Raw genomic sequence first — 72089 nt, 5'->3', positions numbered from 1 at the left:
GTGTGTGCGTGTGTGAGTGCGTGTGTGTGTGTGTTTCTCTGCAGATGGAAGACTAAGACTCTACAGGCTGGCTGCTGTGTGTTTTGGAGTGCTGTGTCTTCTACAAGTCACCCTCAACATCTCCCTGAGGCTGGCTTTCTGTGAGTGAGGTTGTGTCCCAAATGACACCCTAGTAGCTCTGTTCTTTTGATAGTGCACTATGTAGGGAATAGAGTGCCATTTGTGACCTTTTTCCATTTGGGTCTCTTTTCCATTTTATAACGGACTACATTTGAACAGGGTCGATGGGGCAGATACGTATTTTATCATCACACTAGTTCTGTACTTAAAATCAACGATCACAATTCCTGTAGTTTGTCAATGTTTTTGACGCACAAAAATAAACACACCTGTTGTAATGATGCAGTACAACGAAATGTGTGCTCTATTTACAGTAGTCTGTTCCTAGACTCCGCATGGGTTTCAAGTTTGAGAAAGTTTATAATTTATCCTTCCATTTCTACCGATCCGCGTGTCAGTTATGATTTTCATAAACACGTTTTAGTGGAACATTTTCATTTAGTATAATTTTTGTTTTTCAAAATAATTGTGACATGGTTAATATTACAAACCGGAATTACATCATTTAGGAGACTTTCTTATCCAGAGCGATTTACAGGAGTAATTAGGAGTAAGTCCCTTAGTCAAGGGCACATTGACAGATTGTTCACCTAGTATACCGCCCCAACGCTCTAAACCGCTATGCAACCTGCCGCTTCAAACCAGAATTAAAATAATAAACATTTAAAAAATAGAAATTCCATTAATGGGAGAGCACCAGCCTCTGCCATATGGACACATTTATAGACTGTGATTCATTTGCGTCTAAAGAAATGAGTGCACGAAGAGATATCCTCAGGCAATGTAGCAGTAGGCCAAGAACTTCCATTGTCAACTAGAATAAATAAAATCAGAAAACATCCTGATGAAAATATAGATTCTTTCAATCGCATTCATCTCTCTACTTCTCATGTCTGCCTCTCTTTCTACCTTGATCTATCATTAGTGATGTGCAACATTGTATTAAATCAATCAATTGTATCCAGCCCAGTCACTGTATATAGGAAGGTCCGTCCCAGAGCTAATGCTAGCGAACTTGCAACATTTTATCAACTAGCCTATTCCGGTCCTCAGAGTGTTTTGCTCCAGTGAGCTCAGGACAGACACAGCTGTTTTTGCTGGAAGGGAGATGTGCTCAGGTATTTTGCAAAATTTCCACTGGATATATGGGATCCTCAGAGCATGACATTTTGCTTTTTCACAGGAGGACTGGTGATTATCGAGGGGGAGAGTTTTGTAAAGATTTTTAAAATACTGTGAGGAACTAACATTCACAATGGGTGTAAAGGTGAAGAAAAATGACTTAGAAGCTCAGCTAATGTTGAAAATTGATTCTTTGGCCTCAATGCCAAGCGTCACGTCTGGAGGAATCCTGGCACCATCCCTACGCTGATGAATGATGGTGGCAGCATCATGCGGCAGGGACTGGACTAGTCAGGATCGAGGGATAGATGAATGGAGCAAAGTACAGAGAGATCCTTGATGAAATCCTGCTACAGAGGGCTCAGGACCTCAGACTGGGGCAGAGGTTCACCTTCTAGCAGGACAATGACCTTAGCACAAATCCAAAACAAAAAGGGAGAGGCTTTGGGACAAGTTTCTGAATGTCCTTGAGTGGCCAAGCCAGAGCCCGGACTTGAACCCTATTGAACACCTCTGGAGAGACCTGAAAATAGCTGTGCAGCGATGCTCCACATCCAACCTGACAGAGCTTGAGAGGATCTGCAGTGAAGAATGGGAGAAACTCCCCAAATACAGGTGTGCCAAGAATGTAGCGTCATACCCAAGAAATCTCAAGGCTGTAATTACTGCCAAAGCTGCTTCAACAAAGTACTGAGTAAAGTGTCTGAATACTTATGTAAGTTTTTTATTATTTATGAAGTTCCAAACATTTCTAAACACCTGTTTTTGCCTTGTCATTGTGGGTTATTGTGTGTAGATAGTGTGTAGTGTGTAGATTGATTAGGGGAGTAAATAATTCAATACATTTTAGAATAAGGCTGTAACATAACAAAATGTGAAAAAAGTCAAGGGGTATGAATACTTTTCCGATTGCACTGTATAAGCCTGGGATATCAACCACTCAAAGTTAGTGGGAGTGACCATAGAATTCTACGGGAGTGACCTTCTTAAGTAAAATATTTGCCATCAGGCTATGTCCTTTAGAAAAAACATTCCCCCTGGTCGTCGATAGTAAATACAACCACAAAGACTGTACTTCCGGCGCCGACGGAGATGGCCACCTCGCTTAGCATTCATAGGAAACTATGCAGTATTTAGTTTTTTTTTAATGTATTATTTCTTACATTGTTTCCACAGGAAATCTTAAGTTTTGTTACATACAGCCAGGAGGAACTGTTGGATATAAGAGCAACGTCAACGCCAACATTACAACCAGGAATACTACTTTCCCGAAGCGGATCCTCTGTTTGGTCCAACACCCAGGACAATGGATTGGATCCCAGCCGACGACCCAAAACAACGGTGCCGCAGAAGGGGCATATGGAGCGGTCTTCTGGTCAGGCTCCGTAAACAGGCACATCGCGCACCGCTCCCGAGTATACTTCTCGCCAATGTCCAGTCTCTTGACAATAAGGTAGACGGAATCCGAGCAAGAGTTGCCTTCCAGAGAGACATCAGAGATTGTAACGTTCTTTGTTTCACAGAAACATAGCTCACTCGGGATAAATGATCAGAGCCAGCTGATTTCTTATTGCATCAAGCCGACAGAAACAAACATCTCTCTGGTAAGAAGAAGGGCGGGGGTGTATGTCTTATGATTAACGAGACGTGGTGTGATCCTAACAACATACAGGAACTCAAGTCCATTTGTTCACCTGACCTAGAATTCCTTACAATCAAATGCCGACCGCATTATCTACCAAGAGAATTCTCTTCGATGATAATCACAGTTGTGTACATCCTCCCCAAGAAGACACATCGACAGCCCTGAAAGAACTTCATTGGACTCTATGTAAACTGGAAACCACAATTCCTAAGGCTGCATTTATTGTAGCTGTGGATTTAAACAAGGCTAATATGAAAACAAGGCTCCCTAAATTTTATCAGCATTTCGAATGTGTGACCTGGGCTGGCAAAACCGTGGATCTTTGTTACTGTAATAAGCCCTCCCCCGCCCTCCTTTCGGAAAATCTGACCACGACTCCATTTCCTTACTCCCAGCCTACAGCTTGAAACCAAAACAGGAAACGCCCATGCTCAGGTCTGTTCAACGCTGGTCCGACCAATCGGATTCCACGCTTCAAGATTGCTTCGACCACGTGGACTTGGATATGTTCCGCATTGCGTCGGACAATAACATTGATGAATACGCTGATTCAGTGAGTGAATTTATTAGCAAGTGCATCAGGGATGTTGTACACACAGCAACTGTTAAAACATTCCCCAACCAGAAACTGTGGGTTGATGGCAGCATTTGCGCAAAACTGAAAGTGCAAACCACTGCTTTTAATCAGGGCAAGGTGACCGGTAACATGACCGAATACAAACAGTATAGTCATTCCCTCCGCAAGGCAGTCAAACAAGCTAATTGTGAGTATAGAGACAAAGTAGTCACAATTCAACGGCTCAGACATGAGAGGTATGTGGCAGGGTCGACAGTCAATCACGGACTACAAAAAGAAAACCAACCCCGTCGCGGACCACAATGTCGTGCTCCCAGACAAACTAAACAACTTCTTTGCTCGCTTTGAGGACAATACAGTGCCACCGACACGGCCCGCTACCAAAACCTACAGGCTTTCCTTCACTGCAGCCAACATGAGTAAAACATTTAAAAGTGTTAACCCTCGCAAGGCCCAGATAGCATCCTTAGCCGCATGCACAGACCAGCTGGAAGGTGTGTTTACGGACATATTCAATTAATCCTTATCCCAGTCTGCTGTTCCCACATGCTTCAAGTGGGCCACCATTGTTCCTGTTCCCAAGAAAGCTAAGGTAACCGAGCTAAATGACTATCGCCACGTAGCACTAACTTTCGTCATCATGAAGTGCTTTGAGAGACTAGTTAAGGATCATATCACCTCCACTGTACCTGACACCCTAGACCCACTCCAATTTGCTTACCGCCCCAATAGGTTCGCAAACGACGCAATCGCAATCACACTGCACACTGCCCTAACCCATCTGGACAAGAGGAATACCTATGTAAGAATGCTGTTCATCGATTACAGCTCATCATTTAACACCATAGTACCCTCCAAACTCGTCATTAAGCTCGAGACCCTGGGTCTCGACCCCGCTCTGTGCAACTGGGTCCTGGACTTCCTGACGGGCCACCCCCAGGTGGTGAGGATAGGAAACATCTCCACACCGCTGATCCTCAACACTGGGGCCCCACAAGGGTGCATTCTCAGCCCTCTCCTGTACTCCCTGTTCACCCATGACTGCGTGGCCATGCACGCCTCCAACTCTATCATCAAGTTTGCAGATGACACTACAGTGGTAGGCTTGATTACCAACAACGACGAGACAGCCTACGGGGAGGAGGTGAGGGCTCTCGGAGTGTGGTGTCAGGAAAATAACCTCACACTCAATGTCAACAAAACAAAGGAGATGGTTGTGGACTTCAGGAAACAGCAGATTGGGTAGCAGCCCCTATCCACATCAACAGGACAGTAGTGGAGAAGGTGTAAAGTTTTAAGTTCCACGGCGTACACATCACGGACAAACTGAAATGGTCCACCCACACAGACAGCATGGTGAAGAAGGCACAGCAGCGCCTGAAGAAATCCGTCTTGTCACCAAAAACACTCACAAACATTTACAGATGCACAATCGAGAGCATCCTGTCGGGCTGTATCACCGCCTGGTACGGCAACTGCTCCGCCCACAACCGTAAGGCTCTCCAGAGGGTAGTGAGGTCTGCACAACACATCAGCGGAGGCAAACTACCTGCCCTCCAGGTCACCTACACCACCCGATGTCACAGGAAGCCCAAAAAGATCATCAAGGACAACAACCACCCGAGCCACTGCCTGTACACCTTGCTATCATCCAGAAAGTGAGGTCAGTACAGGTGCATCAAAGCTGGGACAGAGAGACTGAAAAAATGCTTCTATATCAAGGCTATCAGACTGTTTAAGAGCCATCACTAATCTTGAGTGGCTGCTCCCAACATACTCAAATCTCTAGCCTCTTTAATAATAAAAAATTGGATGTAATAAATGTATCACTAGCTAAATAATGCCAATTTATATAATGTTTACATACCCTACATTACTTATCTCATATGTATATACTCTACTCTATACCATCTACTGCATCTTTCCTATGCTGTTCATCCATTGCTCATCAATATATTTTTATGTACTTATTCTTATTCATTCCTTTACACTTGTGTGTATAAGGTAGTTGTGACAAGTAGATTACTTGTTAGATATTACTGCATGGTCAGAACTAGAAGCACAAGAATTTAGCAAAACTCGCATTAACATATGCTAACCACGTGTATATGACAAATAAAATTTGATTTGATTATGGCTAAGCACATTTCCACAATTTACATTCTTAAAATGTGCTTTTAGATCTAAACCCTAAATCTAAGTTTGATGCGTTGGTCCACCAGACCTTCCGAGCATTTGGCCGGAAGTGTCTGGGAACAAGATTAGGTGTAATGTCACTAAAATGACTTAACTTTAGAGCCTGTTTCTTCCTTCAGCACAACATGTCACCCTTTATACATTTATATTATATTCAACATTGTGGGTTATGTCACATTTGACATGGGATATTATGTTTTTAGTTATTTTTATTTCACCTTTATTTAACCAGGTAAGCTAGTTGAGAACAAGTTCTCATTTGCAACTGCGACCTGGCCAAGATAAAGCAAAGCAGTGCGACAGAAACAACAACACAGAGTTACATGGAATAAACAAGCGTACAGTCAATAACACAATAGAAAAAAAAGAAAGTCTATATACAGTGTGTGCAAATGGCATCAGGATACCGCCAGAGGTCCGGACAACAGGCCCTCCGATTTTACACACTGAACTCTATCTGCGAAGTAGTATGCGAACAGGGCGATGCAGTCATTTGAGAAACCAAGGCTATTGAGTCTGCCAATAAGAATACGGTGATTGACAGAGTCGAAAGCCTTGGCCAGGACGATGAAGACGGCTGCACAGTACTGTCTTTTATCGATGGCGGTTATGATATCGTTTAGTACCTGAGGTGTGGCTGAGGTGCACCCGTGACCAACTAGGAAACTGGATAGCACAGAGGAGAAGGTACGGTGAGATTCGAAATGGTCAGTGATCTGTTTATTATCTTGGCTTTCAACGACTTTAGAAAGGCAGGGCAGGATGGATATAGGTCTGTAACAGGTTGGGTCTAGAGTGTCACCCCCTTTGAAGAGGGGGATGACCGCGGCAGCTTTCCAATCTTTAGGGATCTCACGAAATGAAAGAGAGATTGAACAGACTGGTAATAGGGGTTGTAACAATGGCGGTGGATAATTTTAGAAAAAGACGGTCCAGATTGTTTAGCCCAGCTGATTTGTACGGGTCCAGGTTTTGCAGCTCTTTCAGAACATCTGCGATCTGGATTTGGGTGAAGGAGAAGCTGGGGAGGATTGGGCGAGTAGCTGCGAGGGGTGCGGAGCTGTTGGCCGGGGTTGGGGTAGCCAGGAGGAAAGCATGGCCAGCCGTAGAGAAATGCTAATTGAAATGTTCGATTATGAAGGATTTATCGTTGGTGACCGTGTCGCCTAGCCTCAGTGCAGTGGGCAGCTGGGAGGAGGTGCTCTTGTTCTCCATGGACTTCACAGTTATGACACGTTCATGAACCCTTTATAAAGCATGACGTACACTTATAGATGCTTAATAACACATTCATGTAGCACTTATGAATGCATTATGAAGGCTTTATGAACCCTTTGATAAGACCATTGACGGTGAAATCACAATCAGTGAAAACATTATTGATCTAGCTAACTAGCAGATTTAGATCAATCATCAACATGAATGATCAGCTGATAGTCTGTCCTCTTTCCCCGATGTCAGTCATGTATTTTTATAGGCACTGCAACCAGTGGTGTAGTGATATTTGTCATCATTTCTCAATCAATGTTTGTACTGACAGATGACACCTTTTGAATCTCTTTATAGAATATACATGACACGCATCCTCAGATTACAGCGTCTGACTTTATCCACATCGTCTCGGAGAAAATGTTCTATGTCCTTCACCAAGTCAGGAACAGCTCATTTCAAAATAGACTAAACATCCATGTCAATCTTGAATGATAATTCATCACGTTTTACTGGTGAAATGTCCACACCGCATGCCAATCATCTCAGTCATTATCATGAGAAAATGCATTTAGATGTTATTGAATTACTGTTACGTGAGTGAATTAACCAGGAGCTATATGTATCAATCCTTTCCAGATAACAGAGGCAATGTGACTGTGGAGAGAGACCAGCTACAGACCAGTTACAACACACTGACTGCAGAGAGAGACCAGCTTCAGAAGGAAAGAGATGATCTCATGAGAAAGTTCTCTAATCTGAGTGAGTTAACCTGATAAATGATCATAACATCACATATCTAATATGCAGTTTCAATAATAGGTGCAGAATAACAAGATGGAAATGAATGTTTTGTCATGTAGAACAAACCTGTCCTGATGGCTGGCAGAAGTTCAACTCCAGTTGGTACTTCCTGTCTACTGAGACTAAAACCTGGAATGAGAGCAGAGAGGACTGTCTGGAGAGAGGAGCAGAGCTGGTGATCGTAAACAGTGATATGGAACAGGTGTGTGTCTGTGTGTGAGAATGGGAGAGAGAGAGAATCAAGCATCTCTTTGTCAGTAATGTGTCTTCCAGTATTTAACACATGTAGTCTATAGTAGTTGACAATATCAGTATCTTTCTCACCAACAGCAGTTTCTCTTAGGCCTCAATAAGGGAGCCTGGATTGGTCTGACTGACTCTGTTACTGAGGGGACCTGGAGATGGGTGGACGACACCCCACTGACCATAAGGTGTGAGAGAGACTTTTTAACAAATGACATATTGCTTCAAATCATTATCATGAAAAGTTTGTTTTCACTCATAGATGTCATTCCACAAACACTAATATATATATCTAAGAAACTAAGTACTATTAAATATGAAAAAGTAATACAACTAAAGTTATCTTTGTTGATCTAAGCTAGATGAGGGTGTGATCATATTAAAGCTGAAAAAACATGTCTATAATTTATGATGATGTTTTCTACCAGCGTCTGATTATTAACTTTGCCCCCTTTTTAATTAGTATGTTTTATGATATTTGCACTGGTTCTATGGACACTCCCTAGACTCTACCCACACACTCCCTAGACTCTATCCACACACACTCCCTAGACTCTACCCACACACACTCCCTAGACTCTACCCACACACACTCCCTAGACTCTACCCACACACACTCCCTAGACTCTACCCACACACACTCCCTAGACTCTACCCACACACACTCCCTAGACTCTACCCACACACACACCCTAGACTCTACCCACACACACTCCCTAGACTCTACCCACACACACTCCCTAGACTCTACCCACACACACTCCCTAGACTCTACCCACACACACTCCCTAGACTCTACCCACACACACTCACTATACTATACCCACACACACTCACTAGACTCTACCCACACACTCACTACACTCTACCCACACACTCACTAGACTCTATCCACACACTCACTAGACTCTATCCACACACTCACTAGACTCTACCACACACTCACTAGACTCTATCCACACACTCACTAGACTCTATCCACACACTCACTAGACTCTACTACACACTCACTAGACTCTATCCACACACTCACTAGACTCTATCCACACACTCACTAGACTCTACCACACACTCACTAGACTCTACCCACACACTCACTAGACTCTACCCACACACTCACTAGACTCTACCCACACACACTCACTAGACTCTATCCACACACTCACACATATTACACTGATACTCCAACACACACACACACACAAAACACACACACACATTTTGTCGCCAACACAACACAACAATACAAGTGTGTGTGGTCTTGTACAGCTAACCCTGTGGGGACACACAATTCAGTCCCATTGAAAATCCTATTTTCCCTAACCCCTACTCTTACCCTAAACCAAACCCTAACCCCAGCTCCTAACCCTTACTTTAATTCTAACCCCAACACTAATGGTATCCTTAACCCTAGACCCCTTAGAAATACACACACACACACACACACACACACACAACACACACACTCTTTACATGCACTGCTGCTCTTCTGTTAATTATCTATCCTGATTGCCTACTCACTTTTATCCCTACCTTCATCAGTAAGTATTCACACCCCTGGACTTTTTCCACATGTTGTTGTGTTACAGCCTGAATTTAAAATGTTTTAAATACCGACATTGAATATCCTGTTGAGCTTTGAGGTGAAGTTAATATTTACACTTTGAATGGTGTACCAATACACCCAGTCACTACAATGATACAAGCATCTTTCCTAACTAAGTTACTGGAGAGGAAGGAAACCGCTCAGGGATTATAACACGAGGCCAATGGTGACTTTAAAACAGTTACAGAGTTGAATGGCTGTGACAGGAGAAAACTGAGGAATTCTGTTTGCAACAAGGCACTAGAGCAAAGAAATGCTCAAACGGTTTGGACGCAACAGACAGAAGTTGGGAGATCAGGTTTAACGACTTCAGATGAGTCCCATGACAGTTGTGAAGGTCGTAGAGTGAAATAGAGAAAACCACCGTGTTTGTGAGAGTCTCGCCTTTCCAGAGATTGGTTTGTACAGATGTTTTTTATTGAGACAGCTGCATTTCAGGATTTCTCATGGTCTGGCAAACACCACTGTAGCTCGGCCACCTTCCCATGCAAAAACAACCCGGATATCTCTAGCTTAAATTGACTGATTGTTTTGGAGATGTTTTTATTACATTACTTAGATTGACGCACAGGTGTGTCAATGGACTCTTACTGATTTAAGGATGGAATGGAGCTAAGCACAGGCAAAATCCTAGAAGAAAACCTGTTCCAATCACCTTTCAGCAAGACAATAACCTAAAACACAAGGCCAAAACCGACACTAGAGTTCCTAACCAAGTGTAACGGTTCTCCTCTTCATCTGAGGAAGAGTAGTCAAGATCGGACCAATGCGCAGCGTGGTATGTGTCCATGTTAATATTTAATAAATCAACTGAACACTGAATAACAAAACAACAAAGCGAGTGAACGAAACAGTCCTGTAAGGTGCAACAACAGAAAACAGAAAACAACTACCCACAACTCAAACGGGAAAAACAGGCTGCCTAAGTATGGTTCTCAATCTGAGTCAACGATTAACAGCTGCCTCTGATTGAGAACCATACCAGGCCAAACACATAGAAAAACAAAACTAGAACAACACATAGAATGCCCACCCCAACTCACGCCCTGACCAACCTAAACAAGAAACATAACAAAGGAACTAAGGTAAGGACGTGACACCAAGAAGGCAGTGAATGTTTCGAGTTTTGAAAGTTTTGATTTAAATCTGCTTGAAAATGTATGGCAAGACCTAAAAATGGTTGTCTAGCAAAGATCAGTAATGACATTTGACAGAGCTTGAATCATTTTTTCTAAGAATAATGGACACATGTTGCACAATCCGGTGTGGTAAGCTCTTTAAAAAAAATACCCAAAAAGACAAAGGGTGATTCTAACATTTACTGGTTGAATACTTACGCAAATGTTCGAAGAAATGTTAGTATTTTTTGTCAATTATTGCCAAAAAATACTATTTAAGACAATATTGATCCCACTTTGTAACATAACTCTATTTGAAAAAGTCAATTTGTGTGAATATTTTCCGTATTAACTCAATTACCTCAACTACATACCTCGTACCCCTGCACATTGACTCGGCATTGGTACTCGTATATAGACTCGTTACTTTTTATTTGTTGTGTTACAATTTTTTTTTCAATTGTTTGCACATTTTTTATTAATTTCTTAATTACTTAATTACTTTAACTCTGCATTGTTGGAAAAGGACCCGTAACTAAGCATGTGTTATTATTATTTTCTCTGTCTTGTTTACCCTGTAGTTACTGGCACTCACAGCAACCTGATAATGGTGGTGACAACCCAGCAAATGGGGAGGAGGACTGTGTTGAACTGAACACAGAAACCTGGCGTCCTGCAAAGGCATGGAATGACCAGTCATGTTTAGACAATCGTCACTGGATTTGTGAGAAAGTGGTTTAACATCACCATGACAACAGAGGAGGCTGGTGGGAGGACGCGCGGTGGGAGGACATACAGCACCTTACAGTGCTCACAACTTCATTCTCTCTCTCTCTCTCTAAGACACACACACGCACACACACCAACACACTGCTGGTACTGTACTTAGTGGCAAACAACCTGATAATGGTTGTGAACCAGGATATACTGTAACAAGGACTGTGCTGATGTTAATATTGGGTATTCTGAGCCTGTATATCAACATTCTGACATATCATTTACCTCTCCTCATAACTGGATTTGTGAAGAGTTATACAGTAGCTCATTATATAGTAGTGCTACAGTGCTAATGCATCTCTCTCTAGTTAAACAGTGTAGACATATTGTCATCTGAAAAAATGCTTGTATTCATTGTTTTAAATAGAAACATGTTAAATAGAAACATGTTATGTGATTTGCCATAGGCTTGTGCTTTTTTCATAATCAATTATTAGTACAAATCTCTTTAGTAAAAGATGAGGCTCAGAAAAGAAAGGCTCAGTAAGAAAGGAACCTAGCAATTTACCAGCTTCCTGATTGAATGTGATTGGATTGTTAAAACAATGTGACTTGCAGTTGGACACAGACGGTCGGCAGAAAAGTACTGAGAGGATACATGCTGCACGCAGGCAGACACACACAGACACACAGACACACAGACAGACACACACAGACACAAACACACAGACACACACACACAAACACACAGACACACACACACAGTTAGAAAGGTAATCACATAGTTAGTTCAGATGTATGACTACTTTAACAAACAGGTTATTGAAGAACATGAGAAAAGAGCAACAAGGAGAGTAAATACTGAGACCCGTCGCTCAGGTAAGAACTAAGAAAACTATCTATCACACACATACACGCACATGTGCACACCTTGAATTTCGTGATTTTAGGCGCAAGGCTATTTGTCCTTCAAGAGGTTCCCAATCTGCCAGGGCACCAAGGCCATCTGCTAGGGCACCCTGTCCATGATCCACAATAACCAGTTAAATTGATTTGAAAAACACTAGCCATTCTGTTAAGAAAAACATTAGTCTACGTAAAGGTCATACATAATTAGCATATTGGAACAATAGCGCTTTTAGCTTACTGCTGTGTGCATTGCTGTTGTTATAATGTGAAGAAATAGCCTAATAGTTCATTAACATTTTAAGCTAAATGTTCTGATCTATTGCATCAGCCTCTTTGCTTTTAAACATTTTTTTGATGTACAGTGGTTGTATGAACTTGGGATCTATCGTCCCACAACTGTCCCAGAATCTAGAAATATTTATTTCTCTCACCGAACGATAAGTGTACATCCACTTTTGTACTATACTAGATTGAAATAGGCAGGTGATTTTGCTATTCGTTACTCATCTTGGTGCCAGGTTTCCTACAGACATGATGCTTGGCTGTCACGCCCTGGTCGTAGTATTATGTGTTTTCTTTATTATTTTGGTCAGGCCAGGGTGTGACATGGGTTTATTTATGTGGTGTGTTTTGTCTTGGGGTTTTAGTAGGTATTGGGATTGTGGCTTAGTGGGGTTTTCTAGGTAAGTCTATGGCTGTCTGAATTGGTTCTCAATTAGAGGCAGGTGATTATCGTTGTCTCTGATTGGGAGCCATATTTAGGCAGCCATATTCTTTGAGTGTTTCGTGGGTGATTGATCCTGTCGCTGTGTTTGTTGTCACAAGATAGGCTGTATAGGTTTTCACGGTATGTTTATTGTTTTTGTATTGTTCGTGTTTCGTCTTTATTAAAGATGTATCGAATCAACCACGCTGCATTTTGGTCTGACTCTCTTTCAACCGAAGAAAACCGTAACATTGGCATTCAGGCCAAAAAGTTAAATAGTGGTTTTATCAGACCAGATTATCTTGTTTCTCATGGTCTGAGTCCTTCAGTCGCCTTTTGGTAAGCTGTCAAGTGCCTTTTACTGAGGAGTGGCTTCTGTCTGGCCGCTCTACCACAAAGGACTTATTGGTGGAGTGCTGCAGAGATGATTGTCCTTCTGGAAGCTTCTCTCCGATCTCCACAGAGGAACTATGTTCCAGAGTCACCATTGCGTCCTTGGTCACCTCTGTGAGCAAGGCCCTTCTCCCCCGATTGCTCAGTTTGGCCAGGCGGCCAGCTCTAAGAAGAGTCTTGGTGGTTCAAACTTATTCCATTTAAGAGTGATGGAGGCCACTGTGTTCTTGGGGATCTTCAATGCTGCAGCACTGTTTTGGTAACCTGTACCTCGACACAATGCTGTCTCAGAGCTCTAATTATTCCTTCCACCTCATGGCTTCGTTTTTGCTCTGACATGCACTGTCAACTGTTGAACCTTATGTAGCCAGGTGTGTGCCTTCCCAAATCATGTCCAATCAATTGCATTCCCAAAAGACTCCAATGAAGTTGTAGAAACATCTCAGCAATGAACAATGGAAACAGGATGCACCAGAGCTCAATTTTGAGTCCCATAGCAAAGGGTCTGAATACTTTTGTAAATAAGGTGTCTGTGTTCTAATTTTTAATACATTTACAAACATTTCTAAAAACTTGTTTTTGCTTTGTCATTATGGGGGTATTGTGTGTAGATTGATGAGGTAAACATTAATGTAATCAATTATAGAATAAGGCTGTAACGTTACAAAATGTGGAAAAGGGGTCTGAATACTTTCCGAATGCACTGTACTGCATTACATTTGACCAGAGCCCATAGGACAGATATGCATTTCATGATCACACAATCGTTCTGTACTCACAAAGCAAGGATGACAATTCAGACTTACAGACGTTATATGGCTTGTGGGACCAGTAGTTTGTCAAGAAAGAATGTCGACATCCTCCACAGAGAATTGAGATACAACTGTAACTGGTGCACTTGGTCTTGTTTAAGTCACTGAACATGGCGACAATGTACACACCACAACCAGGACTGTGTCCCAAATAGCACCTTATCCTCTTTAAAGGGCACTGCTTTTGACCAGGGTACGTAGGGCATTGGTCCATTGTACTGCACTATAGAAGGAATAGGGTGTCATTTGGGATGCTTCCCATGCAGGAACATCTTTGTTTTTAAGTACCGCTCTAACGAAGAGAGAAACCAGTTCGAGACCTGTTACAACACCACTGAACTGGAGCAAGACAGAGACCAGCCAGATACCAGTAGTGGTATCATTGAACTGTGTACTGTTGCGTCCCTCGTTAAAGGAAGTGGGTTCTTTCTAGATATTGCAAAGAGAATCTCGACAGTATAAAGCATTTACATCATGAAGACTGTTCATTTCAAACATGACAGCAGATACAAAAATCGGACACAATGGGTAGATTAACAAGATGTTTATCATTCATTTGCTGTTTTGGACTTGTTAATGTGTGAAAGATAAATACACCTGAAAAATATTTTAGAATTTCCAGCGCTGCCTTTTCAGCAGAATGTTGGGGGGGGGGGGTTCTGTTAGCGGAACCTGTGTCCTAGACAGGTTATTAAGGGTGTGTACTGGAGGCGAAGTCAGGTGTATGAGAGTAGATGTAGTGAGCAGGCGCACTTTTTATTCCGACCCACAAAAGTACATAAATGTGCCCAAACACAGAACATAGACAATAAGTATGACGCGTAACAATACCCACATAATATAAATACAATTTCACACAAAGACATGGAGGGGAACAGAGGACTAAATACATGCAGTGTGATTAGGGAATGGAAACCAGGTGTGTATTGAACAAGACGAAACAAATGGAAATATGAAAAATGGAGCGCCGATGGCTAGAAAGCCGGTGACGTCGATCGCCAAATGCCGCCCGAACAAGGAGAGGAGCCGACTTCGGCGGAAGTCGTGACACAGATCACTTGGAGCATTGGCTACACGGCTGGAAATGGTTCAACTCAAAGTAATTAGTATCGAAGATTTGCTCTAATACTGTTGGAATCGTCTGTCTTTCTGCTGGAAAGTTCATCTGATCGTCTCTTTGCTTCCATGAAGTCTCTTGTGGTTAGAATGGATACGTCAGAGTACAATTCAGAAATGTTGTTATAGAATAGGTGTTTCGGCGGTTGTCGGTCCTCGCATCTCAGGTCGACAATTTCTAGTTGCAGACTAGTAATTAGTATCAAAGATTTGCTCTTATACTGTTGGTATCGATAGTATCGGAGTTTAAGACCCATTACAACCTTAGCTTATACTGAGGTTTTTGTGGTCTCTACTCAAACCTTTGTCCTCTCGGTGACCGAGATACGCGTGGTCTGAAGTGGGTTTCTTCAGGTGGAGGATTTATTCGTAACAGCAGAAAAGGGCTGTCCCATGAGACAAATCATGTCTGGCTCATGGGACTTAGTTAAACTTTGAAGGGAATACAATTCTCTCGCATTAACAGTTCAATATCACCTTACATAATTTCACAATTAATTTAATCTTCATCATTCATTTTATAAAGAAATTAGACGGAAACGTCATAACGGAGGCTCCTGTATAAACAAAGTTATGGTAATGTGGCTGCATTGTCTTTAATAAGGTCACAACATGAAACAAAACGGACCGGGTCGTAGCGGGCTACTCCACCGACCGTTTACACATTCTCCAAAGTATGGATATTGTTCAGTTCTCAAGTTCTGTGATGTAGAAGTTCCTTTATTCTATGCATGGCCATAAGGAGAGAGTCTCCTCTAGGAATTTACGACCTGAGTTAAAACCTGTTTGGGCTAGGGGGCAGCATTTTCACTTTTGGAGAGTAAACTGCCTGCTACTCAGTCCAACATGCTAATATATACATGTTATTAGTAGTATTGGATAGAAAACACTCTGAAGTTTCTAAAACTGTATGAATGATATCTGTGAGTATAACAGAACTCACATGGCAGGCGAAAACCTGAGAAAAATCCAACCAGGAAGTGGGAAATCTGAGGTTTGTAGTTTTTCTACTCTTTTCCTATCGAATACAGTGTCTATGGGGTCATCTTGCACTGCCTAAGGCTTCCACTAGATGTCAACAGTCTTTAGAACTTTGTTTGAGGCTTCTACTATGAAGGGGGGCTGAATGAGAGGGGATTGAGCCAGGTTTCTGGCAGAGTGCCTTGAGCTCGTGACGCGCGCTCATGTGAAAGATAGCGCACGTACCATTGCTTTTCTACAGACAAAGGAATTCTCCAGTTGGAACATCATTCAAGATTTATGATAAAAACATCCTAAAGATTGATTCTATACTTCGTTTGACATGTTTCTACGACCTGTCATTTTTTATTTTACCTTTAAATATAACTTTAATATAACCTTTTGGACTTTTCGTCCAACGTTCGGCTGGACCTGCACGAGCGTTTGGAGATGTTTACCAAACGCTCTAACAAAAGGAGGTATTTGGACATAAATGATGAACTTAATCGAACAACTCAAACATTTATCATGGAACTGGGATTCCTGGGAGTGCATTCATATGAAGATCATCAAAGGTGTGTGAATATTTATAATGCTATTTCTGACTTCTGTTGACCATACAAAATGGCGGATATTTGTTTGGCTGTTTTGGTCCCCTGAGCGCTGTACTCAGATTATTGCATGGTATGCTTTTTCCGTAAAGTTTTTTTTAAATCTGACACAGCGGTTGCATTAAGGAGAAGTGTATCTATATTTCCATGCATAATAGTTTAATCTTTTATCAATGTTTATTATGAGTATTTCTGTAAATTGATGTGACTCTCTGCAAAATCACTGCATGTTTTGGAACTACTGAACATAACACGCCAATGTAAAATTTGATTTTTGCATATAAATATGCACTTTATCGAACAAAACATACATATATTGTGTAACATGAAGTCCAATGAGTGTCATCTGATGAAGATCATAACAGGTTAGTGATTCATTTTTTATCTATTTCAGATTTTTGTGACCTCTCTTTGGCTGGAAAAATGGCTGTGTTTTACTGTTACTTGGTGGTGACCTAACATAATCGTTTGCTGTGCTTTCGCTGTAAAGCCTTTTTGAAATCGGACACTGTGGTTGGATTAAGGAGAATTATGTCTTTAAAAGGGTGCCCAATACTTGTATGTTTGTGAAATTTGAATTATGAGATTTCTGTTGTTTGAATTTGGCACATTGCAATTTGCGAGGGGTACCCCGTTCCCCGACTGGATAACTGAACGTGGGTGTAGGAGGGAGGGAGAGAAAGGGAGAGAGAGGTGGATGGTACTCGCTATACCCAAAGAGGGCCACATCATGACATAAGGCAGGTTCTCAACATACGTCACTGGCCACAACGTCGCCTATGGGCACAAACCCACCATCGCTTGACCAGATTGTACGGTCCTGAGACACTCCTTTGGTTATCTTTGGTCTCTTTGTTGCCTCTCTGATTAATGCTCTCCTTACCTGGTCCATGAGTTTTGGTGGGTGGCCCTTTCTTGGCAGGTTTGTTGTGGTGTCATATTCTTTCCATTTTTTAATAATGGATTTAATGGTGCTCCGTGGGATGTTCAAAGTTTCAGGTACAATTTTTTTGTTGATCTGTACTTGGTCTTTGGTCCTTGGTCCTTGGAGAGGTCCTTGGTCTTCATGGTGCATCTTGCTTTGTGTTGCCCTTTGCTTAGTGGTGTTGCAGACTCTGGGGCCTTTCAGAACAGATGTGTATATAAACTGAGATCATGTGACAGATCATGTGGCACAAAGATTGCACACAGGTAGACTGCAGTACTTAATGCATGCACCACTTTTCTGTTTTTTATTTCTTTGAAACAAGTAATTTTTTTCATTTCACTTCACCAATTTGGACTATTTTGTGTATGTCCATTACATGAAATCCAAATAAAAACCATTTAAATCACAGGTTGTAATGCAACAAAACAGGAAAAACACCAAAGGGGATGAATACTTTTGCAAGGCACTGTATAACATGAATTAACTAATATGTGACATGAGGGAGAGGTCAGAGAGAGAGGGAGGGAGGAGACAGGGAGGGAGGAGACAGGGAGGGAGGAGAGAGGGGAGGGAGGAGACAGGGAGGGAGGGATGGAGGGAGGGAGGGAGGGAGGGAGGGAGGGAGGGAGGGAGGGAGGGAGGGAGGGAGGGAGGGAGGGAGCAAGGGAGAGAAGAATGACCTGATATGTGACAAGAATTCATGCTAAAATTAAAGCTCTGCCCCACCTGACCTGAATGACGGGTTGCCGCTGCCTGTCCTTGAATCCTTCTGAAAACACATTGGAGGAGAACTTCTGAGGGGAGGGACCTTGGATATTCTCTCCCAATGCGTGTTGAGAATGAGGCGAGCGGTGGTTTCCAATATTCAACATTTTCTCCAGAAGTGTGCGCTTGTTCACTTCCCTTTATGGATTTGATAGGAAATCACCAGTATATGGGATTTCCCTCTAGCCCACATGCCTACACCGACCCAAGGCTTTTAGATTTATGGGAAATAGTGGATGAGCGTACACTTCAGCAGAAAGAAGAGATTATTGGAACGCAACCCAGAATCTGAATATCTGAAAACCAATATGGTGGACGCTGTGTGTGTGTTGTCGCTTGGTACTGAAAGAGAGGTCGGCGTTTTGGCCAACTTGAACGATGCACTGTGCAACCACATGATGCGCTGGATTTGTGAGAAATTACAGAAATATCTACATATAGGTCAAATCCACAACTTGTTTAAATGTGTTAATTATATTATCATCTACAACTGTTTGTTGTACATTAACATTTTCCCTAAAATTTGGTAATTAACTGTGAGTACATGCATTTACATGCTAAATGGTATTATCATTTTGTTGTAATTCATTTTTGCCTGTAGATTATTAGCAGCCTTTTGGATCAGTCACAAAACTGTATCGGTTTCAGCTTTGTCCAATTCCCTCTAAACAGTCTATTCATGTTAGGGATAGGCCTCCCGCATGCGGGACAACTTCCGGTTAAACTGGAGGGCGTGTAATTCAAATAAATTCTAAGAGTTAATATAGATTTTAAACATTTAGGTACATATAAGTATCTTATGTTAGCTGAAAGCTTAATTAATGTGGTCAGTGTGAAAACGATGATTGATATCAGACCAGAAATATTGTTAGTAAGACTAGCTAAGCATTGGCACCAAGTGTAGAGTTTGCACATGTTTTTTCAGATTAGGGGATAAGAGTCCGAAAGCAAAGCTAAAACATTTACATATTACCTTAATGTTTTCTTCTTTCTGTTAACCTAAGTTTAAATGTTAATGTGTTATAGTCTCTATGGCCACTGCACAGAACACAACACAGAACACAGCATCCTCACAATGTTGATTTTATAGAAGCAATGCCATGTCATAGTTTAGAAACAAACTGTATCATTACCTTTCTAACTGTCTCCTAATAGTAATATCTACTGTATGATAACCTTTCTAACTGACTCCTAATGATAATATCTACTGTATGATTACCTTTCTGACTGTCTCCTAATGGTAATATCTACTGTATGATTCTAACTTCAGTGACTAGTAGTTGAGTAGTTGCTCTGATGTGGATCTCCACCAGATTCCTCTCTGATCTCTGTCTGTTGTCCACTACGGTTGATATCATTTTTTAAGTATCCAATCACCTTCAATCAGGAAGTTATACATTACAGGATATTCTAAACACAGTGATATAACATGATAGCTGTCTGCATCTTTATCAGAAAAGGGGAACCTCAAAGGTGTGTTTGTGTGTGTGTTTGCCTGCGTGCAGCATGTATCCTCTCAGTACTCTTCTGCCTTCTGTCTGTGTCCAACTGCAAGTCACATTGTTTTAACAATCCAATCACATTCAATCAGGAAGCTGGTAAACCTGATAGGTTCCTTTCCTACTTAATCTGAGCCTTAGTTCATCTTCTTACTGAAGTGATTCATGCTAATAATTGATTATGAAAAAAAGAAGAAGCCTATGGCAAATCACATAACATGTTTCTACTTAAAGCAATGAATACAATCATTTTACAGATGACAGTATGTCTACACACTGTTTAACTAGAGAGAGATGCATTAGCACTGTAGCAATGCTATATAATGAGCTACTGTATAACTCTTCAAAAATCCAGTTATGTTGAGAGGTAAATGGTATGTCATAATATTTATATACAGGCTCAGAATACCCAATATTACCATCAGCACAGTCCTAGTTATATCTTGGTGCACCACCATTATCAGGTTGTTTTGGCCCTCAGTGCAGTACCAGCAGTGTGTTGGTGTGTCTTAGAGAGAGAGAGAATTAAGTTGTGTGCACTGTAGGGTGCTGTATGTGTGCGCGTCCTCCCACCAGCCTCCTCTGTTGTCATGGTGATGTTAAACCACTTTCTCACAGATCCAGTAACGATTGAGTAAACATGACTGGTCATTCCATGCCTTTACAGGAAGCCAGGTTTCTGTGTTCAGTTCAACACAGTCCTCCTCCCCATATTTTGGGTTGTCACGACCATTATCAGGTTGCTGTGAGTACCAGTAACTACAGGGTAAACAAGACAGAGAAAATAAAATGATAAAAATGGTATTTTGTCACATGCGCGAAATACAACAGGTTTACACTTTACCATGAAATGCTTAGTTACGGGTCCTTCCCCAAAAAATGCAGAGTTAAGCAGTAAAAAATATATTAATTAAACATTTACTATATAAAAAAAATGAAAATATTACCACAAAATAAAAAGTGACTTGGCAATCAGGATAGGTAATACACAGAGTAGCACAGTGAGTGGGAATAATGTGAAAGAGTGTAAAATACTGTGAAAGTGTGTGTGGACGTGTTAAATGCTATTTCTATGTAGTTTAGGGTTAAGGTTAGAGTTAGTGTTAGGATTAGAATTACATTAAGGGTTAGGAGCTATGGTTAGTTATAGGGTTATGGTTAGGTTTAGGGTTAGTTTTAAGGTTATTGTTAGGTTTAGTTTTAGTTTTAGAGTTATGGTTAGGTTTAGGGTTAGTTTTAAGGTTATGGTTAGGGTTAGGTTTAGAGTTAGTTTTAGGGTTATGGTAAGGAGCTAGAGTTAGATTTAGGAGCTAGGCTTAGTTTTAGGGTCATGGTTAGGGTTAGGGTAAGGAGCTAGGGTTAGGTTTAGGAGCTAGACTTAGTTTTAGGGTTATGGTTGGGCTAGGTTTAGAGTAAGAGTACGGGTTAGGGTTAGGGGTTAGGGAAAATAAGATTTTGAATGGGACTGAATTGTCGCGTCAATATACGTGTGTTGTGTGTACATGTATATGTGTGTTTGAGAATCAGTGTAAGTATGTGTGAGTGTGTGGGTAGAGTCTAGTGAGTGTGTGGATAGAGTCTAGTGAGTGTGTGGGTAGAGTCTAGTGAGTGTGTGGGTAGAGTCTAGTGAGTGTGTGGGTAGAGTCTAGTGAGTGTGTGGATAGAGTCTAGTGAGTGTGTGGGTAGAGTCTAGTGAGTGTGTGGGTAGAGTCTAGTGAGTGTGTGGGTAGAGTCTAGTGAGTGTGTGGGTAGAGTCTAGTGAGTGTGTGGGTAGAGTCTAGTGAGTGTGTGGGTAGAGTCTAGTGAGTGTGTGGTAGAGTCTAGTGAGTGTGGGTAGAGTCTAGTGAGTGTGTGGATAGAGTCTAGTGAGTGTGTGGGTAGAGTCTAGTGAGTGTGTGGGTAGAGTCTAGTGAGTGTGTGGGTAGAGTCTAGTGAGTGTGTGGGTAGAGTCTAGTGAGTGTGTGGGTAGAGTCTAGTGAGTGTGTGGGTAGAGTCTAGTGAGTGTGTGGGTAGAGTCTAGTGAGTGTGTGGTAGAGTCTAGTGAGTGTGGGTAGAGTCTAGTGAGTGTGTGGATAGAGTCTAGTGAGTGTGTGGGTAGAGTCTAGTGAGTGTGTGGGTAGAGTCTAGTGAGTGTGTGGATAGAGTCTAGTGAGTGTGTGGGTAGAGTCTAGTGAGTGTGTGGTAGAGTCTAGTGAGTGTGTGGTAGAGTCTAGTGAGTGTGTGGGTAGAGTCTAGTGAGTGTGTGGGCAGAGTCTAGTGAGTGTGTGGGTAGAGTCTAGTGAGTGTGTGGGTAGAGTCTAGTGAGTGTGTGGTAGAGTCTAGTGAGTGTGTGGTAGAGTCTAGTGAGTGTGTGGTAGAGTCTAGTGAGTGTGTGGGTAGAGTCTAGGGAGTGTGTGGATAGAGTCTAGTGAGTGTGTAGTAGAGTCTAGTGAGTGTGTGGTAGAGTCTAGTGAGTGTGTGGTAGAGTCTAGTGAGTGTGTGGTAGAGTCTAGTGAGTGTGTGGGTAGAGTCTAGGGAGTGTGTGGATAGAGTCTAGTGAGTGTGTGGATAGAGTCTAGTGAGTGTGTGGTAGAGTCTAGTGAGTGTGTGGTAGAGTCTAGTGAGTGTGTGGTAGAGTCTAGTGAGTGTGTGGTAGAGTCTAGTGAGTGTGTGGGTAGAGTCTAGGGAGTGTGTGGATAGAGTCTAGTGAGTGTGTGGGTAGAGTCTAGTGAGTGTGTGGTAGAGTCTAGTGAGTGTGTGGTAGAGTCTAGTGAGTGTGTGGTAGAGTCTAGTGAGTGTGTGGTAGAGTCTAGTGAGTGTGTGGGTAGAGTCTAGGGAGTGTGTGGATAGAGTCTAGTGAGTGTGTAGTAGAGTCTAGTGAGTGTGTGGATAGAGTCTAGTGAGTGTGTGGATAGAGTCTAGTGAGTGTGTGGATAGAGTCTAGTGAGTGTGTGGTAGAGTCTAGTGAGTGTGTGGTAGAGTCTAGTGAGTGTGTGGTAGAGTCTAGTGAGTGTGTGGTAGAGTCTAGTGAGTGTGTGGGTAGAGTCTAGGAAGTGTGTGGATAGAGTCTAGTGAGTGTGTAGTAGAGTCTAGTGAGTGTGTGGATAGAGTCTAGTGAGTGTGTGGATAGAGTCTAGTGAGTGTGTGGTAGAGTCTAGTGAGTGTGTGGATAGAGTCTAGTGAGTGTGTGGTAGAGTCTAGTGAGTGTGCATAGAGTCAGTGTAAAAAAAATATTTAAAAAAGGGGTCAATGTAAATACAGAAATGTTTTTTCAGCTTTCAATGGAGCACATACTTTTTTGAACTAAGATCCAACATTTTATTTGTATTTTTAAATGAAATTTTAAGATATATCTTTAGTGCCTTTGGAATGACATCTATGAACATGATTTGAAGCAACATGTAATCTGCTAAAGGTCTCTATCACACCTGGATGGTCAAATCTCACCTTGTAGTCATTGGATTATGAACAACACGGATAATCAGTCCTACTCATTACACTGAGGTCAGTGTTATTATAGAGCATTAGTCTCTTATCTTGGGGTGGTCAGTGATATTAGAGCAGTAGTCTGTCACCTTGGGATGATCAGTGTTATTATAGAGCAGTAGTCTCTTACCTTGGGGTGGTCAGTGGGGTGCCATCCACCCATTTCCAGGTCCCCTCAGTAACAGAGTCAGTCAGACCAATCCAGGCTCTCTTATTGAAGCTTAAGAGAAACTCCTGTTGTTGAGAAAGATACTGAAATTGTCAACTACTATAGGCTACATGTGTTAAATACTGAAAGATACATTACTGACCAAGGCATGTTTGATTCACTCACTCACTCACTCACTCACTCGCACTCTCACTCACTCGCACACTCACTCACTCACTCACCTGTTCCAAATCACTGTTTATGATCACCAGGTCTGCTCCTCTCTTCAGACAATCCTGTCTGCTCTCCTTCCAGGTTTTAGTCTCAGTAGACAGGAAGTACCAACTGGATCCCAACTTAATCTGCCAGCCTTCAGGACAGGTTTGTTCTACAACACAAAAACATATATTTCCATCTTGTTATTCTGCACCTATTATTGTAGAATACGAACACTGCATATTAGATACTGTATGTGATGTTATGATCATTTATCAGGTAAACTCACTCAGATTTGAGAACTTTGTCATGACATCATCTCTTTCCTTCTGTAGCTGGTCTCTCTCTTTAGTCAGGATGTTGTAACTGGTCTGTAGCTGGTCTCTCTCTTTAGTCAGGGTGTTGTAACTGGTCTGTAGCAGGTCTTTCTCTACAGTCACATTGCCTCTGTTATCTGGAAAGCATTGATACATTTCCAGTATGTCACAAAAGTGAGTACACCCCTCACATTTTTGTAAATATTTTAGTATATATTTTCATGTGACAACACTGAAGAAATGACACTTTGCTACAATGTAAAGTAGTGAGTGTACAGCTTGTACAACAGTGTAAATTTGCTGTCCCCTCAAAATAACTCAACAAACAGCCATTAATGTCTAAACCACCTGCAACAAAAGTGAGTACACCCCTAAGTGAAAATAGTCCGGCTGCTATTCTTGAGCAAGCTCTGCACTGGTGATGCCCTGATCCCGCAGCTGAATCAAATTTAGGAGACGGTCCCAGCGCTTGCTGGACTTAATTGGGTGTCCTGAAGCCTTCTTCACAACAGTTGAACCTCTCTTCTTGAAGTTATTGGTGATCCGATAAATGGTTGATTTAGGTGCAATCTTACTGGCAGCAATATCCTTGCCTGTGAAGCCCTTTTTGTGCAAATCAATGACGACGGCACATGTTTCCTTGCAGGTAACCATAGTTGGCAGAGGAAGAACAATGATTCCAAGCACCACCCTCCTTTTGAAGCTTCCAGTCTGTTATTTGAACTCAATCAGCATGACAGAGTGACATGCTGACATGATGTCAGCTGGTCCGTTTGTGGCAGGGATGAAATGCAGCGGAAATGTTTTTGGGGGATTCAGTTCATTTGCATGGCAAAGAGGGACTTTACAATTCATCATACCCCATAATGACAAAGCAAAAACAGTTTTTAGAAGATTTTGAAACTTTATTAAAAATAAAAAACAGAAATATTCCATTTACATAAGTATTCAGACCGTTTACTGGTTACTTTGTTGAAGCACCTTTGGCAGCGTTGAGACTTATTGGGTATGATGCTACAAGCTTGGCACACCTGTATTTGGGGAGTTCTCCCATTTTTCTCTGTAGATCCTCTCAAACTCTGTCAGGTTGGATGGGGAGCATCACTGCACAGCTATTTTCAAGTCTCTCCAGAGGTGTTCGATCGGGTTCAAGTCTGGGCTTTGGCTGGGCCACTGAAGGACATTCTGAGACTTGTCCCGAAGCCATTCCTGCGTTGTCTGTCATGTGACTTTTACTGAGGAGTTGCTTTTGTCTCGCCACTCCACCATAAAGGCCTGATTGGTGAGTGCTGCCGAGATGGTTGTCCTTCTGGAAGGTTCTCCCATCTCCACAGAGGAAATCTGGAGCTCTGTCAGAGTGACCATCGGGTTCTTGGTCACCTCCCTGACCAAGGCCCTTCTCCCCGGATTGCTCAGTTTGGCCAGGCGTCCAGGTCTAGGAAAAGTCTTGGTGTTTCCAAACTCCTTCCATTTAGGAATGATGGAGGCCACTGTGTTCTTGGGGACCTTCAATGCTGCAGAAATGTCTTTGTACCCTTCCGCAGATCTGTGCCTCTACACAATCCTGTCTCAGAGCTCTATGGACAATCCCTTTGACCTCGTGGCTTGGTTTTTGCCCTGACATGCACTGTCTACTGTGGGTGTCACGACTCCTGCCGAAGTTGGCTCCCCTGCCTGTTCGGGCGGTGCTCGGCGGTCGTCGTCACTGATCCCTTTTTCCTTTTTCTGTTTGTTTTGTCTTAATAGTTGCACCTGTGTCTAATTGTGTTTTCCTGATGTGCTTCCTTATTTAAGCCTTATTTAAGCCTAGTCTACCCGCCATTGTTTTGTGCGGGATTATTTTTGTGTTATGTGTGATGTTGGGTGTGTTAGTGCTCCGGACCGTATACCCTGTGTTTTGGGTTGATCAGTGTTTTTCGCGCCCTGTGTTTAGGCCATTGCATTTTGGTGCCAAATTAAAGTGCACTTCTTCCCTTGAAACTCTCTGCTCTCTGCGCCTGATTCTTACCTCACACACTCCGTCCCGCGTGACAGTGGGACCTTATATTGACAGGTGTATGCCTTTCCAAATCATGTCCAATCAATTGAATTTACCACAAGTGGACTCCAATCAAGTTGTAGAAACATCTCAATGATGATCAATGGAAACAGGTTCCACCAGAGCTCAATTTCGAGTCTCATAGCAAAGATCTGAATACTGATGTAAACAAGGTATATATGTTTTTTTATATATATATATATATATATATATATATATATATACAGTATACAGATTTGGAAAAAAAATATTAGCCTGTGTTCCCTTTGTCATTATGCGGTATAGTGTGTAGATTGATTCAATATTTTCTTCTCCTCATCAATTTTAGAAAAAGGCTGTAAAGTAACAACATGTGGAAAAAGTGTAGGTGTCTGAATACTTCCAGAATGCACTGTAGACATGGTTTGTGTCCTCAAGTAGAGCTGATGCAGTTCTTTTGTTTTTGTTGTCACATTATTGGCAGTGCTTGACTTTGACTGAAATAGGTTTCAGTACGCAGTCCCAAATGGCACCCTATTCCCTACATAGTGCACTGTCAAAAGTAGAGTGCTAATAGGGAGTCATTTGGGCCTCACTCACAGAAAGCCAGTCTCAGGGAGATGTTGAGAATGACTTGTAGAACACACAGCACTCCTAAACACCCAGCAGCCAGCCTGTAGAGTCTTAGTCTGCTATCTGCAGAGAAACAGACACAGACACACCATCCTACATTATGATTACAAACAGAACAAACATCAAACCCCCCCCCCAGCGAACGTTTGCTCAGGAGTGCTGTCATCTCAATTCTGATAAACAGGAAGCAACTTGATGAAGAAAATACCAAAATTACACAATATAGCTAAAGAATGACTTAAAGAGGATATCTGCGATTGCTGCTTACAGTTTTGGGACTTTGAAATTTATAATATTTACCTATTCATTCTTTATGAATGTAACTTTTAAATGCCTCATGAGCTTAGTTTAACTATGTAACCCCATCAGGACCCAAAATATAAGCTTGTTCTACCATGGAATTGATAACAAACACTGTGTAATCTCAGATGGATAAAACTATAATTTTGATCTCATGGATGGTCCGTCCTTGCATACATAATGTAGCTATGAATTACATACAGTACCAGACATACATACTGTAGCTATGACTTACATACAGTACCAGACATACATACTGTAGTTATGTCTATGAATTACATACAGTACAAGTCATACATAGCTCTGTCTATGAATTTGAGAGTGGTTACATTTCTGCAGCGTAATTGTTATTGAGAGTGGTTACGTTTCTTGAGGAAAAAATGGGCAGGTCACCAGGTGCACAGAGACTGTTTCAGGTTACTAGACCCTCAGCTGTTTACCAAAAACAGTGGTGGGGTATCCGCTGTGTTGTTGTTTACATTTTTTATTTTCAATTGATCTTTTTAAATAGTTGTACATAGTTCCAATAACTGAAGTGAAAAATAATATTGAATTGATGCATTTTAGTGTATGAGACCCCAGCAGGTTGTAAACCTCAGGCTCTGTACCAGCTGTACCACACAGAAGACAGAACAATAAAACATGTACAAGTGTTTTTCTATGATATGCTATTAGTTTGTGTCCACGTGCCAGAATACGTGTGTGGTTTCGGTTTGTGCGTTCATACCTGTCTGCATCTGTGTGTGTGTGTGTGTGTGAGAGAGAAAGATAATTCTTTGTACCTGAGAGATGGGTCTCAGTCTTCACGCTCCTCGTTGCTCTGTTCCGGTTTTCTTCATTAACTTCTTTTAATACAATCACCTGTTTGTTGATGTAGTCGGCCATCTTAACTAACCGTACCGAATATCAATGATGACCCCAATCAATTTATTAATCAACTAATTCAGACTGTCTGACCTTTTATTGTGGTATATATGATTTTAACTTTTACTTATAGTATTATCTTACTAATGATTACCTTTCTAACTGACTCCTAATGGTAATATCTACTGTATGATTCTAACTTCAGTGACTAGTAGTTGAGTAGTTGCTCTGATATGCGTCTCTGTTGGTGTCTCTGTTGTCTGTCTGTGGTGCACTGCAGTTGAAAGAATCTTTTAAGTATCCAATCACTTTTAAGCAAGATGTCATATTTCGCAATAACTGTATGTGACATTGTTCGTAAGGATGTGAAATTATGGCTCGCACTCCGTGACTCACATTCAATTAGGAAGCTGGTAGAACTCAGAGGACATTGTTCCTTTATTTATTAATCTGTGCCTTTGTTCTTATTATAAAAGTTATTTATAATAATTGATAATGAAAAAAATGTCATTGGAAGTCATATGACATGTTGCTAATAAAAAGAGGTAGAGGGAGAGAGATGTGTGCACAGTCTACAAGAAATGATACATAATGAACTGTACATTTTAACATTGACAACAGCTATTGAGTGATATATTCCTAATTTGTTTTGTGTGTGTGTGTGTGTGTGCGCATGCCTTTCTCTCCAACTTCTCGTTCGTACAGCCATTCTACCAACATATATGATCATTCTTCAGATACAGTAAAGAGTTCCTTCAACAGCAGTACCTACAAAGAGCCTTTTTCACAGATCCAGTACTGTGGATATGAACACTGATAGTCCCACCCTTCCACGTAGCCTGGTGACCAATAAAGTACCACCACACAGTTCTACACTGCACCACCATTAGGCTCTCCACTCCTCCAATACCTGCAGTAGAAACAACAGAGTTATATTGGCCACTCTCTCAGTATGAATAACACAGTTAGCCTGACCACTCTCTCAGAACCTAGAGTATGAACAACACAGAGTTAGACTGGCCACTCTCTCAGAACCTAGAGTATGAACAAACTGACAGACTGACCCTGTCACTAAACCGGTCCCTTTCTTTAGTCAGGGTAATGTAACGCTCCTCTAACTGGTCTCTCTCGTTTTGCAGCTGGTCACTCTTTCTCTAACTGTTCTCTCTCAGCTCAGTAACTGGTTTCGGTTCATCCGGGACTGGTATCTGTCTGTACACAGGTCAATGATACCTCTACTGGTATCTGTTTGGTCTCTGTCTTGCTCCAGACCAGTGGTGTTGTAACAGGCCTCTAAATGTTTTCTTTCTTCATTAGAACGGGCTAAAGAAAGAGAAGTTCCTGTTATGTGTTCCAAATGACACTATATTCCTTATATGGTGAGCTGATTTTGACCAAAGCCTTAAGTGCCCGTGTTAAAAGTAGTGTACTTTAAAGAGGATAGGATTGTTACGGTGCGTGAATGAGGACCCAAAAGCGAATTAACTTAAACAGAGCTTCTTTAATTACCAAACATAGGTAGGCTCAGATGGACCGGCAGATTCCGACAGGACAGGACAAGGTTACAGCAAACATGACGACAGTCTGGTTCAGGCATGAAACACAACAAACAAGAATCCGACAAGGACAGGAGCAGAAACAGAGAGAGATATAGGGACCTAATCAGAGGGAAAAAGGGAACAGGTGGGAAAAGGGGTGACGAGGTGGTTAGGAGGAGACAAGGCACAGCTGGGGGAAAGAGGGGGAGAAAAGGTAACCTAACAACGACCAGCAGAGGGAGACAGGGTGAAGGGAAAGGACAGAGACAAGACACAACATGACAGTACATGACAGTACCCCCCCACTCACCGAGCGCCTCCTGGCGCACTCGAGGAGGAAACCTGGCGGCAACGGAGGAAATCCTCGATCAGCGCACGGTCCAGCACGTCCCGAGAGGGAACCCAACTCCTCTCCTCAGGACCGTACCCCTCCCAATCTACGAGGTACTGGTGACCACGGCCCCGAGGACGCATGTCCAAAATTCTACGGACCCTGTAGATGGGTGCGCCCTCGACAAGGATGGGGGGGGGGGGGGGAAGACGAGCGGGGGCGCGAAGGACGGGCTTGATGCAGGAGACATGGAAGACCGGGTGGACGCGACGAAGGTATCGCGGAAGAAGAAGTCGAACTGCGACAGGATTAATGACCCGAGAAATACGGAACGGACCAATGAACCGCGGGGTCAACTTGCGAGAAGCCGTCTTAAGGGGAAGGTTCTGAGTGGAGAGCCAAACTCTCTGACCGCGACAATATCTAGGACTCTTAGTTCTACGCTTATTAGCAGCCCTCACAGTCTGCGTCCTATAACGGCAAAGTGCAGACCTGACCCTCTTCCAGGTGCGCTCGCAACGTTGGACAAAAGCCTGAGCGGAGGGGACGCTGGACTCGGCGAACTGAGATGAGAACAGCGGAGGCTGGTACCCGAGGCTACTCTGAAAAGGAGATAGCCCGGTCGCAGACGAAGGAAGCGAGTTGTGGGCGTATTCTGCCCAGGGGAGCTGTTCTGACCAAGACGCAGGGTTGCGAAAAGAAAGACTGCGTAAGATGCGACCAATAGTCTGATTGGCCCGTTCTGCTTGACCGTTAGACTGGGGGTGAAAGCCGGAAGAGAGACTGACGGAAGCCCCAATCAAACGGCAAAACTCCCTCCAAAATTGAGACGTGAATTGCGGACCTCTGTCCGAAACGACGTCTGACGGAAGGCCATGAATTCTGAAAACATTCTCGATGATGATTTGTGCCGTCTCTTTAGCAGAAGGAAGCTTAGCAAGGGGAATGAAATGAGCCGCCTTAGAGAACCTATCGACAACCGTAAGAATAACAGTCTTCCCCGCTGACGAAGGCAGTCCGGTGACAAAATCTAAGGCGATGTGAGACCACGGTCGAGAGGGAATAGGAAGCGGCCTGAGACGGCCGGCAGGAGGAGAGTTACCGGACTTAGTCTGCGCGCAGACCGAACAAGCAGCCACGAAACGACGCGTGTCATGCTCCCGGGTGGGCCACCAAAAACGCTGGCGAATGGAAGCAAGCGTACCCCGAACGCCAGGGTGGCCGGCTAACTTGGCAGAGTGAGCCCACTGAAGAACGGCCAGACGAGTAGGAACGGGAACGAAAAGAAGGTTCCTAGGACAAGCGCGCGGCGACGGAGTGTGAGTGAGCGCTTGCTTTACCTGCCTCTCAATTCCCCAGACAGTCAACCCGACAACACGCCCCTCAGGGAGAATCCCCTCGGGGTCAGTGGAGGCTACTGAAGAACTGAAGAGACGAGACAAAGCATCAGGCTTGGTGTTCTTAGAGCCCGGACGATAAGAAATCACGAACTCGAAACGAGCGAAAAACAGCGCCCAACGCGCCTGACGCGCATTAAGTCGTTTGGCAGAACGGATGTACTCAAGGTTCCTATGGTCAGTCCAAACGACAAAAGGAACGGTCGCCCCCTCCAACCACTGTCGCCATTCGCCTAGGGCTAACCGGATGGCGAGCAGTTCGCGGTTACCCACATCATAGTTACGTTCCGACGGCGACAGGCGATGAGAAAAATACGCGCATGGGTGGACCTTGTCGTCAGAGAGGGAGCGCTGAGAAAGAATGGCTCCCACGCCCACCTCTGACGCGTCAACCTCGACAACGAACTGTCTAGAGACGTCAGGTGTAACAAGGATAGGAGCGGATGTAAAACGATTCTTGAGGAGATCAAAAGCTCCCTGGGCGGAAACGGACCACTTAAAGCACGTCTTGACAGAAGTAAGGGCTGTGAGAGGAGCTGCCACCTGACCGAAATTACGGATGAAACGACGATAGAAGTTCGCGAAGCCGAGAAAGCGCTGCAGCTCGACGCGTGACTTAGGGACGGGCCAATCAATGACAGCTTGGACCTTAGCGGGATCCATCTTAATGCCTTCAGCGGAAATAACAGAACCGAGAAATGTGACGGAGGAGGCATGAAAAGTGCACTTCTCAGCCTTCACAAAAAGACAATTCTCTAAAAGGCGCTGGAGGACACGTCGAACGTGCTGAACATGAATCTGGAGTGACGGTAAAAAAAATCAGGATATCGTCAAGGTAAACGAAAACAAAGATGTTCAGCATGTCTCTCAGGACATCATTGACTAATGCCTGAAAGACAGCTGGAGCGTTAGCGAGGCCGAAAGGAAGAACCCGGTATTCAAAGTGCCCTAACGGAGTGTTAAACGCCGTCTTCCACTCGTCCCCCTCCCTGATGCGCACGAGATGGTAAGCGTTACGAAGGTCCAACTTAGTGAAAAACCTGGCTCCCTGCAGGATCTCGAAGGCTGAAGACATAAGAGGAAGCGGATAACGATTCTTCACTGTTATGTCATTCAGCCCTCGATAATCTATGCAGGGGCGCAGAGACCCGTCCTTCTTCTTGACAAAAAAAAACCCCGCTCCGGCGGGAGAGGAGGAGGGGACTATGGAACCGGCGTCAAGAGCTACAGACAAATAATCTTCGAGAGCCTTACGTTCGGGAGCCGACAGAGAGTATAGTCTACCCCGGGGGGGGGGTGGTTCCCGGAAGGAGATCAATACTACAATCATACGACCGGTGTGGAGGAAGAGAGGTGGCCCTGGACCGACTGAACACCGTGCGCAGATCGTGATATTCCTCCGGCACCCCTGTCAAATCACCAGGCTCCTCCTGTGAAGAAGAGACAGAGGAAACAGGAGGGATAGCAGACATTAAACATTTCACATGACAAGAGACGTTCCAGGAGAGGATAGAATTACTAGACCAATTAATGGAAGGATTATGACAAACTAGCCAGGGATGGCCCAAAACAACAGGTGTAAAAGGTGAACGAAAAATTAAAAAAGAAATGGTTTCACTATGATTACCAGAAACAGTGAGGGTTAAAGGTAGCGTCTCACGCTGAATCCTGGGGAGAGGACTACCATCCAGGGCGAACAAGGCCGTGGGCTCCTTTAACTGTCTGAGAGGAATGTCATGTTCCCGAGCCCAGGTCTCGTCCATAAAACAGCCCTCCGCCCCAGAGTCTATTAAGGCACTGCAGGAAGCTGACGAACCGGTCCAGCGTAGATGGACCGACAAGGTAGTGCAGGATCTTGAAGGAGAGACAGGAGTAGTAGCGCTCACCAGTAGCCCTCCGCTTACTGATGAGCTCTGGCCTTTTACTGGACATGAAGTGACAAAATGACCAGCGGAACCGCAATAGAGACAGAGGCGGTTGGTGATTCTCCGTTCCCTCTCCTTAGTCGAGATGCGGATACCTCCCAGCTGCATGGGCTCAGCACCCGAGCCGGCAGAGGAAGATGGTAGTGATGCGGAGAGGGGGGCAACGGAGAACGCGAGCTCCTTTCCACGAGCTCGGTGACGAAGATCAACCCGTCGCTCAATGCGAATAGCGAGTTCAATCAAGGAATCCACGCTGGAAGGAACCTCCCGGGAGAGAATCTCATCCTTTACCTCTGCGCGGAGACCCTCCAGAAAACGAGCGAGCAAAGCCGGCTCGTTCCAGCCACTGGAGGCAGCAAGAGTGCGAAACTCAATAGAGTAGTCTGTTATGGATCGATTACCTTGACATAGGGAAGACAGGGCCCTGGAAGCCTCCTCCCCAAAAACAGATCGATCAAAAACCCGTATCATCTCCTCCTTAAAGTCCTGATACTGGTTAGTACACTCAGCCCTTGCCTCCCAGATTGCCGTGCCCCACTCACGAGCCCGTCCAATAAGGAGAGATATGACGTAGGCGACACGATCAGTGCTCCTGGAGAAAGTGTAGGGCTGGAGAGAAAACACAATATCACACTGGGTGAGGAACGAGCGGCATTCAGTGGGCTCCCCAGAGTAACACGGCGGGTTATTGATTCTGGGCTCCGGAGATTCGAAAGCCCTGGAAGTGGCCGGTGGATCGAGGCGGAGATGGTGAACCTGTTCTGTGAGGTTGGAGATTTGGGCGGCCAGGGTCTCAACGGCATGTCGAGCAGCAGACAATTCCTGCTCGTGTCTGCCTAGCATCGCTCCCTGGATCCCGACGGCTGAGTGGAGAGGATCCGAAGTCGCTGGGTCCATTCTTGGTCGGATTCTTCTGTTACGGTGCGTGAATGAGGACCCAAAAGCGAATTAACTTAAACAGAGCTTCTTTAATTACCAAACATAGGTAGGCTCAGATGGACCGGCAGATTCCGACAGGACAGGACAAGGTTACAGCAAACATGACGACAGTCTGGTTCAGGCATGAAACACAACAAACAAGAATCCGACAAGGACAGGAGCAGAAACAGAGAGAGATATAGGGACCTAATCAGAGGGAAAAAGGGAACAGGTGGGAAAAGGGGTGACGAGGTGGTTAGGAGGAGACAAGGCACAGCTGGGGGAAAGAGGGGGAGAAAAGGTAACCTAACAACGACCAGCAGAGGGAGACAGGGTGAAGGGAAAGGACAGAGACAAGACACAACATGACAGTACATGACAAGGATGATATTTGGGACACTGTGGTTGTGTTATTTTCATAATTTCTTTGTGTGTCAGCAATTTTGAAACACTGCTGGTCCCACAAATTATGTAACGTCTGTAAGTCCGAATTGTGATCCTTGCTTTGTGTGAACAGAACTATAGTGTGATAATAAAATACATATCTATCCTATCGGCCAGGGTTAAAGTAATCCACTATACATGGAATAGGGTCCCAAATGACACCCTAGATTTCCAAATGGCACGCTATCCCCTATATTAGTGTACTACGTTTGACCAGTGCACTAATGGAGTGTCATTTGGGACACAGGCTCACACACAGAAAGCCAGTCTCAGGGAGATGTTGAGAGTTACTTGTAGAACACACAGCACTCCTAAACACACAGCAGCTAGCCTGTAGAGACTTAGTCTTCCATCTGCAGAGGAACAGGCACACACACACACACACACACACACACACACACACACACACACACACACACACACACACACACACACACACACACACACACAGTTACAGAAACACACACACCATCATCCTACATCACTAATGATTATGATTATTCTGAAAGCAAAACATTTCCATTGCGCCATTGGTTTTCTTTCGATTGAGGGTAGGCAGCAACAGTTTGCTCAAGCTTGTGGTCACCTCACATCAGATAAACAGGAAGCTACTGTATGAAGAAATTACCAAAATGACACAATATAGCCAAAGTATGAATTAAAGGGTCTATCTGTGATTGCTATATCACATTTTATTTTCTACTTTTAAATGAATAATATTTCCCCATTGATTCTTGTATGTGGCTTATTCTGTAAATGCCTCATGAGATACGTTTAACTTTCTAACCCCATCAGGACCCAAAATATAAGCTTGTTCTACCATGGAACTGTTAACAAACACTGTGAAGCCTCAGATTGTTGAAACTATCATTTTGAACTCGTGGAGGATCAGTCCTTGCATGCATAGTTCTGTCTCTGCATTTAAGAGTGGCTCCATTTTTCCAGCCCCGGCAGGGTGTACACTGTGCTGTTTAAAAATGTTATTTTCAATTAATCACATGTAAATAGTTCAAATTAGTTTCAATACCTGAAGTAAAACAATTTAATTGATACATTTTAGTGCATGTGACACTAGAAGGTTTTGAACACCATGCTCCACACCAACCCATACCAAACATATCTATATAGAGTACAGGGAACATAATCACTAGGTTGTAGTGCTGTTCCATTTCACTCTGGCCATTGTTGTGGGCCTGCCCTCCCCTCAACAGCCTCAAAAAGGCTATTTCATGTGGGGAGGGGTGGAGCGGCAGACACACGCATCTCGGCCATGCTCCCTCTAATCCACAATATGTTGATTGAGTGGAGGAAGCATGGTCGCTGTGTTGAGATGTGTGGGTTTGCTGTTACATTCTACTCCATTTATACATATATATATATATATATACAGTATATCACAAAAGTAGGTACACCCCTCACATTTTTGTAAATATTTGAGTGTATCTTTTAATGTGACAACACTGAATATGTCATGTACTGTCATGTTGTGTCTTTCTGTCCTTTCCTTTCACCCTGTCTCCCTCTGCTGGTCGTATTAGGTTACCTTTTCTCCCCCGCTTTCCCCCAGCTGTTCCTTGTCTCCTCTTGACTACCTCGTCACCCCTTCTCCCACCTGTTCCCCTTTTCCCTCTGATTAGTCCCCTATATCTCTCTCTGTTTTTGTTCCTGTCCTTGTCGGATTCTTGTTTGTTGTGTTTCATGCCTGAGCCAGACTATCGTCATGTTTGCTGTAACCTTGTCCTGTCCTGTCGGAATCTGCCGGTCTATCTGAGCCTACCACAGTTTGGTTATTAAAGAAGCTCTGTTTAAGTTAGTTCGCTTTTGGGTCCTCATTCACTCACCGTAACAGAAGAATCCGACCAAGAATGGACCCAGCGACTTCGGATCCTCTCCACTCAGCCGTCGAGATCCAGGGAGCGATGCTAGGCAGACACGAGCAGGAATTGTCTGCTGCTCGACATGCCGTTGAGACCCTGGCCACCCAAGTCTCCAACCTCACAGAACAGGTTCACCATCTCCGCCTCGATCCACCGGCCACTTCCAGGGCTTTCGAATCTCCGGAGCCCAGAATCAATAACCCGCCGTGTTACTCTGGGGAGCCCACTGAATGCCGCTCGTTCCTCACCCAGTGTGATATTGTGTTTTCTCTCCAGCCCAACACTTACTCCAGGAGCACTGCTCGTGTCGCCTACGTCATATCTCTCCTTATTGGACGGGCTCGTGAGTGGGGCACGGCAATCTGGGAGGCAAGGGCTGAGTGTACTAACCAGTATCAGGACTTTAAGGAGGAGATGATACGGGTTTTTGATCGATCTGTTTTTGGGGAGGAGGCTTCCAGGGCCCTGTCTTCCCTATGTCAAGGTAATCGATCCATAACAGACTACTCTATTGAGTTTCGCACTCTTGCTGCCTCCAGTGGCTGGAACGAGCCGGCTTTGCTCGCTCGTTTTCTGGAGGGTCTCCGCGCAGAGGTAAAGGATGAGATTCTCTCCCGGGAGGTCCCTTCCAGCGTGGATTCCCTGATTGAACTCGCTATTCGCATTGAGCGACGGGTTGATCTTCGTCACCGAGCTCGTGGAAAGGAGCTCGCGTTCTCCGTTGCCCCCCTCTCCGCATCACTACCATCTTCCTCTGCCGGCTCGGGAGCTGAGCCTATGCAGCTGGGAGGTATCCGCATCTCGACTAAGGAGAGGGAACGGAGAATCACCAACCGCCTCTGTCTCTATTGCGGTTCTGCTGGTCATTTTGTCACTTCATGTCCAGTAAAAGCCAGAGCTCATCAGTAAGCGGAGGGCTACTGGTGAGCGCTACTACTCCTGTCTCTCCTTCAAGATCCTGCACTACCTTGTCGGTCCATCTACGCTGGACCGGTTCGTCAGCTTCCTGCAGTGCCTTAATAGACTCTGGGGCGGAGGGCTGTTTTATGGACGAGACCTGGGCTCGGGAACATGACATTCCTCTCAGACAGTTAAGGGAGTCCACGGCCTTGTTCGCCCTGGATGGTAGTCCTCTCCCCAGGATTCAGCGTGAGACGCTACCTTTAACCCTCACTGTTTCTGGTAATCATAGCGAAACCATTTCTTTTTTGATTTTTCGTTCACCTTTTACACCTGTTGTTTTGGGCCATCCCTGGCTAGTTTGTCATAATCCTTCCATTAATTGGTCTAGTAATTCTATCCTCTCCTGGAACGTCTCTTGTCATGTGAAATGTTTAATGTCTGCTATCCCTCCTGTTTCCTCTGTCTCTTCTTCACAGGAGGAGCCTGGTGATTTGACAGGGGTGCCGGAGGAATATCACGATCTGCGCACGGTGTTCAGTCGGTCCAGGGCCACCTCTCTTCCTCCACACCGGTCGTATGATTGTAGTATTGATCTCCTTCCGGGAACCACTCCACCCCGGGGTAGACTATACTCTCTGTCGGCTCCCGAACGTAAGGCTCTCGAGGATTATTTGTCTGTAGCTCTTGACGCCGGTACCATAGTCCCCTCCTCCTCTCCCGCCGGAGCGGGGTTTTTTTTTGTCAAGAAGAAGGACGGGTCTCTGCGCCCCTGCATAGATTATCGAGGGCTGAATGACATAACAGTTAAGAATCGTTATCCGCTTCCTCTTATGTCTTCAGCCTTCGAGATCCTGCAGGGAGCCAGGTTTTTCACTAAGTTGGACCTTCGTAACGCTTACCATCTCGTGCGCATCAGGGAGGGGGACGAGTGGAAGACGGCGTTTAACACTCCGTTAGGGCACTTTGAATACCGGGTTCTTCCTTTCGGCCTCGCTAACGCTCCAGCTGTCTTTCAGGCATTAGTCAATGATGTCCTGAGAGACATGCTGAACATCTTTGTTTTCGTTTACCTTGACGATATCCTGATTTTTTCACCGTCACTCCAGATTCATCTTCAGCACGTTCGACGTGTCCTCCAGCGCCTTTTAGAGAATTGTCTTTTTGTGAAGGCTGAGAAGTGCACTTTTCATGCCTCCTCCGTCACATTTCTCGGTTCTGTTATTTCCGCTGAAGGCATTAAGATGGATCCCGCTAAGGTCCAAGCTGTCATTGATTGGCCCGCCCCTAAGTCACGCGTCGAGCTGCAGCGCTTTCTCGGCTTCGCGAACTTCTATCGTCGTTTCATCCGTAATTTCGGTCAGGTGGCAGCTCCTCTCACAGCCCTTACTTCTGTCAAGACGTGCTTTAAGTGGTCCGTTTCCGCCCAGGGAGCTTTTGATCTCCTCAAGAATCGTTTTACATCCGCTCCTATCCTTGTTACACCTGACGTCTCTAGACAGTTCGTTGTCGAGGTTGACGCGTCAGAGGTGGGCGTGGGAGCCATTCTTTCTCAGCGCTCCCTCTCTGACGACAAGGTCCACCCATGCGCGTATTTTTCTCATCGCCTGTCGCCGTCGGAACGTAACTATGATGTGGGAAACCGCGAACTGCTCGCCATCCGGTTAGCCCTAGGCGAATGGCGACAGTGGTTGGAGGGGGCGACCGTTCCTTTTGTCGTTTGGACTGACCATAGGAACCTTGAGTACATCCGTTCTGCCAAACGACTTAATGCGCGTCAGGCGCGTTGGGCGCTGTTTTTCGCTCGTTTCGAGTTCGTGATTTCTTATCGTCCGGGCTCTAAGAACACCAAGCCTGATGCTTTATCTCGTCTCTTCAGTTCTTCAGTAGCCTCCACTGACCCCGAGGGGATTCTCCCTGAGGGGCGTGTTGTCGGGTTGACTGTCTGGGGAATTGAGAGGCAGGTAAAGCAAGCGCTCACTCACACTCCGTCGCCGCGCGCTTGTCCTAGGAACCTTCTTTTCGTTCCCGTTCCTACTCGTCTGGCCGTTCTTCAGTGGGCTCACTCTGCCAAGTTAGCCGGCCACCCTGGCGTTCGGGGTACGCTTGCTTCCATTCGCCAGCGTTTTTGGTGGCCCACCCGGGAGCATGACACGCGTCGTTTCGTGGCTGCTTGTTCGGTCTGCGCGCAGACTAAGTCCGGTAACTCCCCTCCTGCCGGCCGTCTCAGGCCGCTTCCCATTCCCTCTCGACCGTGGTCTCACATCGCCTTAGATTTTGTCACCGGACTGCCTTCGTCAGCGGGGAAGACTGTTATTCTTACGGTTGTCGATAGGTTCTCTAAGGCGGCTCATTTCATTGCCCTTGCTAAGCTTCCTTCTGCTAAAGAGACGGCACAAATCATCATCGAGAATGTTTTCAGAATTCATGGCCTTCCGTCAGACGTCGTTTCGGACAGAGGTCCGCAATTCACGTCTCAATTTTGGAGGGAGTTTTGCCGTTTGATTGGGGCTTCCGTCAGTCTCTCTTCCGGCTTTCACCCCCAGTCTAACGGTCAAGCAGAACGGGCCAATCAGACTATTGGTCGCATCTTACGCAGTCTTTCTTTTCGCAACCCTGCGTCTTGGTCAGAACAGCTCCCCTGGGCAGAATACGCCCACAACTCGCTTCCTTCGTCTGCGACCGGGCTATCTCCTTTTCAGAGTAGCCTCGGGTACCAGCCTCCGCTGTTCTCATCTCAGTTCGCCGAGTCCAGCGTCCCCTCTGCTCAGGCTTTTGTCCAACGTTGCGAGCGCACCTGGAAGAGGGTCAGGTCTGCACTTTGCCGTTATAGGACGCAGACTGTGAGGGCTGCTAATAAGCGTAGAACTAAGAGTCCTAGATATTGTCGCGGTCAGAGAGTTTGGCTCTCCACTCAGAACCTTCCCCTTAAGACGGCTTCTCGCAAGTTGACCCCGCGGTTCATTGGTCCGTTCCGTATTTCTCGGGTCATTAATCCTGTCGCAGTTCGACTTCTTCTTCCGCGATACCTTCGTCGCGTCCACCCGGTCTTCCATGTCTCCTGCATCAAGCCCGTCCTTCGCGCCCCCGCTCGTCTTCCCCCCCCCCCCCCATCCTTGTCGAGGGCGCACCCATCTACAGGGTCCGTAGAATTTTGGACATGCGTCCTCGGGGCCGTGGTCACCAGTACCTCGTAGATTGGGAGGGGTACGGTCCTGAGGAGAGGAGTTGGGTTCCCTCTCGGGACGTGCTGGACCGTGCGCTGATCGAGGATTTCCTCCGTTGCCGCCAGGTTTCCTCCTCGAGTGCGCCAGGAGGCGCTCGGTGAGTGGGGGGGTACTGTCATGTATTGTCATGTTGTGTCTTTCTGTCCTTTCCTTTCACCCTGTCTCCCTCTGCTGGTCGTATTAGGTTACCTTTTCTCCCCCGCTTTCCCCCAGCTGTTCCTTGTCTCCTCTTGACTACCTCGTCACCCCTTCTCCCACCTGTTCCCCTTTTCCCTCTGATTAGTCCCCTATATCTCTCTCTGTTTTTGTTCCTGTCCTTGTCGGATTCTTGTTTGTTGTGTTTCATGCCTGAGCCAGACTATCGTCATGTTTGCTGTAACCTTGTCCTGTCCTGTCGGAATCTGCCGGTCTATCTGAGCCTACCACAGTTTGGTTATTAAAGAAGCTCTGTTTAAGTTAGTTCGCTTTTGGGTCCTCATTCACTCACCGTAACAGAATAATTGACACTTTGCTACAATGTAAAGTAGTGAGTGTACAGCTTGTATAACAGCGTAAATTTGCTGTCCCCTCAAAATAACTCCCTTTGACCGGATGTTGTCGACTACTCTATAATAACACTGACCACCCAAAGATAAGAGACTACTGCTCTAATAACACTGACCACCCCAAGGTAAGAGACTACTGCTATATAATAACACTGACCACCCAAAGATAAGAGACTACTGCTCTAATAACACTGACCACCCCAAGGTAAGAGACTACTGCTCTAATAACACTGACCACCCCAAGGTGAGAGACTACTGCTCTATAATAACACTGACCACCCAAAGATAAGAGACTACTGCTCTATAATAACACTGACCACCCCAAGGTAAGAGACTACTGCTATATAATAACACTGACCACCCCAAGGTGAGAGACTACTGCTCTATAATAACACTGACCACCCAAAGATAAGAGACTACTGCTCTAATAACACTGTCCACCCCAAGGTAAGAGACTACTGCTATATAATAACACTGACCACCCAAAGATAAGAGACTACTGCTCTATAATAACACTGTCCACCCCAAGGTAAGAGACTACTGCTATATAATAACACTGACCACCCCAAGATAAGAGACTACTGCTCTAATTACACTGACCACCCCAAGGTAAGAGATTACTGCTATATAATAACACTGACCACCCCAAGGTAAGAGACTACTGCTCTATAATAACACTGACCAACCAAAGGTAAGAGACTACTGCTCTAATAACACTGACCACCGCAAGGTAAGAGACTACTGCTCTAATAACACTGACCACCCCAAGGTAAGAGACTACTGCTATATAATAACACTGACCACCCCAAGGTAAGAGACTACTGCTCTAATTACACTGACCACCCCAAGGTAAGAGACTACTGCTATATAATAACACTGACCACCCCAAGGTAAGAGACTACTGCTCTATAATAACACTGACCAACCCAAGGTAAGAGACTACTGCTCTAATAACACTGACCACCGCAAGGTAAGAGACTACTGCTATATAATAACACTGACCACCCCAAGGTAAGAGACTACTGCTATATAATAACACTGACCACCCCAAGGTAAGAGAATACTGCTCTATAATAACACTGACCACTCCAAGGTAAGAGACTACTGCTATATAATAACACTGACCACCCCAAGGTAAGAGACTACTGCTCTATAATAACACTGACCACCCCAAGGTAAGAGACTACTGCTATATAATAACACTGACCACCCCAAGGTAAGAGAATACTGCTCTATAATAACACTGACCACTCCAAGGTAAGAGACTACTGCTATATAATAACACTGACCACCCCAAGGTAAGAGACTACTGCTCTAATAACACTGACCACCCCAAGGTAAGAGACTACCGCTCTAATAACACTGACCACCCCAAGGTAAGAGACTACTGCTCTATAATAACACTGACCACCCCAAGGTAAGAGACTAATGCTATATAATAACACTGACCACCCCAAGGTAAGAGACTACTGCTCTATAGTAACACTGACCACCCCAAGGTAAGTGACGACTGATCTATAATTACACTGACCACCCCAAGGTAAGAGACTACTGATCTATAATAACACTGACCACCCCAAGGTAAGAGACTACTGATCTATAATAACACTGACCACCCCAAGGTAAGAGACTACTGATCTATAATAACACTGACCACCCCAAGGTTAGAGACTACTGTTGTCACGTTCGCCGTAAGGAGGAGACCAAGGCGCAGCGTGGTAAGCGTAATTCTTCTTTAATTAATTATAGAAATAACACTAAACAAACTATCAAAAAAACTAACCGTGACGCTAATATGCGTCGTGCAGACAGGCAACTATACATAGACCAAGAACCCACAAAAGGACTAGGCAAAATGGCTCCCTGAATATGATCCGCAATCAGAGACAACGATAAACAGCTCCTAGATCTACAAAAAACCCTAGACAATACAAAAACTAACATACCCAACCTCGTCACACCCTGATCTAACCAAAATAATAAAGAAAACAAAGATAACTAAGGTCAGGGTGTGACAACAGCTCTAATAACACTGACCACTCCAAGGTAAGAGACTTCTGCTCTAATAACACTGACTACCCCCAAGGTAAGAGACTACTGCTCTAATAACACTGACCACCCCAAGGTAAGAGACTACTGCTCTAACACTGACCACCCCAAGGTAAGAGACTACTGCTCTATAATAACACTGACCACCCAAAGATAAGAGACTACTGCTCTAATAACACTGACTACCCCAAGGTAAGAGACTACTGCTCTAATAACACTGACCACACCAAGGTAAGAGACTACTACTCTAATAACACTGACCACAGTGGAAGGAGTAGGACTGATTCTCTGTGTTGTTCATACTCTAGGTTTTGAGAGAGTGGTCAGTCTAACTCTTTTGTTTCTACTGCAGGTATTGGAGGAGTGGAGAGCCTAATGGTGGTGAAGGTGAGAACTGTGTGGTGGTACCTTACTGGTCATCAGGCCAAGGAGAATGGTGGGACTATCAGTGTTCATATCCACACTACTGGATCTGTGAAAAAGGCTCTTCATCACACACACACACACACACACACACACACACACACACACACACACACACACACACGCACAGTGAATCATGCACACACACACACACTGAATCATGCACACACACACACACACTGAATCATGTACGCACACAAAACAAACTAGGTATATAATACTCAATACCTATTGTCAATGTTAAGATGTACAGTTAATTATGTAACATTTCTTGTAGACTGTACACAAGTCTCTCTCTCTTTCCCTCTTTTTATTAGCAACATGTCATGTGACTTTATTTTTTTATTTTTTTTCATAATCAATTATTATAAATCACTTTTCTAATAAGAAGAACAAAGGCACAGATGAGTAAATAAAGGAACAATCTCTGAGGTCTACCAGCTTCCTGATTGAATGTGAGTCACGAAGTGCGAGCCATGATGTCACTTCCTTACGAACAATGTCACATATAGTTATTGCGGAATATAACATCTTGCTTGAAAGAGATTGCATACTTTAAACGTTCTTTCTACTGCAGTCGACCACAGACAGACAGAGACACCAAAGGAGAGGCACATCAGACAACAACTTGTCATTGAAGTTAGAATCATACAGAAGATTAGAAAGGTAATCATACAGTAGAAGTAAGTTAATACTATAAGTAAAAGTAAAAATCATATATATTACAATAAAAGGACAGACAGTCTGAATTAGTTGATTAATTGATTGGTTGGGGGTCATCATTTATATTCGGTACGGTTAGTTAAGATGGCCGACTACGTCAACAAACAGGTGATTGAATTAAAAGAAGTTAATCAAGAATACCAGAATAGAGCAACGAGGAGCCTGAAGACTGAGATCCATCTCTCAGGTACAAAGAATTATCTTTCTCTCTCACACACACACACAGATGTAGACAGGTATGAGCGCACAAACCGAAAGCACACATGTATGCTGGCACGTGGACACACACTAATAGCACATCATAGAAAAACACTTGTACATGTTTTATTGTTCTGTCTTCTGTGTGGTTCAGCTGGTACAGAGCCTGAGGTTTACAACCTGCTGGGGTCACATACACTAAAATGCATCAATTCAATATTATTTTTTACTTCAGTTGTTGGAACTATGTACAACTATTTAATAAGATCAATTGAAAATAATATTTTTAAACAACAGCACAGTGGATACCCCACCAGTATTTTTGGTAAACAGCTGAGGGGCTGGTAACCTGAAACAGGCTCTGTGCACCTGGTGACCTGCCCGTTTTATCCGCTCAGAGAAACAGAAAAAAGAAATGTACGTTGCAGAAATGTAACCACTCAAATTCATAGACAGAGTTATGTATGTAAGACTGGTACTGTATGTAATTCATAGACAGAGCTACAGTATGTATGACTGGTACTGTATGTAATTCATAGACAGAGTTATGTATGTACGACTGGTACTGTATGTAATTCATAGACAGAGCTACAGTATATATGACTGGTACTGTATGTAATTCATAGACAGAGCTACAGTATGTATGACTGGTACTGTATGTAATTCATAGACAGAGCAACAGTATGTATGACTGGTACTGTATGCAATTCATAGACAGAGCTACAGTATGTATGACTGGTACTGTATGTAATTCATAGACAGAGTTATGTATGTAAGACTGGTACTGTATGTGATTCATAGACAGAGCTACAGTATGTATGACTGGTACTGTATGTAATTCATAGACAGAGTTATGTATGTAAGACTGGTACTGTATGTAATTCATAGACAGAGCTACAGTATATATGACTGGTACTGTATGTAATTCATAGACAGAGCTACAGTATGTATGACTGGTACTGTATGTAATTCATAGACAGAGCAACAGTATGTATGACTGGTACTGTATGCAATTCATAGACAGAGCTACAGTATGTATGACTGGTACTGTATGTAATTCATAGACAGAGTTATGTATGTAAGACTGGTACTGTATGTAATTCATAGACAGAGCTACAGTATGTATGACTGGTACTGTATGTAATTCATAGACAGAGCTACAGTATGTATGACTGGTACTGTATGTAATTCATAGACAGAGCTACAGTATGTATGACTGGTACTGTATGTAATTCATAGACAGAGCTACAGTATGTATGACTGGTACTGTATGTAATTCATAGACAGAGCTACAGTATGTATGACTGGTACTGTATGTAATTCATAGACAGAGCTACAGTATGTATGACTGGTACTGTACGTAATTCATAGACAGAACTATGTATGATTGGTACTGTATGTAATTCATAGACAGAACTACAGTATGTATGACTGGTACTATATGTAATTCATAGACAGAGCTACAGTATGTATGATTGGTACTGTTTGTAATTCATAGACAGAACTAGAGTATATATGACTGGTACTGTATGTAATTCATAGACAGAGCTACAGTATATATGACTTGTACTGTATGTAATTCATAGACAGAACTACAGTATATATGACTGGTACTGTATGTAATTCATAGACAGAAATACATTATATATGACTGGTACTGTATGTAATTCATAGACAGAGCTACAGTATGTATGACTGGTACTGTATGTAATTCATAGACAGGACTATGTATGACTGGTACTGTATGTAATTCATAGACAGAGCTATGTATGACTGGTACTTTATGTAATTCATAGACAGAACTATATATGACTGGTACTGTATGTAATTCATAGACAGAGCTACAGTATGTATGACTGGTACTGTATGTAATTCATAGACAGAACTACAGTATGTATGACTGGTACTGTATGTAATTCATAGACAGAACTATGTATGACTGGTACTGTATGTAATTCATAGACAGAGCTATGTATGACTGGTACTGTATGTAATTCATAGACAGAACTATATATGACTGGTACTGTATGTAATTCGTAGACAGAGCTACAGTATGTATGACTGGTACTGTATGTAATTCATAGACAGAACTACAGTATGTATGACTGGTACTGTATGTAATTCATAGACAGAACTACAGTATGTAAGACTGGTACTGTATGTAATTCATAGACAGAACTACAGTATGTAAGACTGGTACTGTATGTAATTCATAGACAGAACTATATATGACTGGTACTGTATGTAATTCATAGACAGAGCTACAGTATGTATGACTGGTACTGTATGTAATTCATAGACAGAGCTACAGTATGTATGACTGATACTGTATGTAATTCATAGACAGAGCTACAGTATGTATGACTGGTACTGTATGTAATTCATAGACAGAGCTACAGTATGTATGACTGGTACTGTATGTAATTCATAGACATAACTATGTATGATTGGTACTGTATGTAATTCATAGACAGAACTACAGTATGTATGATTGGTACTGTATGTAATTCATAGACAGAACTAGAGTATATATGACTGGTACTGTATGTAATTCATAGACAGAGCTATGTATGACTGGTACTTTATGTAATTCATAGACAGAACTATATATGACTGGTACTGTATGTAATTCATAGACAGAGCTACAGTATGTATGACTGGTACTGTATGTAATTCATAGACAGAACTACAGTATGTATGACTGGTACTGTATGTAATTCATAGACAGAGCTATGTATGACTGGTACTGTATGTAATTCATAGACAGAACTATATATGACTGGTACTGTATGTAATTCATAGACAGAGCTACAGTATGTATGACTGGTACTGTATGTAATTCATAGACAGAACTACAGTATGTATGACTGGTACTGTATGTAATTCATAGACAGAACTACAGTATGTAAGACTGGTACTGTATGTAATTCATAGACAGAACTATATATGACTGGTACTGTATGTAATTCATAAACAGAGCTACAGTATGTATGACTGGTACTGTATGTAATTCATAGACTGAACTACAGTATGTAAGACTGGTAATGTATGTAATTCATTGACAGAACTACAGTATGTATGACTGGTACTGTATGTAATTCATAGACAGAACTACAGTATGTATGACTGGTACTGTATGTAATTGATAGACAGTCTACAGTATGTATGACTGGTCCTGTATGTAATTCATAGACATAGTTATGTATGTCTGGTACTGTATGTAATTCATAGTTACAGTATGTATGTCTGGTGCTGTATGTAATTCATAGACAGAGTTATGTATGTCTGGTACTGTATGTAATTCATAGCTACAGTATGTATGACTGGTACTGTATGCAATTCATAGCTACAGTATGTGTGACTGGTACTGTATGTAATTCATAGACAGAGCTACAGTATGTATGACTGGTACTGTACGTAATTCATAGACAGAACTATGTATGATTGGTACTGTATGTAATTCATAGACAGAACTACAGTATGTATGACTGGTACTATATGTAATTCATAGACAGAGCTACAGTATGTATGATTGGTACTGTATGTAATTCATAGACAGAGCTACAGTATGTATGACTGGTACTGTATGCAATTCATAGCTACAGTATGTGTGACTGGTACTGTATGTAATTCATAGACAGAGCTAAAGTATGTATGACTGGTACTGTATGTAATTCATAGCTATAGTATGTATTCAAGGTCTGTCCATCCATGAGATCAAAATGATAGTTTTACCCATTTGAGTCTACACAGTGTTAACAGTTCTGTGGTAGAACAAGCTTATATTTTGGGTCCTGATGGGGTTAGAAAGTTAAACTAAGCTCATGAGTCATTTACAGTAGAAGTTACATTCATGAAGAATGAATAGGTAAATATTATACATTTCAAAATCCCAACAATGTAAGCAGCATCACAGATAGCCTCTTTACGTCTTGCTTTAGCTATATTGTGTAATTTTGGCTTCCTGTTTATCAGAATTGGGATGACAGCACTCTTGAGCAAACGTTCGCTGCCAACCCTAAATCGGGGGGAGGGGGGTTTGGTTGTCAGAGTTCTAATCATAGTCAGTAGTGATGTTGTATGTTGTTTATTCTGTTTGTAATCATAATGTAGGATGGTGTGTGTGTGTGTGCGTGCGTGTCTGTGTGTGTGTGTGTCTGCCTGTGTTTCTCTGCAGATGGAAGACTAAGACTCTACAGGCTGGCTGCTGTGTGTTTAGGAGTGCTGTGTGTTCTACAAGTAACTCTCAACATCTCCCTGAGACTGGCTTTCTGTGAGTGAGGCTTTGTCCCAACTGATACCCCACTATGACAGTACTTTTGACATTGCACTATATAGGGAATAGGGTGCCATTTGGGACTGCGTACTGAAGCTTTTATTCAGTCAAAGTCAAGCACTGCCAATAATGTGACAACAAAAACAAAAAGAACTGCATCAGCTCTACTTGAGGACACAAACCATGTCTACAGTGCATTCTGGAAGTATTCAGACGTCCTCACATGTTGTTATGTTACAGACTTAATAGAAAATTGATGAGGAGAAGAAAATATTGAATCAATCAACACACAATGACAATTCCGCATAATGACAAAGTGAAAACAGGTTAATAGAATATTTTCCAAATGTGTAAAAAAACAAAAACATAAATACCTTATTTACATCAGTATTCAGACCCTTCGCTGTGAGACTCGAAATTGAGCTCAGGTGCATCCTGTTTCCATTGATCTTCCTTGAGATGCTTCTACAACTTTATTGGAATCCACCTGTGGTAAATTCAATTGTTTGGACATGATTTGGAAAGATACACACCTGTCTATATGAGGTCTTACAGTTGACAGAGCATGTCAGAGCAAAAACCAAGCCATGAGGTCAAAGGAATTGTCCATGGAGCTCTGAGACAGGATTGTGCTGAGATACAGATCTGGGGAAGGGTACAAATACATTTCTGCAGCATTGAAGGTCCCTAAGAACACAGTTGCCTCCATCATTCCTAAATGGAAGGAGTTGGGAAACACCAAGGCTCTTGCTGTAGCTGGCCGTCAGGGACGTGACGGCCAGGTGCTTCAACAAAAGTACTCTGACAGAACTTCAGAGTTCCTCTCTGGAGATGGGAGAACCTTCCAGATGGACAACCATCTATGCAGCACTCACCAATCAGGTCATTATGGTGGAGTGGCCAGACGGAAGCCACTCCTCAGTAAAAGGCACATGACAGACAACGCAGGAATGGCTTCAGGACAAGACTCTGAATGTCCTTCAGTGGCCCAGCCAAAGCCTGGACTTGAACCGAATCGAACACCTCTGGAGAGACTTGAAAATAGCTGTGCAGCAATGCTCCCCATCCAACCTGACAGAGGTTGAGAGGAACTACAGAGAAACATGGGAGAAACTCCCCAAATACAGGTGTGCCAAGCTTGTAACCAATAATCATACCCAATAAGTCTCGAGGCTGTAATCGCTGCCAAAGGTGCTTCAACAAAGTACTGAGTAAAGGGTCTGAATAATAATAGTAAATTTGATATTTCTGTTTTATTATTTTGAATCTTGGAACTACCCATCCCGGATCCGGGAGAATTGTCAGCAACTACACTAATTAGCATAGCGCAATGGTCAAATAATCTTACTAGAAAATATTCATATTCATGAAAATCACAAGTGAAATATATTGGAACACAGCTTAGCCTTTTGTTAATCACCCTGTCATCTCAGATTTTCAAAATATGCTTTACAGCCAACGCTAGACAAGCATTTGTGTAAGTTTATCGATAGCCTAGCATAGCATTATGCCTTGCTAGCAGCAGGCAACCTTGTCATGAAAATCAGAAAAGCGATCAAATTAAATAATTTACCTTTGATTAACTTCGGACGTTTTCATTCACGAGACTCCCAGGTAGATAGCCAAAGTTCATTTTTTCCCAAAATATTATTTTTGGAGGCGAAATAGTTCCGTTTGTTCTTCACGTTTGGCTGAGAAATCGCCCGGAAATTATCGGTCACGACAACGGCGAAAAATATTCCAAATTAGCTCCATAATATTGACAGAAACATGGCAAACGTTGTTTATCGATAGCCTAGCATAGCGTTATGTCCAGCTAGCAGCAGGAAGCTTGGTCACGAAAATCAGAAAAGCAATCAAATTAATCGTTTACCTTTGATGATCTTCGGATGTTTTCACTGACGAGACTCCCAGTTAGACAGCAAATGTTCCTTTTGTTCCATAAATATTATTTTAATACCCAAAATACTTCCGTTTGTTTGTCACGTTATGTTCAGAAATCCACTGGTCATGACAACGCCGAAAAAAAATCCAAATGATATCCATAATATCGACAGAAACATGGAAACGTTTTTTGCAATCAATCCTCAAGGTGTTTTTCAAATATCTTTTCGATAATATATCAACCGGGACAGTTGGCTTTTCAGTAGGACCGGGAGGAAAAATGGCTACCTCTCTCTTTTATGCAAGAATCACTCTGAGAGCCATCAGCTGGCCACTTACGCAATGTGTTCGTTTACGCTCATTCTTCAACATAAAGGCGTGAAACTACGTCTAAAGGCTGTAAACACCTTAGGGAAGACATAGAAAAAGGAATCTGGTTGATATCCCTTTCAATGGGCAATAGGGATGCATAGAAAGACAGGGGTTTCAAAATAAGGGTCACTTCCTGATTGGATTTTTCTCAGGATTTCGCCTGCAATATCAGTTCTGTTATACTCACAGACAATATTTTTACAGTTTTGGAAACTCTAGATTGTTTTCTATCCTAAATTATATGCATATTCTAGCATCTGGTCCTGAGAAATAGGCAGTTAACTTTGGGAACGTTATTTTTCCAAAAATAAAAATAGTGCCCCCTAGCTTAAAGTTGCACAAATACCATTATGGGGTATTGTGTTTAGATTGATGAGGGGAGAAAATAATTTAATACATTTAAGGATAAGGCTGTAAGAAAGTCAAAGTGTCTGAATACTTTCTGAATGCACAGTATAAGCCTTTGATATCAACCATTCAAAGTTGGCCTTAGTGGGAGTGACCATAGAATTCTATGTAATTGACCTTACTGAGTAAAATATTTGCCTGCCATTAGGCCATGTCCTTTGCTAACCTAACATAACTAATGAAAGCCAAGTTTGATGTGTTTATCTTCTGACCATTTCGGGGCGGCAGGGTAGCCTAGTGGTTAGAGCGTTGGACTAGTAACCGGAAGGTTGCGAGTTCAAACCCCCGAGCTGACAAGGTACAAATCTGTCGTTCTGCCCCTGAACAGGCAGTTAACCCACTGTTCCCAGGCCGTCATTGAAAATAAGAATTTGTTCTTAACTGACTTGCCTGGTTAAATAAAGGTAAAATAAAAAAATAAATAAAAATTTGGGCGGAAGTGTCTGGGAACGAGACTAGGTGTCATCTAAACTTAACTTTAGAGCCTGTTTCTTCCTTCAGCACAGCTTGTCCCCCTTTATATGTGTGTTACATATTCAACATAGTGGGTTATGTCACATTTGACATGGGTGATATTGTCACACAGTTAGGCCATGTTTATGAACCCTTTATAAAGCATGACATATACTTAAAGATGCTAAATAACATATTTAAGTAGTGTTTATGGAAGCATTACGAAGGCTGTATAAAATCCTTCATAAGCTGAAGGTAATTTAAAGCGGGACCATGAAGGTCAGGCTATGTTATGAAGTTATTATTTGTGAGTATTAAAGATTACATCCCAATCAGTGAAAGAATGATTGATCTAGCTAACTAGCAGATTTACATCAATCATCAACGTCAATGATCAGCTGATAGTTTGTCCTATTTTCCTGATGTCAATCATGTCTTTGTAACCAGTGGTGGAGTGATATTTGTTTATGACATCATCATGTCTCAATCAAGTTTGTACCGACAGATGTCCCCTTTTGAATATCTTTATAGAATATACATGACACGCATCCTCAGATTACGTCTGACTATATCCACATCGTCTCAAAAACGTGTTATATTTAACACCTTCCTACACCACGTTAGGCAATCCTCATTTCAAAATAGTCTCTAAACATCCATGTCAATCTTGAATGATAATTCATCACGTTTTACTGGTGAAATGTCCACGCTGCATCCCAATCATCTCAGTCATTATCATGGGAAAATGCATTTAGAAATGATTGAATTACTGTTTTGTGAGGGAATTAACCAGGAGCTATATGTATCAATCCTTTCCAGATAACAGAGGCAATGAGACTGCAGAGAAAGACCTGCTACAGACCAGTTACAACACCCTGAGTGAAGAGAGAGACCAGCTACAGACCAGTTACAACACCCTAACTGAAGAGAGAGACCAGCTACAGACCAGTTACAACACCCTGACTGAAGAGAGAGACCAGCTACAGACCAGTTACAAAACCCTGACTGAAGAGAGAGACCAGGTAAAACCCATTTACAACAATCTGACTAAAAAGGGAAAGCAGCTACAGACCAGGTACAACACCCTGACTAAAGAGAGAGACCAGCTACAGACCAGTTACAACACCCTGACTAAAGAGAGAGACCAGCTACAGACCAGTTACAACACCCTGACTAAAGAGAGAGACCAGCTACAGAAGGATAGAGATGATCTCACGTCAAAGTTCTCTAATCTGAGTGAGTTAACCTGATAAATGATCAAAACAACACATATCTAATATGCAGTAAACTTGTGTTCGTATTCTACAATAATAGGTGCAGAATAACAAGATGGAAATGCATGTTGTTGTCTTGTAGAACAAAAATGTCCTGAAGGTTGGCAGAAGTTTGAATCCAGTTGGTACTTCCTGTCTACATTGAAAAAACCCTGGAGGGAGAGTAGACAGGACTGTCTGAAGAGAGGAGCAGACATGGTGATCATAAACAGTGATAAGGAACAGGTGAGAGAATCAAACATGCCTTGGTCAGTAATGTATCTTCCAGTATTTAACACATGTAGTCTATAGTAGTTGAAATCATCAGTATCTTTCTCACCAACAGGAGTTTCTCTTCAGCTTCTTTAAGAGAGCCTGGATTGGTCTGACTGACTCTGTTACTGAGGGGACCTGGAAATGGGTGGACGGCACCCCACTGACAACCCAAAGGTAAGAGACTACTGCTCTAAAATAACACTGACCACCCCAAGGTAAGAGACTACTGCTCTATAATAACACTGACCACCCCAAGGTAAGAGACTACTGCTCTATAATAACACTGTCCACCCCAAGGTAAGAGACTACTGCTCTATAATAACACTGACCACCCCAAGGTAAGAGACTACTGCTCTATAATAACACTGTCCACCCCAAGGTAAGAGACTACTGCTCTAAAAACACTGACCACCCCAAGGTAAGAGACTACTGCTCTAATAACACTGACCACCCCAAGGTAAGAGAATACTGCTCTATAATAACATTGACCACTCCAAGGTAAGAGACTACTGATCTATAATAACACTGACCACCCCAAGGTAAGAGACTACTGCTCTATAATAACACTGACCACCCCAAGGTAAGAGACTACTGCTCTATAATAACACTGACCACCCCAAGGTAAGAGACTACTGCTCTATAATAACAATAACCACATTGTAATGAGTAGGACTGATTATCCGTGTTGTTCATAATTCAAAGAACACAAGGTGAGACTTGACCATCCAGGTGTGATAGAGACCTTTAGCAGATTACATGTTGCTTCAAATCATGTTCATAGATGTCATTCCAAAAGCACTAAAGACATATCTTAAAATATAATTTAAAAAATACAGATAAAGTGTTGGTTATTGTTCCAAATAAGGCAATGCTCCTTTTAAATCTGAAAAACATGTCTGTATTTACATAGACACCTTTTTTTGTTTTTTACACTGACACTCTTGCACTGACTCTATGTACACACTCACTAGACTCTACCCACACACTCACTAGACTCTACCCACACACTAACTAGACTCTACCCACTCACTCACTAAACTCTACCCACACACTCACTAGACTCTACCCACACACTCACTAGACTCTACCCACACACTCACTAGACTCTACCCACACACTCACTAGACTCTACCCACACACTCACTAGACTCTACCCACACACTCACTAGACTCTACCCACACACTCACTAGACTCTACCCACACACTCACTAGACTCTACCCACACACTCACTAGACTCTAACCACACACTCACTAGACTCTACCCACTCACTCACTAGACTCTACCCACACACTCACTAGACTCTACCCACACACTCACTAGACTCTACCCACACACTCACTAGACTCTACCCACACACTGACTAGACTCTACCCACACACTCACTAGACTCTATCCACACACTCACTAGACTCTACCCACACACTCACTAGACTCTACCCACACACTCACTAGACTCTACCCACACACTCACTAGACTCTACCCACACACTCACTAGACTCTACCCACACACTCACTAGACTCTACCCACACACTCAATTGACTCTACCCCCACAACACTCACTAGACTCTACCCACACACTCACTAGACTCTACCCACAAACTCACTAGACTCTACCCACACACTCACTAGACTCTACCCACACACTCACTAGACTCTACTCACACACTCACTAGACTCTACCCCCACACTCACTAGACTCTACCCACACACTCACTAGACTCTACCCACACACTCACTAGACTCTACCCACACACTCACTAGACTCTACCCACACACTCACTAGACTCTACCCACACACTCACTAGACTCTACCCACACACTGACTAGACTCTACCCACACACTGACTAGACTCTACTCACACACTGACTAGACTCTACCCACACACTGACTAGACTCTACCCACACACTGACTAGACTCTACCCACACACTGACTAGACTCTACCCACACACTGACTAGACTCCACCCACACACTCACTAGACTCTACCCACACACTCACTAGACTCTACCCACACACTCACTAGACTCTACCCACACACTCACTAGACTCTACCCACACACTCACTAGACTCTACCCACACACTCACTAGACTCTACCCACACACTCACTAGACTCTACCCACACACTCAATTGACTCTACCCCCACAACACTCACTAGACTCTACCCACACAATCACTAGACTCTACCCACACACTCACTAGACTCTACCCACACACTCACTAGACTCTACCCACACACTCACTAGACTCTACCCACACACTCACTAGACTCTACTCACATACTCACTAGACTCTACCCCCACACTCACTAGACTCTACCCACACACTCACTAGACTCTACCCACACACTCACTAGACTCTACCCACACACTCACTAGACTCTACCCACACACTCACTAGACTCTACCCACACACTCACTAGACTCTACCCACACACTCCCTAGACTCTACCCACACACTCACTGGACTCTACCCACACACTCACTGGACTCTACCCACACACTCACTAGACTCTATCCACACACTGACTAGACTCTACCCACACACTGACTAGACTCTACTCACACACTGACTAGACTCCACCCACACACTGACTAGACTCCACCCACACACTCACTAGACTCTACCCACACACTCACTAGACTCTACCCACACACTCCCTAGACTCTACCCACACACTCACTGGACTCTACCCACACACTCACTGGACTCTACCCACACACTCACTAGACTCTATCCACACACTGACTAGACTCTACCCACACACTGACTAGACTCTACTCACACACTGACTAGACTCCACCCACACACTGACTAGACTCTACCCACACACTCACTAGACTCTACCCACACACTCACTAGACTCTACCCACACACTCACTAGACTCTACCCACACACTCACTAGACTCTACCCACACACTCACTAGACTCTACCCACACACTCACTAGACTCTACCCACACACTCAATTGACTCTACCCACACAATCACTAGACTCTACCCACACACTCACTAGACTCTACCCACACACTCACTAGACTCTACCCACACACTCACTAGACTCTACCCACACACTCACTAGACTCTACCCACACACTCACTAGACTCTACCCACACACTCACTAGACTCTACTCACACACTCACTAGACTCTACCCCCACACTCACTAGACTCTACCCACACACTCACTAGACTCTACCCACACACTCACTAGACTCTACCCACACACTCACTAGACTCTACCCACACACTCACTAGACTCTACCCACACACTCACTAGACTCTACTCACACACTCACTAGACTCTACCCCCACACTCACTAGACTCTACCCACACACTCACTAGACTCTACCCACACACTCACTAGACTCTACCCACACACTCCCTAGACTCTACCCACACACTCACTGGACTCTACCCACACACTCACTGGACTCTACCCACACACTCACTAGACTCTATCCACACACTGACTAGACTCTACCCACACACTGACTAGACTCTACTCACACACTGACTAGACTCCACCCACACACTGACTAGACTCCACCCACACACTCACTAGACTCTACCCACACACTCACTAGACTCTACCCACACACTCACTAGACTCTACCCACACACTCACTAGACTCTACCCACACACTCACTAGACTCTACCCACACACTCACTAGACTCTACCCACACACTCACTAGACTCTACCCACACACTCACTAGACTCTACCCACACACTCACTAGACTCTACCCACACACTCACTAGACTCTACCCACACACTCACTAGACTCTACCCACACACTCACTAGACTCTACCCACACACTCACTAGACTCTACCCACACACTCACTAGACTCTACTCACACACTCACTAGACTCTACCCCCACACTCACTAGACTCTACCCACACACTCACTAGACTCTACCCACACACTCACTAGACTCTACCCACACACTCACTAGACTCTACCCACACACTCACTAGACTCTACCCACACACTCACTAGACTCTACCCACACACTCCCTAGACTCTACCCACACACTCACTGGACTCTACCCACACACTCACTGGACTCTACCCACACACTCACTAGACTCTATCCACACACTGACTAGACTCTACCCACACACTCACTAGACTCTACCCCCACACTCACTAGACTCTACCCACACACTCACTAGACTCTACCCACACACTCACTAGACTCTACCCACACACTCACTAGACTCTACACACACACTCACTAGACTCTACCCACACACTCACTAGACTCTACCCACACACTCCCTAGACTCTACCCACACACTCACTGGACTCTACCCACACACTCACTGGACTCTACCCACACACTGACTAGACTCCACCCACACACTGACTAGACTCCACCCACACACTCACTAGACTCTACCCACACACTCACTAGACTCTACCCACACACTCACTAGACTCTACCCACACACTCACTAGACTCTACCCACACACTCACTAGACTCTACCCACACACTCACTAGACTCTACCCACACACTCACTAGACTCTACCCACACACTCAATTGACTCTACCCCCACAACACTCACTAGACTCTACCCACACAATCACTAGACTCTACCCACACACTCACTAGACTCTACCCACACACTCACTAGACTCTACCCACACACTCACTAGACTCTACCCCCACACTCACTAGACTCTACCCACACACTCACTAGACTCTACCCACACACTCACTAGACTCTACCCACACACTCGCTAGACTCTACCCACACACTCGCTAGACTCTACCCACACACTCACTAGACTCTACCCACACACTCACTAGACTCTACCCACACACTCACTAGACTCTACCCACACACTCACTAGACTCTATCCACACACTGACTAGACTCTACCCACACACTGACTAGACTCTACTCACACACTGACTAGACTCCACCCACACACTGACTAGACTCCACCCACACACTCACTAGACTCTACCCACACACTCACTAGACTCTACCCACACACTCACTAGACTCTACCCACACACTCACTAGACTCTACCCACACACTCACTAGACTCTACCCACACACTCACTAGACTCTACCCACACACTCACTAGACTCTACCCACACACTCACTAGACTCTACCCACACACTCACTAGACTCTACCCACACACTCACTAGACTCTACCCACACACTCACTAGACTCTACCCACACACTCACTAGACTCTACCCACACACTCACTAGACTCTACCCACACACTCACTAGACTCTACTCACACACTCACTAGACTCTACCCCCACACTCACTAGACTCTACCCACACACTCACTAGACTCTACCCACACACTCACTAGACTCTACCCACACACTCACTAGACTCTACCCACACACTCACTAGACTCTACCCACACACTCACTAGACTCTACCCACACACTCCCTAGACTCTACCCACACACTCACTGGACTCTACCCACACACTCACTGGACTCTACCCACACACTCACTAGACTCTATCCACACACTGACTAGACTCTACCCACACACTCACTAGACTCTACCCCCACACTCACTAGACTCTACCCACACACTCACTAGACTCTACCCACACACTCACTAGACTCTACCCCCACACAATCACTAGACTCTACCCACACACTCACTAGACTCTACCCACACACTCACTAGACTCTACCCACACACTCACTAGACTCTACCCACACACTCACTAGACTCTACCCACACACTCACTAGACTCTACCCACACACTCACTAGACTCTACCCACACACTCAATTGACTCTACCCCCACAACACTCACTAGACTCTACCCACACAATCACTAGACTCTACCCACACACTCACTAGACTCTACCCACACACTCACTAGACTCTACCCACACACTCACTAGACTCTACCCCCACACTCACTAGACTCTACCCACACACTCACTAGACTCTACCCACACACTCACTAGACTCTACCCACACACTCGCTAGACTCTACCCACACACTCGCTAGACTCTACCCACACACTCGCTAGACTCTACCCACACACTCGCTAGACTCTACCCACACACTCGCTAGACTCTACCCACACACTCGCTAGACTCTACCCACACACTCGCTAGACTCTACCCACACACTCGCTAGACTCTACCCACACACTCGCTAGACTCTACCCACACACTCGCTAGACTCTACCCACACACTCAGAGAACTCTACCCACACACTCACTAGACTCTATCCACACACTGACTAGACTCTACCCACACACTGACTAGACTCTACTCACACACTGACTAGACTCCACCCACACACTGACTAGACTCCACCCACACACTCACTAGACTCTACCCACACACTCACTAGACTCTACCCACACACTCACTAGACTCTACCCACACACTCAATTGACTCTACCCCCACAACACTCACTAGACTCTACCCACACAATCACTAGACTCTACCCACACACTCACTAGACTCTACCCACACACTCACTAGACTCTACCCACACACCCACTAGACTCTACCCACACACTCACTAGACTCTACCCACACACTCACTAGACTCTACCCACACACTCACTAGACTCTACCCACACACTCACTAGACTCTACCCACACACTCACTAGACTCTACCCACACACTCACTAGACTCTACTCACACACTCACTAGACTCTACCCACACACTCACTAGACTCTACCCACACACTCACTAGACTCTACCCACACACTCACTAGACTCTACCCACACACTCACTAGACTCTACCCACACACTCACTAGACTCTACTCACACACTCACTAGACTCTACCCACACACTCACTAGACTCTACCCACACACTCACTAGACTCTACCCACACACTCACTAGACTCTACCCACACACTCACTAGACTCTACCCACACACTCACTAGACTCTACCCACACACTCACTAGACTCTACCCACACACTCACTAGACTCTACCCACACACTCACTAGACTCTACCCACACACTCACTAGACTCTACCCACACACTCACTAGACTCTACTCACACACTCACTAGACTCTACCCCCACACTCACTAGACTCTACCCACACACTCACTAGACTCTACCCACACACTCACTAGACTCTACCCACACACTCACTAGACTCTACCCACACACTCACTAGACTCTACCCACACACTCACTAGACTCTACCCACACACTCCCTAGACTCTACCCACACACTCACTGGACTCTACCCACACACTCACTGGACTCTACCCACACACTCACTAGACTCTATCCACACACTGACTAGACTCTACCCACACACTCACTAGACTCTACCCCCACACTCACTAGACTCTACCCACACACTCACTAGACTCTACCCACACACTCACTAGACTCTACCCACACACTCACTAGACTCTACACACACACTCACTAGACTCTACCCACACACTCACTAGACTCTACCCACACACTCCCTAGACTCTACCCACACACTCACTGGACTCTACCCACACACTCACTGGACTCTACCCACACACTGACTAGACTCCACCCACACACTGACTAGACTCCACCCACACACTCACTAGACTCTACCCACACACTCACTAGACTCTACCCACACACTCACTAGACTCTACCCACACACTCACTAGACTCTACCCACACACTCACTAGACTCTACCCACACACTCACTAGACTCTACCCACACACTCACTAGACTCTACCCACACACTCACTAGACTCTACTCACACACTCACTAGACTCTACCCCCACACTCACTAGACTCTACCCACACACTCACTAGACTCTACCCACACACTCACTAGACTCTACCCACACACTCACTAGACTCTACCCACACACTCACTAGACTCTACCCACACACTCACTAGACTCTACTCACACACTCACTAGACTCTACCCCCACACTCACTAGACTCTACCCACACACTCACTAGACTCTACCCACACACTCACTAGACTCTACCCACACACTCACTAGACTCTACCCACACACTCACTAGACTCTACCCACACACTCACTAGACTCTACCCACACACTCACTAGACTCTACCCACACACTCACTAGACTCTACCCACACACTCACTAGACTCTACCCACACACTCACTAGACTCTACCCACACACTCACTAGACTCTACTCACACACTCACTAGACTCTACCCCCACACTCACTAGACTCTACCCACACACTCACTAGACTCTACCCACACACTCACTAGACTCTACCCACACACTCACTAGACTCTACCCACACACTCACTAGACTCTACCCACACACTCACTAGACTCTACCCACACACTCCCTGGACTCTACCCACACACTCACTGGACTCTACCCACACACTCACTGGACTCTACCCACACACTCACTAGACTCTATCCACACACTGACTAGACTCTACCCACACACTCACTAGACTCTACCCCCACACTCACTAGACTCTACCCACACACTCACTAGACTCTACCCACACACTCACTAGACTCTACCCACACACTCACTAGACTCTACACACACACTCACTAGACTCTACCCACACACTCACTAGACTCTACCCACACACTCCCTGGACTCTACCCACACACTCACTGGACTCTACCCACACACTCACTGGACTCTACCCACACACACTGACTAGACTCCACCCACACACTGACTAGACTCCACCCACACACTCACTAGACTCTACCCACACACTCACTAGACTCTACCCACACACTCACTAGACTCTACCCACACACTCACTAGACTCTACCCACACACTCACTAGACTCTACCCACACACTCACTAGACTCTACCCACACACTCACTAGACTCTACCCACACACTCAATTGACTCTACCCCCACAACACTCACTAGACTCTACCCACACAATCACTAGACTCTACCCACACACTCACTAGACTCTACCCACACACTCACTAGACTCTACTCACACACTCACTAGACTCTACCCCCACACTCACTAGACTCTACCCACACACTCGCTAGACTCTACCCACACACTCGCTAGACTCTACCCACACACTCGCTAGACTCTACCCACACACTCGCTAGACTCTACCCACACACTCGCTAGACTCTACCCACACACTCGCTAGACTCTACCCACACACTCGCTAGACTCTACCCACACACTCACTAGACTCTACCCACACACTCGCTAGACTCTACCCACACACTCGCTAGACTCTACCCACACACTCGCTAGACTCTACCCACACACTCGCTAGACTCTACCCACACACTCGCTAGACTCTACCCACACACTCGCTAGACTCTACCCTCACACTCGCTAGACTCTACCCACACACTCGCTAGACTCTACCCACACACTCGCTAGACTCTACCCACACACTCGCTAGACTCTACCCACACACTCGCTAGACTCTACCCACACACTCGCTAGACTCTACCCACACACTCGCTAGACTCTACCCACACACTCGCTAGACTCTACCCACACACTCGCTAGACTCTACCCACACACTCAGAGAACTCTACCCACACACTCACTAGACTCTACCCACACACTCACTAGACTCTAACCACACACTCACTATAATCTTCCCGACACACTCAGTGGACTCTACCCACACACTCACTAGACTCTACCCACACACTCACTAGCCTCTACCCACACACTCACTAGACTCTACCCTCACACTCAGACATACTTACACTGATACTGAAATACATGTACACACAAAACACTCACATGTATATTGACGCCACAAATCAGTCCCATTTAAAATCTTATTTTCCCTTACCCGTCCTCTTACTCTAACCCTAAACTTAACCCTAAAACTAACTCTAACCACAACCTTAACCCTAAAACTAACCCTAACCCTATACTAATTCTAACCTTAACCCTAAACCTCCTAGAAATAGTATTTAACACGTCCACACACACACACACACACACACACTTTCACATTCTTTCACATTCTTCACACTCACCCTGCAACTCTGTTTATTATCTGTCCTAATTGCCTGGTCACTTTTTATTTTGTGTTTAATATTTTCATTTTTTTATTTAGCAAATGTTTTATTAATTTATTTCTTACTATTTAACTCTGCATTTTTGGGGATTGACCCGTAACTAAGCACGTCATGGTAAATTCTACACCAGTTTTATTCAGCGCATGTGACAAATAAAAATGTTTATTCATTATTTTCTCTGTCTTGTTTACCCTGTAGTTACTGGCAATCACAGCAACCTGATAATGGTGGTGACAACCCAGCAAATGGGGAGGAGGACTGTGTTGAGCTGAACACAGAAACATGGCGTCCTGTAAAGGCATGGAATGACCAGTCATGTTTTAACAATCGTTACTGGATTTGCGAGAAAGTGGTTTAACATCACCATGACAACAGAGGAGGCTGGTGGGAGGACGTGCACACATACAGCACCCTACAGTGCACACAACTTCATTCTCTCTCTCTCTAAGACACACCAACACACTGCTGGTACTGCACTGAGGGGCAAAACAACCTGATAATGGTGGTGTACCAAGATATAATTAGGACTGTGCTGATGGTAATATTGGGTATTCTGAACCTGTATATAAATATTCTGACATATCATTTACCTCTCTTCATAACTGGATTTGTGAAGAGTTATACAGTAGCTCATTATATAGTGGTGCTACAGTGCTAATGCATCTCTCTCTAAGTAAACAGTGTGTAGACATTCTGTCATCTGTAAAAGTATTATATTGATTGTTTAAATAGAAACATATTATGTGATTTGCCATAATGTGATTTTTTTAATCGTCAATTATTAGCATAAACGACTTTAGTAAGAAGATGAACTAAGGCTCAGATTAAGTAAGAAAGGAACCTATCAGGTTTACCTGTCACGTTCTGACCTTCATTTCCTTTGTTTTGTATTTATTTAGTATGGTCAGGTCGTGAGTTGGGTGGGCAGTCTATGTTTGTTTTTCTATGTTTTGGGGATTTCTATGTTTCGGCCTAGTATGGTTCTCAATCAGAGGCAGGTGTCATTAGTTGTCTCTGATTGAGAATCATACTTAGGTAGCCTGGGTTGCACTGTTTGTTTGTGGGTGATTGTCTATGTTAGTGGCTTGTGTCAGCACAGGTCTCATTTGTCGTCATTGGTTTATTGTTTTTGTATAGTGTTGCAGTGTTCAGTGTTTTCTTTATTAAAATTCACTATGAACACATACCACGGCGCATTTTGGTCCTCTGATCCTTCTCGCCTCTCCTCTTCAGATGAAGAGGAGGACGACCGTGACAGAATCACCCACCAACCAAGGACCAAGCGGCGTGGTAAAGGACAGAGACAGCAGCAGCAACAATAGCGGCCAGCATCACAGGACTCCTGGACATGGGAGGAGATATTGAATGGAGAGGGACCCTGGGCACAGGCTGGGGAATATCGCCGCCCCAAAGCAGAGCTGGAGGCAGTGAAAGCTGAGCGGCGGCGATATGAGGAGGCAGCACGGCAGTGCGACAGGTACGAGAGGCAGCCCCCCCCCCAAAAAAATTGGGGTGGCACACGAGGTGTGGAGCTAAGCCAGGTAGCAGACCTTATTATAAGCAGCGCGTTACTGGTCAGGCACCGTGTTATGCGTTTAAGCGCACGGTGTCGCCAGTACGTGTCCATAGCTGCGCTATAGGACAGCCCCCCGAGAGTGTCGTGCGGGCATCGAGCCAGGGTGTATGGTGCCTGCTCAGCGGGTCTGGTCGCCGGTACGCAGTTTTGGTCAAGGGTATCCTGCGCCGGCTCTGCGTGCTGTGTCTCCGGGGCGCTGGGGGGGTGCAGTGCGTCCTCTGCCTGCGCTCCGCTCGTGCATGGGATGTGGGAGTGGAGCCTAAGGAAGAGGTGCGCGTAGTAAGCACTAGTTCTCCCGTGCTTACCCACAGCCCGGTTCAACCTGTGCCTGCACTCTGGAGGGTCCGGGCTAGAGTAGTTGTCCAGCCTGGGGAAGTGGTGGCAAGGTTGCAAACCAGAGCTCCAGTGCTCCCCCACAGCCCGGTCCTTCAGGTGCCTCCTCCTAACACCAAGCCTCCTGAAGGTCTCCCCAGCCTGGTGGTTCCTGTGGCAGCCCCACGCACCAGGCTGTCTCTCTGTCTCCTCCCTGCAGGTGGTCCTGCCTGTCAGGCACTGCTGCCGGAGTCTCCCGCCTGTCCGGCGCTGCTGCCGGAGTCTCCCGCCTGTCCGGCGCTGCTGCCGGAGTCTCCCGCCTGTCCGGCGCTGCTGCCGGAGTCTCCCGCCTGTCCGGCGCCAGAGCCCCTCAGCCCAGAGGCGCCAGAGCCCCTCAGCCCAGAGGCGCCAGAGCCCCTCAGCCCAGAAGCGCCAGAGCCCCTCAGCCCAGAGGCGCCAGAGCCCCTCAGCCCAGAGGCGCCAGAGCCCCTCAGCCCAGAGGCGCCAGAGCCCCTCAGCCCCTCTGTCCCGAGCTGCCGCCCCTCTGTCCCGAGCTGCCGCCCCTCTGTCCCGAGCTGCCGCTCCTCTGTCCATTGAGAAGGGTTGCCATGGTTAGGAAGCCACAGAGGCGGACAATGAGGCGGACTAAGACAATGGTGAAGTGGGGGCCACGTCCAGCACCAGAGCCGCCACCGCGGACAGACGCCCACCCAGACCCTCCCTATAGGTTAAGGTTTTGCGGCCGGAGTCCGTACCTTTGGGGGGGAGGGGAGGTACTGTCACATTCTGACCTTTATTTCCTTTGTTTTGTATTTATTTAGTATGGTCAGGGCGTGAGTTGGGTGGGCAGTCTGTTTGATTTTCTATGATTTGGGGATTTCTATGTTTTTCGGCCTAGTATGGTTCTCAATCAGAGGCAGGTGTCATTAGTTGTCTCTGATTGAGAATCATACTTAGGTAGCCTGGGGTGCACTGTTTGTTTGTGGGTGATTGTCTATGTTAGTGGCTTGTGTCAGCACAGGTCTCATTTGTCGTCATTGGTTTATTGTTTTTGTATAGTGTTGCAGTGTTCAGTGTTTTCTTGATTAAAATTCACTATGAACACATACCACGGCGCATTTTGGTCCTCTGATCCTTCTCGCCTCTCCTCTTCAGATGAAGAGGAGGACGACCGTGACATTACCAGCTTCCTGATTGAATGTGATTGGATTGTTAAAACAATGTGAATTGCAGTTGGACACAGGCAGAAGAGTACTGAGAGGATACATGCTGCACGCAGGCAAACACACACACAGACACACACAGACAAACAGACACACGTGTGAAGTTCCCCTTTTCTGATAAAGATGCAGACAGATGTCCCACACACGCCTCTGAATAACTCTTCACACTGATGTCACACACAGACAGCATAGATTAAATAAAAGGGCCCCTATCGATGGCATAGAGAGAGTCATAATGTGAACTCCATTTGAAGGCTGGAGAAGCCACAAACAGAACAGTCAAAGTGATAGGATGAAAGACTGCGCTCCTCATTACTTGTTGTCATGCAGCTATCATGTTATATCACTGTGTTTAGAATATCCTGTAATGTATAACTTCCTGATTGAAGGTGATTGGATACTTTAAAAACTGTAGTGGACAACAGACAGAGATCAGAGAGGTAACTGGTAGAGATGCACATCTGAGCAACTACTCAACTACTAGTCACTGAAGTTAGAATCATACAGTAGATATTACCATTAGGAGTCAGTTAGAAAGGTAAGATAAGTAAGTTAATACTATAAGTTAAAATTATATATACTACAGTAAAATAAATAAAATACAATAAAGAATTAATTAGTTGATTAATAAATTAATTAATAAATTGATTGGGGTCATCATTGATATTCGGTACGGTTAGTTAAGATGGCCGACTACATCAACAAACAGGTGATTATATTAAACAAAGTTAATGAAGAAAACCAGAATAGAGCAACGAGGAGCGTGAAGACTGAGACCCATCTCTCAGGTACAAAGAATTATCTTTCTCTCTCTCACACACACAGATGCAGACAGGTATGAGCGCACAAACCGAGCGCACACACGTATTCTGGCACGTGGACACACACTAATAGCACATCATAGAAAAACACTTGTACATGTTTTATTGTTCTGTCTTCTGTGTGGTTCAGCTGGTACAGAGCCTGAGGTTTACAACCTGCTGGGGTCTCATACACTAAAATGCATCAATTCAATATTATTTTTTACTTCAGTTGTTGGAACTATGTACAACTATTTAATAAGATAAATTGAAAATAATATTTTTAAACAACACAGTGGATACCCCACCACTGTTTTTGGTAAACAGCTGAGGGGCTGGTAACCTGAAACCTGAAACAGGCTCTGTTTTTTTGGAAATAAACGATCCACATCTTTGTACTACCCTGCTCTTTGCGCCTGACTCCTCCACCCACTACTTCTAGAAGCCGTTACAGTCATGCTTTAGCTATATTGTGTAATTTTGGTAATTTCTTCATAAAGTAGCTTCCTGTTTATCAGAATTGAGATGACAGCACTCTTGAGCAAACGGTCGCTGCAAACCATAAATCGGGGCGGGGGGAAGGGATTGGTTCTCAGAGTTCTAATCGTAGTCAGTAGTGATGTCGGATTATGTTTATTCTGTTTGTAATCATAATGTAGGATTTTGTGTGTGTGTGTGTGTGTGTGTGTGTGTGTGTGTGTGTGTGTGTGTGTGTGTGTGTGTGTGTGTGTGTGTGTCTGAGTTTCTGTGTCTATGTTTCTGTGTGTCTGAGTGTGTATGTATGTTTGTGTGTATGTATGTTTGTGTGTGTGTGTGTGTGTTCCTCTGCGGATGGAAGTACAAGACTCTACAGGCTGGCTGCTGTGTGTTTTGGAGTGCTGTGTGTTCTACAAGTCACTCTCAACATGTCCCTGAGACTGGATTTCTGAGTGAGGCTTTCCTCTTTTATAATGCACTACATTTGAACAGGGCCATTAGGACAGATATGAATGTCATTGTCACACCATAGTTCTGTTGTCACAAACCAAGGATCACAATTCAGACTTACAGACATTACAGACCAGCAGTCTGTCAACATAACTGACACACAAAATAAATGTTCTGTGTCCCAAATAGCATTCTATCCTCTTTAAAGGGCACTACTTTTGACCAGGGCACATAGGGCTTTGGTCAAAAGCAGCTCACCATATAAGTAATAGTGTCATTTGGGACACATCCCAGGAACTTCTCTTTTCTTTCTTCCAGCCCGTTCCAACAAAGAGAGAAAACATTTATAGGGCTGTTGCAACACCACTGGTCTGGCGCAAGACCAGACAGATCCCAGTTGTATCATTGCAGACCAGTGCCTGACGAACACAAACTAGTTACAGGAGCGTTACAATGCCCTGACTAAAGACAGGGACTTGTTGAGAGACAGGGTCAGTGTCCTGACCAATGAGAAGGTGGTGCTAGAGAAGAGGCTCTCTGAGTGTGATAAGTAGGTCAGTAGTCAAGTCAGTCACTAGGGCTGTGTCCCCATTCTCTATCCTTCATTCTCCAGAAGTGTGCACTTGTTCAGTCATGCATTTAAATGCATTGGATTGGTGCAATCATATTCCTCAAAATCGTCGAGGGAGAGTGTACGAGTGTATATTTCGGGGAGAAGGGTTTAGCTTCGGAATTTAACCTCATGAGTGCACCCTCATTATGGATTTGCCAACAGTTAATTTGCAAGTTCAAATCCCCAAGCTGACAAGGTACAAATCTGTCGTTCTGCCGCTGAACAGGCAGTTAACCCACTGTTCCTAGGCCGTCATTGAAAATAAGAATTCGTTCTTGAATGACTTGCCTAGTTAAATAAAGGTAAAATAAATAAAATAAAATTACAATGTTAGAATTTGTTGTTCAATACGTGTAACATAGTATATTTCTCTGACAGAGCTAAACAGTGGAAAACCTGTCCTGATGTAAACCTGTCGCAATACAGAGAGAGTGGGGAGAGGAGAAAGAGAGGGGAGATAGGGAAGAGTGGAGGAGTGAGGGGAGGATAGAGAGGGGAGAGGGGAAAGAGAGAGGGGAGAGGGAGGGAGGGAGGGAGAGGGAGGAGAGAGGGGAGGAGGGAGATGGAGAGAGGAGAGGAGAGAGGGGGAAGAGAAGAGAGAGGTGAAAGAGAGAGGGGAGAGAGAGAGGGGTAAGAGGGAGAGAAGGAGGAGATGAGAGGGGAAAGATAGAGGGGAGTTAAAGGGGAGAGTGAAGTTAAAGGGGAGAGTGAAGAGGGGAGAGAGAGAGGTAAGGGAAGGGAAGGGAGAGAGCGAGAGAGAGAGAGAGAGAGAGAGAGGGGAAAGAGAGAGGGGAAAGAGAGAGGGGGAGGAGAAAGAGAGAGGGGAGAGAGAGGGAGAGGGAGCGAGGGGAGAGAGATAGAGAGAGGGGGAGAGATAGTGAGACAGAGAGGGGAGAGCAGAGGAGAGAGATTAAATATGGAGGAGAGGGGAAAGAGAGAGGAGAGGGGAAAGGGAGATAGAGAGAGGGAGAAAGGGGGATAGGAGAGAGGGGAGAGGAGGAGAGAGGGAAGAGGAGGAGAGAGAGGGGAGATGGAGAGAGGAGAGGGAAGAGGGAAAGGAGAGAGAGGGAGGACAGGGAGATGGGAAGAGAGGGGAGGAGAGAGAGAAGAGAGAGAGAGAGAGGAGAAAGAGAGAGGGGAGAAAGGGAGGGGGAGAGAAATATGGGAGAGATAGCAAGGAGGAGGAGAGAGCAGAGGCTAGTGAGACAGAGGGGAGAGAGAGAGGGGAAACAGAGAAAGAGAGGGGAATAGAGAAAGATAGGGAAAGAGAGAAAGAGAGATGGGAGAGAGAGAAAGAGTGTGAGAGGAGAAAGAGGGGAAAGAAAGAGGGGATAAAGAGAGAGGAGATATACAGTGCCTTGCGAAAGTATTCATCCCCTTGGCATTTTTACTATTTTGTTGCCGTACAAATTGGAATTAAAATACATTTTTTTGGGGGGGGGGTGTATCATTTGATTTACACAACATGCCTACCACTTTTAAGATGCAAAATATTGTTGCTTGTGAAACAAACATGAAATACAACTAAAAATGTGAAAATTGAGCATGCATACCTATTCATCCCCCCAAAGTCAAAACTTTGTAGAGCCACCTTTTGCAGCAAATACAGCAGTCTCTTGGGGTATGTCTCTATCAGGTTGGCACATCTAGTCACTGGGATTTTTTGCCCATTCTTCAAGTCAAAACTGCTCCAGCACCTTCAAGTTGGATGGGTTACACTGGTGTACAGCAATCTTTAAGTCATACCACAGATTCTCAGTTGGATTGAGGTCTGGGCTTTGGCTAGGCCATTCCAAGACATTTAAATGCTTCCCCTTAAACCACTTCAGTGTTGCTTTAGGAGTATGCTTAGGGTCATTGTCTTGCTGGACGGTGAACCTCCGTCTCAGTCTCAAACCTCTGGAAGACTGAAACAGGCTTCCCTCAAGAATTTTCCTTTACTTAGCGCCATCCATCATTCCTTCAATTCTGACCAGTTTCCCAGTCCCTGGCATATGAAAAACATCACCACAGCATGATGCTGCCACCACCATGCTTCACAGTGGGGATTGTGTTCTCAGGGTCATGAGAGGTTTAAAGTGGTCCTATGGACAGATACTTCAAGCTCAGCTCTGGAGCTTTGCAGCTCCTTCAGGGTTACCTTTGGTCTCTTTGTTGCCTCTCTGATTAATGCACTCCTTGCCTGGTCAATGAGTTTTGGTGGGCGGCCCTCTCGGCAGGTTTGTTGTGGTTCTTTCAATTTTTTTATAATGGATTTAATGGTGCTTCGTGGGATGTTCAAAGTTTCTGATATTTTTTTATAGCCCAACCCTGATCTGTACGTCTCCACAACTTTGTCCCTGACCTGTTTGGAGAGGACCTTGGTCTTCATGGTGCCTCTTGCTTGGTGGTGCTCTTTGCTTAGTGGTGTTGCAGACTCTGGGCCTTTCAGAACAGATGTATATATATACACTGAGATCATGTGACATATCATGTGACACTTAAATTGCACGCAGTTGTGCTTTATTTAACTAATTATGAAACTTCTGAAGGTAATTGGTTGCACCAGATGTTATTTAGGGGCTTCATAACAAAGGGGGTGAATACAGATGTACCACTTTTCTTTTTTGTATTCTTGTTTTGAAAACAAGTCATTATTTAAATTTCACATCAGCAATTTGGACTATTTTGTGTATGTCTATTACATGAAATCCAACAAAAAAAATGAATTTAAAATACATAGACATTTAGCTAGCTTGCATTTGCTAGCTAATTTGTCCTGGAATATATTTGTTATATTACCTGAATTGGACAAGGTCCTTTTTTTCTTGCACACTCCTTGCACACCTTGCACGCTCCTTGCACACCCCTTGCACACCACATTGCAAACATATCATACCCGCTAACCACTACAGACAGCCTACATTGTTGTCACCATTTTAGCTAATGTCATAGCTAGTCAACATAGCTACTAGAACTAATGCATTAGTAAACCCACTACAATCATGCAGTACAGTGTACAGTCAGCAAGCAGTTGAGCAGTTACACCCGCGGTCCCTGCTGGCAATACATTTATGTGTTCCAGTGTTGGAAAGCCATAGCCAGCTAGCTAACATATTATCCCTATCTATTTGAGTCGGGTGTTTGAGAAGGCTAAAGGCTAAACTTCTCCTTCATTTTTAAAGAAATTAA

The 72089-nt window shown here is 44.3% G+C and overlaps 3 protein-coding genes and 1 long non-coding RNA gene across 4 annotated transcripts in view; 3 read left to right on the top strand and 1 right to left on the bottom strand.

Annotated features, from left to right (window-relative positions):
* Positions 1–13173, top strand: part of LOC118941447 (C-type lectin domain family 4 member E) — a 14897-nt gene extending 1724 nt beyond the window's left edge. The window contains exons 2-6 of the mRNA XM_090210111.1: positions 45–140; positions 7509–7631; positions 7733–7875; positions 8004–8104; positions 11222–13173. Coding sequence (XP_090066237.1) covers positions 45–140; positions 7509–7631; positions 7733–7875; positions 8004–8104; positions 11222–11381 — 623 coding nt within the window. The 3' untranslated portion in view covers positions 11382–13173. The remainder of the gene's footprint in view (positions 1–44; positions 141–7508; positions 7632–7732; positions 7876–8003; positions 8105–11221) is intronic.
* Positions 13174–19624: 6451 nt separating this feature from the next.
* LOC110534505 (CD209 antigen-like protein C) lies at positions 19625–28333 on the bottom strand. Its single transcript, XM_090210110.1, has 6 exons — positions 27935–28333; positions 26820–26915; positions 24175–24339; positions 23912–24057; positions 23652–23755; positions 19625–20815 (listed from the first exon to the last, which is right to left on the bottom strand). The coding sequence occupies exons 1-6, from the start codon at positions 28035–28037 to the stop codon at positions 20656–20658; spliced, it is 774 nt and encodes a 257-aa protein (XP_090066236.1). The 5' UTR covers positions 28038–28333; the 3' UTR covers positions 19625–20655.
* LOC149974985 (uncharacterized) lies at positions 23942–27813 on the top strand. The gene is made up of 2 exons (XR_016488770.1): positions 23942–24050; positions 24849–27813. It is a non-coding gene; the product is annotated as an uncharacterized LOC149974985 (long non-coding RNA).
* A 15738-nt stretch (positions 28334–44071) lies between the features above and the next one.
* Positions 44072–64653, top strand: LOC110497244 (uncharacterized). Its single transcript, XM_036934081.2, has 6 exons — positions 44072–44500; positions 48689–48784; positions 52724–53140; positions 53261–53403; positions 53504–53607; positions 63666–64653. Exons 1-6 carry the CDS (start codon positions 44398–44400, stop codon positions 63823–63825), a joined length of 1023 nt encoding a protein of 340 aa, XP_036789976.2. The 5' UTR covers positions 44072–44397; the 3' UTR covers positions 63826–64653.
* The last annotated feature ends 7436 nt before the right edge of the window (positions 64654–72089 follow it).

This window comes from Oncorhynchus mykiss, chromosome 19, assembly GCF_057628025.1.
Source record: "Oncorhynchus mykiss isolate SJ-2025 chromosome 19, ASM5762802v1, whole genome shotgun sequence".
Classification (NCBI taxonomy): Eukaryota; Metazoa; Chordata; class Actinopteri; order Salmoniformes; family Salmonidae; genus Oncorhynchus; species Oncorhynchus mykiss.
Note: the sequence above shows the minus strand (reverse complement) of the source record. Positions and strands in the feature narration are given on the sequence as shown.

Bases quoted from the DNA above. Each gene is read 5' to 3' on its own strand.
- LOC110534505 (XM_090210110.1), bottom strand. From the start codon at position 28,037: ATGGCCGACTACATCAACAAACAGGTGATTGTATTAAAAGAAGTTAAT. The intron at 26,916-27,934 runs GTACAAAGAATT...GTTTCTCTGCAG, and splicing joins GACTGAGACCCATCTCTCAG to ATAGCAGACTAAGACTCTAC. The intron at 23,756-23,911 runs GTGAGTGAGTGA...TCTCAACAACAG, and splicing joins TAAACAGTGATTTGGAACAG to GAGTTTCTCTTAAGCTTCAA.
- LOC110497244 (XM_036934081.2), top strand. From the start codon at position 44,398: ATGGCCGACTACGTCAACAAACAGGTGATTGAATTAAAAGAAGTTAAT. The intron at 53,404-53,503 runs GTGAGAGAATCA...TCTCACCAACAG, and splicing joins TAAACAGTGATAAGGAACAG to GAGTTTCTCTTCAGCTTCTT. The intron at 53,608-63,665 runs GTAAGAGACTAC...TTTACCCTGTAG, and splicing joins ACCCCACTGACAACCCAAAG to TTACTGGCAATCACAGCAAC.